Source organism: Lycium ferocissimum, unplaced genomic scaffold (assembly GCF_029784015.1).
Source record: "Lycium ferocissimum isolate CSIRO_LF1 unplaced genomic scaffold, AGI_CSIRO_Lferr_CH_V1 ctg4212, whole genome shotgun sequence".
Classification (NCBI taxonomy): domain Eukaryota; kingdom Viridiplantae; phylum Streptophyta; class Magnoliopsida; order Solanales; family Solanaceae; genus Lycium; species Lycium ferocissimum.
In genome coordinates this window covers 1-56,371 of record NW_026725605.1, presented here as the reverse complement: position 1 = coordinate 56,371, position 56,371 = coordinate 1, and the positions used below count along the sequence as shown (strand labels likewise).

Genomic DNA, 56,371 nt, shown 5'->3' with positions numbered 1-56,371 from the left:
CTTTATTTAGAAACTTTCAATCTTAATATTCTCATTTTGTTCTTAATAACATACTTTGTAAAAAAAGTTAACGACGTGATTTGCTGCGAGATGGAGCAGAATTTTGATTCAATATTTAGATTAGTTATGCGTATAAAGTACTCCTTTTATAAACACTAAATCGAAAAATATATATATATATATAAAATTAAGATGTATGCCTAATGTGACACCTACGTATTGCCTCCATTCTTATTTATCTTTTCTCAATTTTTTGACTTTTTCTCTTCATTTCTCTATTTTACTACAATAAAATAAAATATTAAAGGTTCCATCCTCCACCTATAATAAAGACTCACTTAGTATTTAATAACATCATTTGTCATCACTTCCCCTATAGTTATTGTGATTACTTTATATTAAATTTATTAGTAAAAGCATTAAACTTAATTTTAAAGATGCAAGCTACGTGCAAAAGCCTCTTTAGATTTTACAAGCATTAAACTTAATTTTGGAGATGCTAACAACGTGCAAAAGCTTTCCACAGATTTTACATTGTATCAAAAAGTCTATTTAGACTAATGAGCAGTTACAACCTTTAAATGATTGTCGCATTAAAGTTGCAAACGTACAGTTTTTTTTTCTTTCTAAAATGACGAAGTTATTTCATTCAAGAAATTTATCATTACTTTCAGTTTTTTTTCCCCAAAGGTCACAATTGTTTACTCCACCTCTATATTAGGACTTAGAGCATCTTTACCAGATGGACTTCCCCGCTAAGATTGCTATGAAGGTAATTTTCGTTCCAGATTTATAGTTTTCTTATGCGGTTTTTGTTCTTCTATTGTATATAATTTGATTCTGAGATTATTCTATAAGATATTGATATTTTCACAAAGTTGAGTACTTTTCTCTTTTAATATTTTGATATTATTTATGGTGTGCAAGTTTAATTCTAAGTATCCAGACTCGAGTTGGAGGTGGGTCACTTATCATCCTATGCTTTGAATATTTCTTTGGTTAATGATGGGGGTTTTGTCTTAAACCCTCTGCAAGGTATGATTTTTTATCACACAACCAGGATCATTTATATAAATTTATTAGTCTATTATTGATTTTTTTCTTTTCAAAATAAATAATGAAATGCTACTGTATGATCTAGATAACTATATATTACTTTGCACGTCCTCCTCAAGTGCTGTTTTTCTCGATAGCATTTTTGTTTCTTTCGTGAGATGTTAAAACATACATTTCACCGTGTGTTATATGTACAGTTTACTTACTCTATTCTTTTAAACTCTTTTTCTCATCGTTGGGTGTCTTAGTTTATTTTGGAATCTTATCTTGTATCATTGTTTGAAATGGGTGAATATCAAATTTATTTTTTGTATGCAAAATGCGCCATTTTACTCTCTGCCGGATAGATTTATTTGGATGATTTTGCTACCATATTAGAATACCTTGAAACAATTTTTTTCAATTAGAAAATATTTGAAAAATTAAATCTCTGATTTTATTTATTTATCCAGACAAGAAGTTACGAATGGAAGAAGATAACAAGGAAATAAATGGCGAGAAAGATACCAGAGAGGAGGAGAAGTAGGAACGACAAAAATTGATGTGAAATTTTTAGTAATTCGAACTAGAGAGTGAAAATGCACCTTGTATAAACTTTTTATATATGAAATTAGAATAATAATTGTCCATATATGGATGTAGCTCATGTAAAACCTAAGCTCCTATAGATTATATCTCCTAGGCCATTCTTTTCTTATGAATTTGTGTATTGATTTTTTAAGATAAATTTTCAAAAAGAATGAACATACCTCTTCGAATTTTCCGCAATTTGGTATAATTTGATGATTTTGAAGAAAAAATATATTATCTTATATCGAAAAAGTGGCCGGTTATGAATAGTTAAAAAGAATCAAAGAAATAGTTAAAAAGAATCAAAGGAGAAGAAATTAAAAAATGGAATACCTAAATCATTTTAGGAAAATAACTAGGCAGAGAAGTATGAGAGCTAGAAATAAAGAAAACATATAACAACAAAGGCACACAAAAATAGAGAGAAAAGGTAGGTAAAATAAAAGTTATTTCATTTAGAAGATTTGGGGCAGATGGATCTGATTTTGTTATTTTATTCCTCTTTCATTTTTGTTTTGCTTTTCTAACTTCAAATAGATTTTAAACAAGGAAAAAGTGAGAAAATAACAAAAATTTAGCACTAACGCAATAATTTTTAACGAAAATAAGTTTTATCTTTATCAATATTTTATTAATACAAAAATCAAAGTTAGAGAAATGCATTTCATTAATCTAGTTCATTTGTTTGAAAAATAAAAAGTGATTACAATTTTTGAAGTTTTAAACAATGGTGATATTTCAATATCATTATAGAAAAAAATTATAAATTTAATGAGGTACTTTATTATCGCGCAAAGCGCGGACCTATTCACTAGTAGTATCAATCAAACTAGAAGGGAGTAGGTAAGCGAAGATGTCATGATTGATTGCGTTAGCCATTAGGCATTCTAAAAGGGGAATCGTTGAGCTAAAATTTCTTAAAGATAAACCAAAGTAGTGTTCATAGCAATAATGACAGTTGTGACATCCAATGTGAAAACAAGAGTCATGTACGAGATGGAGATGTGTGACATTACCTGGATCAACCATTTGTTTAATTTGGCACTTATGGTTTCATTTAGCAATCGATATCAACAGAAGTTGGTGAAAAAATTAATAAGGGCAGAAAGAGTCTGTCAAAGTGGGAATTTGAAATGAGTTATTTGGATGTGAACAAATGATTGTTTTTCAACGTTGTTGTTTTCAGAGTCCGGAACCAAAATGCCCCCAAAAAAAATATTTTGAACTAAAATATCCCAATAAAAAAAAAAAAAATGTTACAAACTATCTTTATTCTTTGCGCTAAAGCGATTAACGGACGAACTCCGTTAGCTACTAAGACACAGTAAATTACTAACGCTTATAGTGTCCCTCCTTTTTTTTTTCCGGCCCTTTTGGTTAACCCTTCTTCCATTACACTTTTTAACGTACTTTGACCATAGATTAATCATGCTTCGGGACCCCAAAACTTCAATATTTTATATAGAACCCTACTTATTTTTGTGCGATTAATAAGGTAGGATCAATACATCAAGGATACACAAAAGTTCGGATGACCGTTTCAGTGGTTGAAAATTGCTCGAACACCATTTTCGTTTGAAGGATCGGTGACATTAGCTTGAAGTTTTTTTACGAATACTTAAACTTGTTCATTAATAATTAATCAAAAGTTAGTCAAAATGGCGATTCATACAAAAAAAAAAAAAAAAAACTTAATTAAATTGCATCATTCATAACCTTGAGTAGATGAAAATACTTAACATACTAATATTCTTCAAAACAAGAGCATATCATAAATTAAACTTAAAACTAAAATCACAACATTCTTAATCATCATCAGAGTACAAGTCCTCAATATCGTCATCAGAAAAATATTGGCGGTTTCTTAAGACACATCTTTTTTCGGTAACATTAGTTCTCTACCGGTTGATGATGCTTGTTCTTCGCCAACTTTAGCATGTAAAATCTACATCGTCTTGCATTTTTGTTGTTTTCTTTTCTAATCCTTTGCACGGCAAGCTCGCAAGTTTGGACTTACTTGAGGCATGGTTAAGGAGTACCTTGTTGGGATTAGAGCGTTGAGATTTTCCAAGTCACGAACAAGACATTATGATTCGGCAAGCCGATGTGACCATTCTCGGCGTAAACCACAATAATATTCCCGCGGATCTGAATATTTCACACTGCAGAAATCATCATTACGCTCTATAAGAAGGTGGGATTTAGCTCATCTAGTTTGAAATCACTGGTATCGCTCGAAAAAGCTATGATTTGAACTCTCATCATCACTGCTATTTGGTTCTTTTGGAAGGAGTAAAGACCAAGCTGAGTTTCTACTACTCGACATTGAATATGGTATAGTCTAATAACAAAAGAAAGGGCTACTTATATAGTTGCAAACCCCCAAGTACCCTCGGGGGGATGGAGGGGGGGAGGGGGAGGGTCTTTATGACCCTACCTACTTACCTTATTATAAGAAAAATATTAATCTTCATCGGACATTTCACAGTCCCAATCCCACTTGGATCTAAATCTTGTGCTACCATGTATACCATATTCTACCCTATGGTAACGTATTTGCATCCGATTGTTCTCTTCGCGAAAACGATTAAGAGCCAAATTAAACAACTTGTGGAGTTCCGCGAGGCATTGACATAGCACATTTTTTTGGGCATTTAAGCCCTCGACGCTAACTTGTGCTCCGGTCTTTGCCGGCCTCTCCTAACACGCCAATCTCACTCCTCTCTCATTTTATTATTGTATTCTCGATTAAATCTATCGTTAGGGTTATTTGAGTAATGAAAATCATCATCATCTAGTTCCCATGTCCTACCCATCGCTTTAAATATGTTTGCTCGAGTGAACGATATAACACGACTAATATCTCTAAATTGGTCAAAAAATGACATAGTTACTCAATTTTGTGTGGAATGTTGTGTGGTTGGTAACAACTATTCGTCAAATTACGTTATATAAAGTTTGATTCGAATCATGACGTTTTTCTGTTTGACAGTTGAGGTGACAATATGTTGCAGCGGTATAGTGCAGTAAAATACTGCGTTATACCAGTATAACGCATTAAATTAATGTGTTATACTGTCATAGCGCGGTATTTTACTGCGTTGTGACAGAATAACGCAGTAATTTACTGCGCTATTCTGCTGGGATAACGCAGTTATTTCATGCGTTATGCAACTCCGCACTTAATTTGATTTGACGTAACACTGCAAGACACTGTAATTGCATGCATGCGTTGGTTCTATATTCAAACTTCAAATCCTATTAATACCGAGTTCGTATAAGGCAAAAAAAAGCAAAAAATTCAAAGTTTTATCTAGTTTTTGCATTTTGTATTCCTCCTAAATCATTCAAAATATGGCAGATGTTCCAAGAATTAGAGTTTCTTTATTCTGGGACGGACAAATTATATTCGAGAAAAATAATTTGCATTATGATTCTTCCCCAAAATACCATGTTAAGTTTCCACTTGACTTAAAATTCTCAAAACTACTCCAAGCCTTGTATAATAGACTACAAGTTAGTAGAAGTGATTTTGATCTAAATATAATTGGAAAATATCCAACGTCATTTTAGCCGCAAGGTGTACTAGTTATGGACGAGTGGTACATTCAAGACGATGATTCTTTGATTATTTGAAGGCGCCTTATGATTATAGGCAATGCATAACTTTAAACGTCCTTGAAATGTATATAGAGAAGGTCCCCGTTAATTGACTTGAATTCATGGCTAGGGCTCTCGGAAGTCCGAAATAGACCTCGTCGGGAAGCCCCGATCTATAATTCGGTAAAGTCACTCAAACGAAACCTACTTATCAACACAATTACCCCGACACGAGTACTATGAAAGCATTTTGACTAGCGAATGCCTGCGGATAGTTTAAGTCAGCAATTTGATGGGCAGTGGTAAATATTCATTTTTTACAATATTATTATTATTATTATGATGATGATGATGATGATGATGATGATGATTATTATTATTATTATTATTATTATTATTAGTAGTAGTAGTAGTAGTAGTAGTAGTAGTAGTATAGTTACTTGAATGCTACTAATGATGTCAATTATATTATTTATTATACACACGATATGGATCATATCGGACGGTTATTATGGATGATTATTATTATGGTCCTATTATTATTATTATTATTATCGATAAACTATTTTTTTTAACATCAATAGTGTTATTTGATGTGTAGTAGTTAAAACACCCTAATTTCTTATGTAGGGAGAATGTGGTGGTTGCGCCATTATATGGATGGTCGGATTATCATTATATAGTGACATCATCGAGCGATAGTAAGGAAATACCTAATGCGGAGGAAAGTGACGATGTGCAAAGTGACGATGAGATTGAGGTTGAAACTAATCCTCAACAGCAAGTAGAACTGTTGCAAGACATGATAAACCAACAACTCAAAGCAACCATTTGAATAGCAAGAGTCTCCGATTCGGCCCGCAAAGCCAATTTCAATGGCAAGAGTCGACCCGATTCGGTGACATTCCGATGAGATCCCTATCTTGATCATCTTGAAGATCGCCCGGATTTTGTCTTTACTAGGGGTGATGATCATATTCGGCGAAGTTTGTGGAAAGAGCCGGTGGATCTTTTAAAACAAAAAGGCTCGTATTGAAAAAGGAATGATTTCCGAAAAAAATCATTGCAAAGGGCATTTAAGATTTATTGCATCCGGGGGGATGAGGGAGTTTAAAGTTGATGATTCCCTGCAAAACTTTGGCGATTGGTGGGATGCTCGTAGTAAGAAAATTCTACAAAAGCACACTTGTGATATGGGTGACCTCCCGGATGATCATTGCAATCTAGATCCTAATTTGATTGCGCGTGTATTAGTTGTCGACATTAGAGAAAACCCAAGGTATCCCCTTCGCCTAAGTTTATTTTATTTTTGGTGTTAATATAATGTTCTCATCATATGCTTGATATTTCAACTTTTTAGGTTCGTATAAAGATTGTATTAGGAATAACAAAAGCTGTTACTAGGAGGAAGGCGTATCTTGGTGGCGTGCACGAGATAGTCTTCGGCAATTGAGAGGGCTTTTTCAAGACGTTGCCAAGATACATGGCGGCTCTACAACACTTCAATCATGGATCGTTTGTTGAATGGAAGCTCGAATCGAAGCTTGTGCCGGTAATATTTTTGATTTTGTGTTTTGGCCACCATGCATTGATGGTTTTGCTCATTGTCGACTTTAATATCACATGGAACACGTGTGTACGGGAAGTATGACATAAAAAAGCTGCTAATATGGACAAATGGAGCTATATTCCCTCTAGCTTTTGCAATTGCGGCTAATGAGAGCATTAGTGTCACACCTACTTTCCGTTAGGGCGTGATGGGCACCCGACCCTTATTTAGGGCCGCAACTCACATAATATTCATAATCACGCAAAAATCATGACACAAATACATAACGAAAATTTATCGGAGAACAATATGCTTTTTGCTTTTCTCAATCAAATAAAATCTTGCAACATATGAAACTTATAATACAACGCATAATGATACATCGTTACATAGCCGTTTACATAACCGACATCTAATACCCATGACGTTGTACGCAAAGTCTCTTGAATCCATATCATAATACTTTGACTCGGCGATCGATCGCCATCATCTCCTACTAATATCTTGGCTCACACAGGTGTGCACCGCGGCATGAAAGAGAAGAAAGGGGTCGGTACGGAATATGTGATCTTTAAAACAAAAAAATCATAAGGCTTGCCTTTCGAAAAACATTTGTCATGCATATACATATATCGGTAGATAAAATCATGTCATAATCGTATCATCATGTTATCGTACAAATACATTGCAAAGAGGGGCTCGGTGAGTAAAATCATATCATTGTACATATATACGAAAACCCTCCAGTGAGGGACTCGGTGAGTAAATACGTATCATAATCATGTCATCATGCCAGTATATATATATATATACATACGTTGAGAGAGAGATTCGGTGAAGCGTGTCCCGGCCCCGCTAAAACTCGGTATGCCATCTGGCCGCCATTCCCATCATCACATCATCATATACATATATACATATATAAGCGTACCCGGCCGGGACTGGTGAAAGACATATTGAGCTTGCACGAGCGAGTAGTGAGAAACCATATGCATATAAAATCATAATCAAGACGTGGAGTATCATAATGAATCGTCATTCTCCGGACGGTTTTATATCAAAAAGCACATTACTCGGAAACATATCGTATATCATAAGCATAACGGTGTCATAAAGACATAGTCGTATGTCAAATCAACCGTGATGATCAACGTTACACAACATTGATCATTATGGAACTTTGATTCGAAGCATCCGAGCCTTACGTGTATTACGTTCGTAGTTTCGGAATCATTTAAGAATAAAACTCTTTTGAAAACGTATCTTTCATGCAATTTTCTACATTTAGTCATACAAAACGTAAAGATCATAATTCGATTACATTAAGGATATGAACATCGAGAAACAAATAAGAATCATAATATCGGATCGCGAGAATAGAATTCTACTCGAAACGTGTCATATTAAAGACATTATAAAGGTGAGCTTTACATACCTTAGCCGCTCCACTAAGCTACTCCGAACTTAGTATATAGCATCAACGAAGCGTCGAACATTAGCCATAAACATCTAAGAATCCAATTTCAAACTATTACTTTTTCCTACCGAAATTTCGGCGATATATTGCATTTCCTATAAATTGGACATCCCGAGTTTAACTCGGCGTCATTATCAACAATACCAACAAACATAATAACAATATCAATATTCAATTCAAATGCATTCTAACATTAATAATTCCTTTCTACAGAATATTCATGTATATTAATTCAACTTCATATATCCAAACTAATATCAACAATCGCATGTTCAAACAACAATCCAAAACCTTTCAACACGATTCAATTTCCATGGCACAATATTCCAAACAAGCGTCAATTGAATTACCCGAAATCGTACCAATCAAATCGAACACCATTCTTTCTTAAGTTCATAAACTATATCAACAATCCATGCATTTACAACTTTATTTTCATAAATTCAGAAACCATATCAATATCACATCATCGTCCGATTCAGCCCGCACAATTATAGCTTGACTTGGATCATTAAAACTTCGGCGACAACGAAATACTAAGTACATTAATTCATTTCTTGCAACAAACAACCCCTAGTTCACGGCCCGACTGACATATATAATCTCATAAGTTTCATTCATTTTCACACCTTACAACAACACGTAAACATGCTAAATTCAAACAACCTCACCCCTACCAACACACACACTACTATACACACGCACGCTACCCTTCAACTTCTATATTTCCATGAATTTCATTCATTTTCACCTACTACAACATGCACAACCATCCATAACATATAAAACAAGATTGAATCATACCTTCCTCACTTTCTTCAATTGAACTACCTCTATTTTGCAAGAAAAGTGTTTTGCATGCTCCAACAATTATTCCATGGTGTAGGGACCTTTCAATTGATATGAAAGCTAGAAGAAACAATTTTTTTCCATGATCACTCCATGGGTTGGTTTGGACTTGCTTCTCCTCTTCTTTTTTCTCCATCTTTTTTTTTTTTTTCTTGAAGTTTCTAGGAGGCAAAATGATGAAGATGATTTTTATCATCATCTTAGCCCCTTAAGTAATTAAAACATGTGGCCATGGCCCACTAGTCATATACCGGCCACCCTACTTTTTTTTTTTGTTTTGAATTTTTCAACTTTCCCAAAAATAGAAGACTTTCCAAAAATGGAATTGACCCAAATGCTTCCTTAATATTTCCGTCAGTAAGATTCATATCTTATGTCTTAAAACGAAGCCGGAAGGAAATAGCCTTGTCTTCAACTTGTCACAATTAACTTAAAATATTCCGACGTGCAAAATGCGAGATATAACAATTAGTATGTGGGGTATGTTTTTGGACTACTTAAGTTATTAAGGATCGCGTGGGAATATGTGTGATATCAACGGACATGCTAGCATATTCGATATTCAATTTGCGGGGGTGGCGGCCACCACTTTGCCTACCATCGTTATTGTTTAAGGCATTTGAAGGCAAAACTTCCAAAAGCGTATCGAATCTGAACTTTGCAATTGGATGTGGGCGGTGCACTGTGAAATCGGAGAAGAAGTTTAACTGCGATGGACATTATTAGGCGGGCGAATGAGGAAGCCTTCCCCGGTTGAATGCAATTGATAAAGACAAATGGACATTACACCGGGATGAAGGTAGGCGATGGGGTATCTTGACAACAAACGGCTACGAGTCATTTAATGGCTTGTTGAAATTTGCACGGCGACTACCCGTCACCGCAATGGTGAGAATGACATTTAAGCGGGTTGTGGAGCGGTTCGTCGGTAGATCAAAAGAGGCCAAAGCACATGCAACGAGGTCTAAGATGGATGCCAAAACCGTAAACTGTTCGAGTACCACAAATATAAGGCTCGAAACATGATCGGATGGAGTACAACTCTGCCGAGAGGCGCATATTTGAACTCACAACAAGTGTGCACCAAGGTAAAGGAGGTAACGTCCACACAATTTGTGAGATTCCAAGAACATGCACATACGGCAAAGTGGCAATCATATCGCATCCTATGTTCTCACCTTGATGTTTTATCGCAATGGGAAATAACGCCTCCCCGTATACATGGGCCGAGGAATATACGGTTGAAAATTATGCAAGAATGTATCTTTGGAAGGTTCTACCTACTTGGTAATGAGAGTTATTGGCCACCGGATCATTTTCAATGGTTACAAATAAAGCATTTATCCGTAAATTCAGAAAGAATGCATACTCGCGTATTCATAATGAAATGGATGTTCCACCGGGGAGATACACTCGAAAATGCTCATTTTGCAATTATGTTGATCATGATAAGCACAAGTGTCCCTTACGGCATGGTGGTCAAACTACATCTCGCGTTGAAGTACCTCTCATGGTGGAGGAAACTTTCGTGGTGGAAGTACCTCAGCGGTGGTGGCACGTCTCGCGGTGGTGGCGGAAGATCAACTCAAGGGCATTAATTGATGAATGTTTTTTAAGTTTTTTTCTTACTTTGATGATTGTATTTTAAAAGTTTGGGTTTCTTATTAATGAACTAGTTTAAGTATTTTCATCTTCTCAAGGTTATGAATGATGCAATTTAATTAAGTTTTTTTTTTTTTTTTTTTGTATGAATCTTGCCATTTTGACTAACTTTTGATTAATTATTAATGAACAAGTTTAAGTATTCGTAAAGAACTTCAAGCTAATGTCACCGAGCCTTCAAACGAAAATGGCGTTCGAGCACTTTTCAACCACTAAAACGGCCATCCGAACTTTTGTGTATCCTTGATGTATTGATCCTACCTTATTAATCGCACAAAAATAAGTAGGGTTCTATATAAAATATTGAAGTTTCGGGGTCCTAAAACATGATTACTCTATGATCAAAGTACATTAAAAAGTGTAATGGAAGAAGGGTTAACAATTATCGCTATATAGCAATTAATCGGAGCCGTCCTCACAATCTGCTTTAGCGCAGTAAATTACTGTGCTAAAGGTAGTTTGATAACATTTTTTTTTTGTTGGGGTATTTTGGTTCAAAATATGTTTTTTGGGGGCATTTTGGTTCCGGAAGCCCAGTAAAGAGACTAAACCGACCAAATTGAACAAATGGTTGAGCCAGATCACATCAAATATCTCCAACTCGTACATGACTCGTGTGAGGACTAAGATCACACAGCAATCCCTTTAAAGTCTTACGTACTTTAGATTAGGTGATCAGCGAGTACATAATTGATTCGTGCATGAAATTTCCAGTTAAAATGACGTAACAAAGATTAAGATGGGATAAAGAGTCGAGACGGAAAGTATTACAGGGCTAATTTCCAAGATTGCAAATCTACTTCTATGACCATTCCAAAACACGCCTGTAAAACATAAAGAACTACAACAAAGACTGCAGTCAATAAAAAGAACCTCATACAAAGTCATGTTACTGTCCAACAAAATGCCCAACAGAAATCTGAAAAAAAAAAACAAGAACTATAAAGTATTATTCCACAACAAACTGCACCTTTCAAGTAACTCACGAGTTTGTTAACTCTTCGCCACAACAAGCTAACACGAGAGTTACCCACTTATGTAGTGAGGATAGGAGGAAGGTAGTCCGATTTAGTACCAAGAACTGGGGCCTTGGTGTCGGGGAAAAACTCATGGCCTGGTAGCTCCGTGACATCCCCTTCACTGGTCACTCCAACGGGGTAGCGAAGCAGGTGACCTGGCAGATCTCTTTCCAGACTCTCACTTGAATAAAGATCCCAGTATTTATCAGCTATTTTATTCACCTTCGTCACACATTCCTCACTTTCTGGATGTAGAAAGGTCTCATCAAGCATACCAAGGTGCTCGTACCACAATGCCATTCTGAAACCATGAACTTGACCCCTAGCTGGTTCCGCTGTGGCCAAATGATGAGGCTGGTAGGCTCCCATGGCTATTTCAGAATCTCTAGCACCATCCATTGATCTCTGGTTTATGTTTGCGGATCCAACTATGATGTACTCGTCATCCACTGCTCAAAAATAAAGTTTCGTATGAGTACATTTATGAGCTAGTATAACATCTATGCAGTACTTTGCATGAAAATGCTTTTGGTATAAGCCATGAAAGTAATCTGTAACCGTTTTCACTTGGAATCCGCCGACACATTTTCAACACTGAGAAACCCTCCTTCCCATATATTCAATTCATAAACTCTCAAAAGTTTTGATTTCATAATATTAACAAAACTAAAAAAATTGAAGTATTACCAAATTCAATGCCTTCAGTCATTTAAAAACTTAAAACCCAGAATTTTATGTTTAAGAAAACTCTAGATTTCATCTTTATCAGAAGGCCAATAATAAGATGGAACTATAATAGTAAACCAGTACTTACCGATCATCATCTTGGAATGGACATAGATCATGAAGCGACGAGCCTCCTGAGCTCGCATGTAATTAGAATCAGGCTCTGGGGTCTCAGACGGTTCATATTCTCCGCTCTTCTTCATCTCCCGGTTACCAATGCAGAAAAATGTCAAATAATTCCTGGGATCCTCCTCAATACCTTTAGCATTCATGGCTTGAACAATGTGCTTATACATCATCTCCATTGTCCTTTTCTGCCAATCTAATATTGCTTGTACTGAAGCGCTCTCGGGGATTCCTTCTGGCCACATTGGGACAATAACATAAACGGTAAACCTTTCCCCAGCTTCAATCTTACTGCAGATCTTCAATGCAAGTTCCTTTGGGATGACATGCAAAGCACCTATGTCCTCTACTTTGACGTCATCACATTGCCAGTCATAACAGCTTCCAAGAAAATACTGATTTTCAATGTAAATAAAATTCTTTGCTCGACGAATAGCATGAATATAAGCATCTTGGATGCTTCTGTCGATTATGTTATCCTTCCCACTGACAAGACCAGCTTTTGCTGCATCTTCAGGTTTGTCGGGAAAGCCAAAAGCAGCCCCGCCATCAATCGATCTGAATAACTGAACATTCCATGTTTCAGGATCATCAGGGTACATCACCGGAGATGGTGGAATGATAATATCATCAAGCTCTCTAAAGTTCACAAGAATATCCTTTCCGCCCTGCTTTCTCCACCTCTGCTCAAAATTAAACAGAACGTCCCATGCGATTGGGCCTTCAAGCCGAGAGTGAATGTCATGCCAAGGCTCCCTTGGTCCACCTTTGGTAATTGAGCCATCAGGGTAATTAGGTTGGTGGAAATCATCATGGTGTGCAGTGTCCAATGTCCTAAAAAGTGAATGGAAAGGTGTATCATATCTCCCATCGCAAAGATCAATACCACCCACAAAGCTCACAATTCTCCTCTGTTCCGACTCTCCACTGGGCTGCGCACTGTCCACTGCTACGATTTTCTGGTGATGAGTAAACATGGTAGAGATTTGTAAATCTTGAACAATGCTTCCACCATTATCAGGATTACGAGGGCAGAGGACACAGTGTACATCAGTACCTTGAAAGTACTGTTCAGTTTCTTGATCATGAGTGGCCATCAGACCATCCTTCTTCAGCAAACCCACAGACGTTCTATCATCCCAAACAAGCATAAGAACTTTAACACCTTCACTTGCCTTCTTCTTGAGCAGCTCCCCGAGTGTGATGTCTCCTCCAGGTTTCTGCCTCCTCGAGTCCCTCACCAAGGTTATTTCAGTATGCACTGACCAGCCAGTAATGTAAATCAAGTGCTTTGCATTAGTAATAGCATCAAAGATATCTTCCCAACATCTGTGGGGCTCATAAAACTTTCCGCCAGCAAGAGGAATTTTAGGAATAAAATTGTCTGGAACATGCGCATCTTGATACAAGGAAACCCGACAACCTTGTCTCTGTGGAAAGAAAGTGTAAGGGACACCAGGATATCTAGAGCTTCTAATTCCACGTTCCCAGTTTTTATCTCGAGTGACATCAAAAAACTGTAGCTTAACGTGGATTTTAGAACCTTGTGATATAGGATTCATTTCTTTATCCAGTAACTCAACCCATTTATCAATCTCCTCCCCTTCCAAAAGTTCATCAACCGGAATATAAGCTCTTCCAATTAAGGTTGCACCAATGGGATTGTCATCTTTGACAGTGAATATAACATTTGAAGCCATATGTGCACAGTAAATGTGAAAAGACTCATACCACCTCGGATTGTTTGGTTCATTTTCAATCATTCTGGTTCTCCCAACCCTAGCCTTTTCCAAATCAACTGTAGCATAAATTTTAGGAGTCCCAGCTCCAATACCAATTGTCTCCTCAACATGTTGCTTTATCTGCAATATGAGATTTCAAAATCAAATCTGTCATAAAAGGGGCAATCATTTCCTCAGGAAGAATCCTATTCTAGTCCGGTATTAGAATTCCAATAAATCCTTGTATCTAAAAGGGCGTTCTTAAACATCTACCTCATTTAAGAGAAAGTTGTCTATGTTCTATTGTTCTATTAACAGATTCTCTAAAGTCACAGATTTATAACACCAAAAATCATTTAATGTCACTTCCGGAAAAGATTCAGAAGTCCAGATTTTTAGCTGAAAATATGAGGTGCCCAAATATGGGACTATAGTCTAACATTGAACTCGGGCTGTATGGGGCCCAGCCCTCTACTGCTCCCACTTAAATAACAGGTTTTATATGTACAACAGCTTCACTTATCCAACAGGAGAATGATTGAGATTAATTAGCACAAGAAAGCTATTACATGTATTACCAGGTAAAAGAAACTATAAAGTACATAGGGCATTGGTACATGTCTCTAGCAGCTTTAACCTTAGGTTTTTCACATGGTCAAACTGCAGGATTCTATCTGTAATTCTTTATCATGAAACTATGCTTTGCTCATACGCTTCAACCTATGTGCGCGCTGCTGTCGACTTTGAGGGATTTACAGAATTAGATTCATCCCAAAGTATACATTCCATATGTTGATACTTGAAAGAAGAGTCGAGAATCAACTAAATCCATTTTAAAAAGATGGCCGTAACCAATAAATACCTTATACTAGCCTATTTAACCTCAGGAAATCGCCAAAACCTTGTAACTAAATCATATTTTTTAACCAAGGACTCCTTTATCCAACTGACCGTGTTGCATAGTCCATCACGGCTTTATGATGTTCTGAGAAAAGGCTTAGGTGTAATCACAAGGAACCTACTTAAGCCTAGATCTAGTGTAAAAATCTCACTATAACTTAGCAGCTAAGAAAAGTAGCACTCTTCATAAGCTTCATGGTACAGCCATAACTTATATTCAGCTCAATTGAGAATCAACATGGAAACTATCCACCCTGCGCTGCAATAGGGGTCTACGAGTGTTATCCATTCAAACAACTCCCTTTGACCCCTTTTACTAGTCCCTTATACTAAAAATAACTTTTCCCTTTTAATCGTCCATTTTAGCAAATCAAAGAGAGATTTATAATTTTTTGTCCAATATTACCCTTAACTTCAAACCTGTTTTGAGAACACTTTCCTGAGCGGAGGGTCTATCGGAAACAACTTCTCTACCCCACAAAGGTAGGACATCTTACCCTTCCCCAGACCCCACTTGTGGGATTGTATTACCCTTAACTGTATAGAGAACTAGTCAGCTTCTCTAACTCTCAAGGTAGAGGTAAGATCTGCGTACACTCTACCCTCTCCATACCCCACTTGTGGGATTACACTAGGTATGTTGTTGTTGTGTTGTTGTATAGAGAACTAGTAGTCAAATTTAAAGCAAATTAATATGGGTAATTTGGTAAAATAAACAATTAAACAATGATTTTTTAAACGGAGTGTCAAGTCAATAGAGGGCCGGTAAAAGGGAACTGGGGGAGTACTATTTTAAAAACATGTGATCCAATCTTCTATATTCACACTCAATTCAGGCAAAGCATAAGGGAAAACAAAAATTGAAAATGAACACAATCCAAGTCGATCAAGAACATAGATCATATATATTTATACGTATATCTACCTTGCTGAAGAAGTTTCCACCACCCCCATGACTCTGCAAACTATCGACCTCGTAGATCGTGACATGGAGAGTTCCATGAAGTTGAATCTGAGCCATTTTCGCCTGCTTATCCAAACATTAAAAAAAAAGCACATTACACCCTCAACCATATAGTCCACATCAAAAACATTAAACCCACAAAAGGTATACTAAAACATAGAGTTGAATACTCCGATGGTCACTCAACAAATAGTTATTATTCTCGAAGGTGACTTTCTGAGATAATAAGTACTGGTTGAGTGACCACCTGACAAATCAACCCCTAAAACACAAAGCCATAACTCCAAAAGCAAACAAAGTTGAGCACAAACCAAACAAACTGTATTTGGATCCAAAGTTAGATGGGATGGGCAATATGAACTATCTTTACTCAAAACAGAAAAACAAAGTTGAACGCACGCAAGAAGTTGGAAAATCCGTGCACAAGAAAACATGAAAGCTTAGCAAAAACTTATGTAAGAAAAATCAAGAAAGTTAAGAGGAAGGAGATCTGAAATCTTACACCCACGAACGAGAATTAATTTGAAGTGTCTGTTATGATCCAATCTTGGTTGTAAGAGAATTAAATGAATGGGGAGATATATAGTGATCCAAGAAAGTTTTTTAATCTATATCTATAAGCAGTGCTCAAAAGTTGAGAGAGAACGAGGGGAGCAGTACCTTTTTAATTTAGTATATCCTAGATTTAAGTATGGGACCAGATCTTTATGCTCTATGCAAATATTCTATTCCAATTTAGATCTGTATACACAGTACACACCTAGGGGAGTTGAAGAAAACCAGAAAAATTTTAGTCAATGCAAGATCATGAAAACCTTATGCCTCTTTCTTCTAGAACAAAAATTCTGAAATTTTGCCTTAAACAGTTGCACTTTGGAGAAAAAGAAAATGTAAGATTGATCTCTGACTGTGTACGCACTCCGTGATATTTGATCAATTTTGACAGGTCGATTGTTTTTTCTCTAGTCGTCAGCGGTGTCTAATAGATATTTATATATATAAATATTTTTATTTGTAAAGTACAAAGCTATGTATGTGATGCTCCCTCTATTTCAATTTACGTGAAAATAGATCCACATAAATTAAGGTGCTGTTTGGTCATAAATATCAAAAATAAATTCTCTTTTTATGGAATTTTTTGAAGTTAGAGTTGTGTTTGCTCATAGTTTTTGAAATTGTAGTTCAAGTGTAAAAAAGTGAAAAAAATTTTGAAAAACAAGTTTTTCTTATTTTTGGTATTCCGGAATACAACTTCAAGTTGTATTCCGAATATTAATGGCCAAACGCCCAAAAGTAAAAAAAGTGAAAAAAAAATTCGGAAAAAAGTGAATAATTTTTGTGGTCAAACGGCTACTAAAACAAAGGGAGTAGTATTTTTCACAATCACTCACTTATAAAGTAAGGTAAATATCTATAATAAGTATTAATTGATAAAAAATAACATATTATTACATGTTAAACTATATTGATAATGTAAAATATTTTACATTGACGCGATTGAGGATATACAACTTAAATCTTTAAATGCATGGCCATAATACATTACTATTTATTTTGAATTATCAATAAACAATTACTAAATATAAAAATTTATCTGCAATTACCAATTAAGTGACCTAGTAATGAAAAACTTTTACTCCCTTAATATATAACACTTTAACTCTAACTCGGTGTATAATAAAATTTCAAGTGACGTTGGATAGGTGCATTTGTATTTTTAAGCACGACACTAAGGGGTCGTTTGGTTGGAAACAACTTTTCCCGAGATAACTAAATCCAGGATAAGTTATCCCGGGATTAGTTATTCCACCCTCAAGGTGGGATAAAAAAACACTCTAATACCTAGATAACTAATCCCGGGATTAGTTATCCCGAATTTTTTTCCAACCAAACGTGGGATAAGGCGGCACTAATTTTTATCCCAGGATTATTTTTCTCTATCCATCGTACCAAACGAGCCCTAATTGTAACGTTTTCTTTTCGGTTCCCTTTTCCAGTCTTTTTCTTTCATTGTAACGTTGATTAGTAAGTTCAAGATTTTTTTATTTTTTCCCCAATAAAGACTATTGATTCATGTCCAAAAAACAAGTCATCAAGGAGAAAAATTACGCCACGTGTAGTGTCTTAGCCTAAACTCAAAGGTTTACGCGTTTTTGCCGTCGACATGTCAACTGTGCTCAAAAGTCCTTTCTGCTAATTACCATAAAAAATGTCATTCCCATGTTCACCATTGAGGACTTTGTTATGACCAATGATAAAAGAAGAAATTAACTTGACTTTCGATACACGGATTTAACACGCAGGTCTTAAAGATGGGATTTGGTTAAATTTCTCGACGAAAATTAACCTCATGGACAGATTATTAGGAATGGCACAAAGTAGCATATAGCCCGCCCTAATTTGAGGGGTTAGGCGGTAGATATTTTACAAATGGACCAAAAAAAAAATTGCTAGGTAACCCATTTCAACAATTGTGTAATGGAGTAATAATTTTCTTTTTACTTTTCGTGTATCTTATAGAATTTTTAGACTATGTCTAACGATTCTTTTTGAACCAATTGAAAATTTTATAAAGCAATGTAATAAAATTGTCTGAAAACTTATAATTTTTTAAACATTGAGGGTTCAGATAAGGCCACATTTTAGATGAAAATGTCCTAAGTAAGACGCGAATTTTCAACTTCAATTGCATATGTTTGAAATTATTTTTGAAATAGCTAAACTTTCAAAATATAACTTCAGCTATAAAGTAATTGGCGGCCTCAGAAACATATATTTATGCACTTCGACCAACCTAAGATAATCAAGAAAAATAATTTCATGAACTATATTTACGCAACTATTAAAAATAAATTAAAATCTAGATTTTACCTCGAAAGGAATATTTGCATAGATCACAGCTCAAATGGACTCATTTTGGGCGCCGCACAAATTACCCCTGAGGCTGCCCATAGTTGATCCAAGTCTGTGATGTAACGAAATGATCAAGGGCCCATTTGGCTCCAACTTTTTTTTTTTTTTTTTGTTTATAAGCTGTTTCGAATTTATAAGCTGATTTTTTTAAGCAAAGCTAAAAAAGCCCCTTATTTTTTTGGTTTTATTTTAGGTACAAAATGACTTATAAACTAACCAGCCAAACACTCAAAAAAACTTAAAATAAACTGTTTTCAGCAACTTATAAACTAAGCCAAACGAGCTCCAAATGTCCGTTGGGGACAAAACGTAACCTCTGGGAACTTTCCCTTTTTATACCCCAACATCAGTTGTCACTTTATCACCATCCTTGTCACACCCCGTCCTTTTCCTTTTCTTTCTTATCTTGTCTTTTGAACATAAAAAATGAAGTAATAATTATTTATTCCTTTGAAAAGGAGATTATTTCGTGTGTGTTTTTTCCAAAAAATATTCAATTATCACAAAGTATGTTGATATTATAAGCTTGGATTCTCAAAGAGTTATTCTTCTTAATGCCTTTTTAAAATTTTAATACAAAATATTAGAACACAACATACTAATATATTTTTAAGAAATCATATCTTAAAAGCACTTTAATTTATGTTTATATGTGCATCTCACGTATAATTAGTTTTTTTTGCGGTTGGAAAGTTTGAAGCAAGTAACTATAAAAAGGACTGCTCGATGCATTAAATTCCCGCTATGCCCGGAGTTGGGAAATAGCAAGTAACTATATGAGTTCAAAATTTGCAATTGTTAAGTATGTAACACATACCCAATTCATCTTAGGTAAATTTTCGATAAATTGAACAATAACTTATTTATTAATCAACTTATTTTAATCTAACCATACTACATGAAAGCGTCAAATGTAATGCCAACTGCCAGTTATTATTAAATAATAAAGAAACGTAGTAGGGAAGACAAAATATTCCTTCATTAAGCACAAATTTAGCCTGAATGTCCGATCAGTCAAATCAAAGATAGCTAGCTAGTCTGAGTGCGGAACTTTGCTAACCTAAAAAATATCGTTAAGAACTAAACTAATCCTTTTAAAAAAAAAAAATCAAAGTAGGCTTCACGCACAGAATCAATGCGTGAAATCTTCTTTCCCCCCTGTCACGACCCAACCCCGTAGGCCATGACTAGTGCCCTAACTGGACACTCGCACACACCCATAACCTGAATCGGCATACAAATAACAGATACACATACAAAGATCAGGCGTCGCCCCAAACTGTCAGATGTACAGATATATATATATATATATATATCACAAAAGCCAGCAAGGCTATCATAAAGCACAACGTCTCAAAGCATGTACAACCGCAAGCCGACAAGGCTGCCACGGCGAACGGGATCGCCCAAGAACACAAATCATACAAACACATCTGAACAGAACTATACACAACCCACATATATGTTTACAGACCTCTAAGAGTCACAACAGAATCATATGACGGGACAAGGTCCCGCCGTACCCCTGAATAAGCATATGCATATACAACGGAAGAATATGTACCAAAATATAGGCTCCGGAACAAAGGGAGCACTCCAAACAGCAGAATAGGTGTCCTAGGCTGGTGGATCACCGAAATGGACGTATGTACAACGGGCACACAACACACACACACATTTCAAAGGGGTCGATTTAATATGTGCGAGTATGCAAAGCAAGGAATACAAAGAAACGAATCATAATCAAAACGAAGTATAGAAAATAAGTACAATATCCAAAATACCAAAATGTTTACTTTTAAAACACAAATCATGCATAGGGCTCAGGGAATATGGTCGCCCACCCGTCATTAGCGCCATAACACATCATACTCCAGAAGATTTCATATCTTCGAAACCCGACATATCCCATAACACATCATAATGCCATAGCACATCATAATACCAAACATACACACACACACACACACACACATCGAACCGTCCTACAATGAGGAGCTCGGTGAACCGGAACACATCATACTCCGGAATATAGCATAGTGCGCACGACGACATAACCGGCCCGGGACTCGGCGAAAGATACAACAGGATGCACGAGCAGAGTCGTGAGTAACCATATGCATAAAAATCATCATTACAGACTTAATAAATAAGTAAGTAATCAACACTCGGGGGTCGGGTGATAGTTATATTAAGTTCTGTCACAAAGTCGTTGGAGCTATACAAAGGAAAGTCGCAGGACCCACGGACGAGCGTCAACCCCATCCGAGCCCGCCTATGGAAGGTATAGTCATTATACGCTACAGAACCTCCTACGAGCATATCGAGGCGATCCGGTTCTGTCTACGAAAGTTACGGCCATTATTAGACGTAGAATCTTTTGACGACAAAATCTTTATGCAATATTTGGAATCCAATCTTACCAAAGACATAGGGACCATAATGTTACTACATTAAGAATGCCGACGTTAAGAGGTGAATAAATATCGTAGACATGCTCGGATCATAAGAGTGGAGTTTTCTCGAGGCTCGTGTCATAGCCTATTTACAACTAAGACATGCCAAAAGAAGAAAGGTTAGGCTTTACATACCTCGTAAATGCGCTCTCAAAGCTAATCCAAACCTACATCTCGGACTCCCAAGATCTACAACAACATCATCGATACCAAACATTAGCTATAGGCATTTAGGACTTCAATTCCAAACTAGCACTTAATTCTACGAAATTTGGGCGGATTTCCCTATAAATTCAACATCCCCGACAATTCAACTCGGCCAAATCATCAACTACAATACCAACAACCACACTAACAACATCAATAATCAATTCAAAATGCATTATAACGCTAATACCTCTTCTCCACATATTCCGACAACATTCCAATTATGTTCAATTCAATTACATATAATCAAACGAACACCAATGCTCACTAGTTCAATTATTAATCCGAAATCATTCAAACAATACTCAAGAACACTTTAAACAATTCCCACAATATTTCAAACAACCCAACCAATGTACCACTTCACCCGAAACCACCCCCAAACCCGAGAACAACAACACCAACACATTCCTCTCTCCCAAATTCATGAACTACACCAACAATCCATCCGTTAACAATGTCATTTCCATAAATATAAAAATTATATTAAAACCACGTTAACTTCCAAAACAACCCGTAACCATTACAACATCAACTTGAATCATTAAACTCTCATTTTCATCATAGAAATCATAGCAACAACAACCAAAATACCACATAAAATCAATTCATTCTTTGCTGCACAAAGGGAGCCATATTCGGCCACCACCCTACACACCAAGTTCATGATTTTTAAGAAAGGCCTCCTCCTACACGATAAAAAGCATATGTTAAATTTCATATATATATATATATATATATATATATATATGTGTATATATATATATATATATATATATATATATATATATATATATATATATATATATATATATATATGTGTATATATTAATTATTCACCATCAAAGTGATGAACCTACACATATTGAGAACGAGCATGGTGTGGAGAATGATCAACTCCACCAAGCGAAAGGATCGCTCAACATCCACGATTGGTACCAGGCGTAGTTTTGATAATAATCACCGCACCGAATTGAGAATTATTATAATAATCAGCTCCACTGAACTGAGAGTTTTGATAATAATGAGCTGCTCCACTAAATTGATATGATTGCCCAATATTACTCGTATCAGGTCTATAACCCCTACAAAGATTTAAAAATGGTTATTTACCAATACATACAATAAACGCGTGCTACTACACAAAATAATAATATAAGAATGCATATTTACCAAGTTTGATTAAATTGTTGGGTTAGATTTTCCATAGGCACCTGGCTACTCAAAATGCTCCCGTAAGAACTAATATCTCCATAAGTATTAACTTGACTGGGCTGTTTGTCACGACCCGAACTACGGGCCATGATGGGTATCCGGGGCTAACCACCGAACACCGCTCATGCTGTTACTTATCTGCTCTCATTCATACTATATGCTCATAATCATATAAAACTATCATCATTTGCAACATATTTACTTATATAAACGTAAGCCCTTCGGCTATCAAAATAATATATATATATATATATATATATATATATATATATATATATATATATATATACACGCACATACGTATACATGTAAACCACGGGACCATACCACCCACACATGCGTATCTACGAGCCTCTACTGGGATACTAGACATATGGATGGGACAGGACCCCGTCGTGCCCAATCATGAGTATATACATATATGTACCAAAAGAATAATCAATGGCACCTCCGGACAATGGAGTGCTCACAAGTCGACTACTAGCTCCTATAGATCGGCACCGTCTCCTTGCCTACACCCGTGGGCATGAACACGGCGTCCAAAGAAAACGGACGTCGGTACGAACATTGTGCGAGTATGTGAAGAGGAATGAAATAAGCATAATAAGAATATCATAAGTCATGAGATGGAGATACAACCTGTGTACTCTTGTAATTATAGATACATTTCATATACATTCATCATACATAAGCACATCATGTACATTATCATAGCGTATGCCTTATCATATCACATATACATCATCATGCCATACATGTATCGTCACATCAATCATACATCATCATGTCGTTAACCCGCGTCCGGTAACCGTCATGCCGCCCACCAGTGGTGTCATGCCGCCCACTAGTGGTGTCATGCCCGGCTTTAGGCTATGCCCGACCATCTAGAATGGAATCGTATGCGGCCCGCCTTAGCGGTGACATGCCCAGCCATCTAGGCGCGGTGGAATCACATCGTCATCATACATCATGCATTTGTCATCATACACCATATATCATCATAGATTCATCACTATCATTCGTTTAATAAACACGTCATAGCGTCCATCACAATTCATTATCATTATACTTATATCATCAATTCATACATTAGAACTTAGAAGTAAGTATAGTTGTATCGAGGTGACGTAAGGTCGTGGACCCCCGACTTCATTATGGAACATTCATAAGTAGGCTGCCTCACCTTGAAGGAACAGGCATAAGGTGAGTGTGTACAATGATCAACATCAATAGATTATACATAACGTCATTAGCTTTTAGGGAGCATCATATCATAGACTATAGCATCTCTAGGCTTAAGCTTATCATTATCATAATCGTAATCGTAGCATATCTCTTATCTCGTATGGCTATTCGTGAACAATGGCTCGTAGCCTTCTTGAAGATAGAACATTCGAAATAAAGGAGGAAATTCATGCCATAGGACTCATGCCTTAGAAGGAAAGGATTATCCTCACATACCTTTGTCGTTTAACTATTCTATCGCTTGCTCGTTCTTCTTTAATGCACTTGTTTATACCTTCAAGAGAATTCGTATCGACATTAGCTATATCATCGTGAAAACATACTTACTAAAGTTATAGAAATTTGGGCACCATTTCCTTTGTTTATACTACTTTCCTCCATATTCCATATCAACTCCCAACATTCATAACAACCATCACAATATCACTAACAACAATCGTCATCCATTCACATGATTCGCATTTCATAACTTTACTTCAATCCTCCATATTCATGACTAAAATCTATTATCGCGTACTTTCACATATAATACTCGTTTCATGCTCTAAACGTCATTTATAACACATTTATAATCTCAACGTAATCATTTTCATGATTCATTCCAACTACTATTCAATAATGACACTATCCTCATATTTGTGACCCATTTCCTATACTCTTCCACAATCCATGTGTTGCAACCTACAAATACTTCAAATAACATGAAAAGGTCATGAAACTTACCTTAGATGATGGAGGAATAGTCCTTAGATGATATTACACCTTTTCACCCAAAACCCTATTTCATCTCTCTTGGGTTTTCTTGATTTGTATAACTTTTAATGGGTTTCCTTCACTTGGTTCACTTGATTTCTTGTTGATGATCTTTGATTTCTATTGATTTCTCATGGATGAAGTGTTTGGAACACTCTAGAGGTTTCTTGAAGTGTGGGGGTGACGTATGAAATGAAATGGAAATGAAAAAGGGTCCCTTATATAAAATGAGTTCAGCCCCGACCAAGATATACGGACCAACATACGGTCCGTATGTTTTCTACGGGCCGTATGTATGGCCGTATATCTAGTCTAGTGAATTATGGTATTCTGGGCTGAATCTACGGTTGGACATACGGTCCATACTTTTTATACGGCCAGTATGTCTGGCCGTAGGTCTGCCCAGTTTTTCGAGAGTTGTTTCGTCGACTTGTTTGATCTCCGATCCTTATGGAACCTTCTTAACACTTGTTCAACACTTCATTACCATTCTAAGGGACGTTATAACTCTTCCTCAAGGTGTCATTAGGACATCATTAACTCGATGCTCGAAATTCTTATCCGATACCCAACATATGACTCGCTTCTCTTGACAACTTCCTTTCCTTAACTCGAATGTCTTTGGAAATCTTAATTAGGACCATCAATTACTATCTCTCGCTTATTCCAAACCTCGTATTCATCGTGCCCTTCATGAGTCTATTCACTGTACGCGGAGGAAAATTTTTCGAGGTGTAACACTGTTCTTGAGAGACCTTTCGGGGTATCTTTTCAACATACATCTCAAGAACATTAATGGGGATTAAATGTTTATATTATTCTGCCGCATTCAAATAATCCCTCAAAGAATCATCATCATTGATATAATGCATACCAAGCACTATACCATGGGAAATGATTGTGGATATCATCTATTATAGAGATTTCATACTAAATACGGACTAATGTTCATTTTTCATGTATGTAAGTGACTAGTGATTCATAAGACATTTCAAGTGGACATTTAACATGAACTTTTGGTCTTTTATTGTAACGAACTATACTATTGTCATCAATGATAATACCATCCCAATGTAGTGAAACCCTAACTGGTGGAATATCTTGAGCCATTTTTTGTATGAAGTTTGATTTATTTATTTTTTGAATGACTTAATAGACTTAAACTTATGAAATGGATGAGTTTTTACCTCGTCCAACATTCTTCTTAAATAGATTCATATTGACCCCAATTGCGCATTGAAATGTTGCGCAATAGTCACTATTTTCGTCATTTCATGCATTGTATTGTTAAATCGGTCATTTATGTGTCATAAAAAAGCTGAAATTGGCATGCATGATGTATTATCAAATCAAGCATGGGTGTCATGAAAAAGCTGAAATTGGCATGCATAATGTGTTGTCAAATCAGTCCTTTATGTGTGATAAAAAAAAAGCGTAATTTTCAACCATGATGTGTTGTCAAATCATGTTATATTGCGCATTGAAATGTTGCGCAATATGAATTAAATTCAAATAAAAAGGTAAAAAAAGTGTGATAAAAATGCTGAAAGACATGCATGGCGTGTAATCAAATCAAGCATGGGGTATAAATACACTTGTATTGCGCATCGAAATGTTGCGCAATGTGAATTAATGTCTAATAAAACGGTCAAATAATGCAGCATTGTATTTTCAAATCGGTTATTTATGTGTCATTAAAAATCTGAAATTGGCATGCATGATGTATTGTTAAATCAAGCATGGGTAGCATAAAAAAGCTGAAATAGGCATGCATGATGTGTTGTCAAATCGGTCCTTTATGTGTTATAAAAAAGTTATAATTTTCAACCATGATGTGTTGTCAAATCATGTTATATTGCGCATTGAAATGTTATGCAATATGAATTAAATTCAAATAAAACGGTCAAAAAATGCAGTACTATATATAACATGATTGACAAACAACTAGTATTCACTTTAAAATGAGTTATCATGACATTCTACACCCAATTTGATAATCTTGATTCTATTACATGTTTTACCCAGCAAACATATTTAAAGCAATGGGTAGGACATGAGAACTAGACGATGATGATTTTCATTACTCAAATAACCCTAACAAAAGATTCAGTCGAGAATATAATAAAACAATGAGATTAGAGTGAAATTGGCGTGTTAGGGAGGCTGAAGCACTGGAGCAAAAGTTAGCTTTAGTAGGGCTTAAATGCCCAAAAAAACGTGCTATGTCAATGCCTCGTGGAACTCCACAAGAGTTTAATTTTGCTCTGAATCGTTTTCGCGAAGAGAACAATCGGATGCAAATATGTTACCATAGGGTAGAATATGGTGTACAATCTAACATAAAATTTAGATCCAAGTGGGATTCGGACTGTAAAATGTCCGATGAAGATTAATATTTTTCTTATAATAAGGTAAGTAAGTAGGGTCATAAAGACCTCCCTCCTTCCCCCGAGGGTACTTGGGGGTTTGCAACTATATAAGTAACTCTTTCTTTTGTTATTAGACTACAATGTATTCAATGTCGAGTAGTAGAAACGCAGCTTGGTCTTTACTCCTTCCAAAAGAACCAAATCATAGCAGTTTTTCGAGTGATAACAGTGATTTCAAACTAGACGAATTGAATCCTCACTTTCTTATAGAGCTAATAATGATTTCGCAGTGTGAAATATTCAGATCCACGAGACTATTATTGCGGGTTACACCGAGAATGGTCACATTGGTTTGCCGAATCAGAACGTCTTGTTCGTGACTTGGAAAATCTCTACGCTCCAATCCCAACAAGGTACTCAATAACCATGCCTCGAGTAAGTCCAGAAACTTGCAAGTTTGCCGTACAAAGGATTAGAAAAGAAAACAACAGAATGTTGGCAAGACGTTGTAGATTGTCATGCTAAAGTTGGCCGAATAACAAGCATCATCAACTGGTAGAGAACTAACATCTCCTGAAAAAAGATGTGTGTTAAGAGACCTTGATATCGTTCTAAGGACGATATTGAGGACTTCTATTCTGATGACGATTAGGGTCTATTTAGGCTCACTGTCTTAGATTATGGGTCATTTAAGTTTCGGACTAAGGCTATTAATTTGTATTTTTATTTTATGATGAAGTCATCAATTTGAATTAGTTTGGCATGTTTTTAATTTGCTTTTATTGTTAAAGTCTATTATTAATTGACAATTTAACAAAGAAACACAAATAAATTAGTACATAAAGGGTGCGGATTATATTATAGGGGAAAAGGTACAACTATTAAAAAATATAATCCATAGAAATATTAAACTTAATAAACAAAATACATATAAATACTAAACAACAACAAGATAGCACAAATAATCTTTCACAATTTAAGTTTTTCTTTCAAAGCTATTATCTCGTGTTGAGCATCTCTAAGGTTAGCCTTGAGCAAAATTTGTTTTTTTTTTTGAACGGGTGAGCAAGACCTCCAAAAGTTCAATTTTTTCTTCAGCTTCCACAAGCTTAAATTACGAGTCCAACTTAGCGGTATCTTTAGAGATACGTGAAGTCGCGGTATTTCTATCTAAAAGTGGATTTTTAAACTTCGTCGCCACCATTTTATCCACGTGAATGCTATCTTCCCACTGAAAGTGTTTGCAACCGCCCATATCCTATAAACATTACAAGAAAATCAGTTTTTTTAAGTAAAATATGTGGATAACGTGAAAAAAAAACACTAAAAAATGTAAAAACACTTACTTCGGGCACTTTACAACGCCAAAAACGGCGATCCGGATTATCTTGGGTCTTTGATGTTTTTAGTTTACAGTAATAACCGCATTCACAAATATCGGATTGTATAGCAAACTTTGAAGTTTTAAAACTTTGAGACATATTTTTGGGAGTGCAAAAGTGTGTTGAAATGGTGAAAATAGAGGAAATGAAAGAGAAGAGTATGCTGGAAATGGGAGGTTTTTGGTGGATTTTGGTTACGCCCTTCACGCACAGATTCTGTGCGTGAAACCTACTTTGGTTCTTTTTTTTTTAAAAGGGTTAGTTTGGTTCCAAACATTATTTTTTAGGCTAAAAAAATTCTGGACTCAGCTAGTCTATATCATCTAAGCGCAAATAAACGAGTCAACAAATTGGTTAAGGCTTTTGCGCTAGGCCAATAACACCAAATTGGTATCAACTTTATGGTCTATTATAAATATTCATTTAACTATGTGGTCATTGTCGCGGAATATCGGTTAAAAGAATATAAAGTTTTGACAAATAAAATCTACATAAAATTTATAAGGCAATTTTTTATTCATATTATTACTGGCGGAGATTGCAGTCATACTTTCATAAACTCAATGGGGACAGAGACATTGTGTTGGGAGATTTGCAGTACTCTGAGAGGCATTGCGACTTTGATATTATAGGAGTATAAAGGTTGAGGAGGTTAAGGGTGTTGTCCGTAAGATGCGCAGGGGAAGACCGACCGGACCTGACGAGATTCCTGGGGAATTTTGGAAGAGTACAGGCAGGGTAGGCTTGAAGTGGCTGATTGGGTTGTTTAATGTCATTTTCAAGACAGTGAAGATACCCAAAGAATTGAGGTGGAGTACAATGATTCCTTTGTACAAGAATAAGGCCGACATTCAAAGATGCAACAACTATAAAGGTATCAAGTTGCTAAGCTACACTATGAAAGTGTGGGAAAGGGTGGTGGAGATGAGGGTGAGGAGAGGCGTGTCTATTTCAGAGAACCAATTCAGTTCATGCCGGGGCCCTGTAATACAGAAGCCATTCATAATTTAAGGAGATTGGTGGAGCAATATAGGGAGCGGAAGAGGGACTTGCACATGGTATTCATCAACTTAGAAAAGGCTTACAACAAAGTGCCAAGAAAGGTCTTATGGAGATGCTTGGAGGCTAAAAATGTACATGTGACGTACATTATAGCGATAAAGGACATGTATGATGGATCCAAGACCTAGGTAAGGACAGTAAGAGGAGACTTGGAGCACTTCCCAGTTCTGAAGCGGTTGCATCAGGGATCAGCTCTTAGCCCGTTTATATTTGCCTTGGAGATGGATGGATTGAAGTGACAAATTCAAGGTGACGGGCCATGGTGTATGTTTGTTCGTGGATGACATAGTCTTGATTGGTGAGATTCGCAGCGAATTTAACCCTAAGTTAGAGGGTCGAAGACAGACGTTGGAGTCTAAAGGATACAAGTTGAGTAGGACCAAGACAGAATACTTGGAGTGCAGCTTCAGTGGCGTACCACATGAGGCTTACGTGGAAGTGAGGCTTAGTACCCAGGCCATCCAAAAGAAAGGAAGTTTCAAGTATGTTGGGTCTATTATACAAGGAAATGGGGATATCGAAGATGATCTTACACATCGTATTGGTGCAGAAATAGAGGCTCGTTTTCGGAGTGCTGTGTGACAAGAAAGTCCCACTGAAACTTAAAGGCAAGTTCTACAAAGTGGTGGTTAGACTGACTTTGTTGTACAGGGAGGAGTGTTGTCCAGTCAAGAACTCTCACGTTCAGAAGATGAAAGTAATGGAAATGAGAATGTTGCGGTGGATGTGTGAGCACACTAGGAGAGATAGGATTAGGAATGAAGATATCCGGGACAAGGTGGGAATGACATCAGTGGAGGACAAGATGCGGGAAGCGAAACTGAGATGTGTTGGGCATGTGAAGAGGAGAGACACAAATGCGCCAGTGAGGAGATGTGAGAGGTTGGCTATGGACAGCTTCAGGAGAGGTAGAGGTAGGCCAAAGAAGTATTGAGGAGAGGTAATTAGACAGGACAGGGCCCAGTTTCAACTTATCAAGGACATGATTTTAGATAGGAGGTTGTGGAGGACTCATATTTGGATAGAAGGCTAGTAGGTAGTCTTGCTTATTCTTTCGTACTAATAGTTGTAGTTTTGCTCATTCGTTTATTGCCCTTTGATTTCTGCTATATTTACTGGGTCTTGTACTTCGATTATCTTATTTATCTATGGTAGCTACTGCCTTTCTTTCCGGACTATTTTATCATGACTTTCTCGCTTTTGTTATTTCTCATTTTCATATTGCTTTGATATGCCTGTCCTTATCTGACCTTTTTGTCTTGTTCTCTCTTGAGCCGAGAGTTTTTCAAAAACAACCCCCCTACCTTTCAAGGTGGGGGTAAAGATCTGCGTACACTCTACCCCTCCCCAGACCCCACATTGTGGGGTTCCACTGAATATGTTGTTGTTGTACTGACTAGAGACCACCCCTCAACTTATCTAATGTATTAGTAATGATATGGACTTCTATATCCATATCAAAATAATTAGTTCTAAACCAAACAAGCACAACACAGGAAATATTCTCAAACAAGGGGAAGGGAGACCGACTGCAATTCCTATAGTTAAAAGAAATAAAAACATGAAAAAGGTATTGATCTATTTATGAACTATGTGAAATTATTCAAATGTATCATTTGTTAATAGTTTGACCAAATCTACAATTGATCACACAAAAAATAGAATACATTATTTTGTATTGACTAATGAGCCAACCTTAATCCATAATGATAATATTTAACATCTAGTGATGTCACGTATCCAACACGAAGACTTTTTTATTAGGGAGAAGAGTTAAAATTACCTTGAAGTGTGTAAAATTGTCTAAATTTGGCCCTAAGCTTTTGAAAATGGTATAGATTTGACCATCATTATTTTCACCCAACATCGACCACTCGTCTAAATTGATCATCAGTTCATTGGCATAACAAATGATTAGCTCCGCTCTACAAGCACCACATGAAGAACACGGTTACTCCGCCACCACTAGTCCCCTACCCCCACGACACTTAAAGAAAGAGGACACAAAAATTTCACACAATAATGACCACATTCAGATGATCTTTCTCACACCTTTATCCTATCACCTTATATAGTCGGCATGAAACCACCTCTCAAACACTAATACACCTTGAGCTACAATACTGCTACAAATTATTAAGAGATGAATTCTATGTACCTAAATTTGTTTTACCATGAAAAAGTTAATATGCAGCTTTGTCATTACTATTGGTTAATAGAAAGATTAGCGATAAATTATGTCTATAGAGTTGCAATAGAGGCGAAATTTCAATTTTATGGTGCAATTGACATGTTTGAGTTTCATTTTGAGTCGATTTGAGACTTAGAAGTATTTAATTTGAATGTAAGGGAAGAGATCTGACCACCGACGGTTTCCAGTGTCAAAGAAGGCAGTGGTACAACTGCTGTAATAGTGACCATTATTCAAAGTGTCGGGCACAAGAGGACACATTAGCCTAAATTTGTTTTAGCATGAAAAAGTTAATATGCAGCTTTGTCATTACTATTGGTTACTAGTTTTAGCGTACGCGCTTTACGCGTGATCAAAGCGCGTCTCTCATTTGACAACAAACACTATATAGGATTAGCGACAATTGACGTTTTATTATTTAGTTTTTCCTTCATATTTTAATCATTTGATCAAGGATTCATTTGTTTTGTATTCTTTTATATTTTACTATGTGCAATCACGTGAATCAATAAATAATTTTTATAAGAAAAATACATTTTCATAATACAATTTATCTAAATGACGAAAGTATAATGTTATTACACGGTCATGATAGATAAATTCAATATTTTACTGAATATCCAAACTGTGAATATTTTTAAAATCTAATGTTGATTTAAAAAGTACAATAATGATAGATTTAGAGAATTTATTTAAATGGAATAGAGTTTATTGGAATACATTTTTTTTTGTGCATAAATATTATAGAAGAGTTTGATTAAAGAGTGAATTTTTTGTAGACATTTTAGTCGATCAACTATTTACTTCTAACATGTTCACCATATTTTGATGAGTTGAAGGCGATATGCAGATGTTATCTTCGTCTATATATTAGTAACACTATTGTTTATTATATGGCCTCTGAATATTTAGTATTATGCACTATTAATAAAGTCTCAACTCATAGAAATAATTAATTTGGACTTAAACTTGATCTTAGACAAGTGAGGGATGGCTCAGTGGTAAAGCACCTCCACCACTTGACTGCAAGGGTAGGTCACCGGGTTCGAGTCTTTGGAGGGGAAGTGTGGAACACTATAAATCCTCCTAAATGGGTGGAAAAAAAAAAAAAAAAAAAAAAAGTTTTGCTGCTACTGCTTTTCAGGATTAAGAAAAATTATTCAACAAAAAACTTGTCCTTCTCTCACTTTTTTCATAATAAATAAAACTTTACTAAAATGCGATAGTTTTAAGAGGAACTCTATTTGAAACACTTTCAGAAAACATATTTACCATTTTCTTAAGATGTTTGAGTGAATTCCTTTTTTATAAATTCTAACAAATTATGTCATAATGTTTCTTTTCAAACTTATGATTGTCCCTTTTAATATTTGCAGAAAACTAATTACACCCAAAGTACATTAAAGGTTTTCAAAATAAAAAATTTAAATTATTTTTGTACTAATACTTAATGAACCTTTGGTACCACCTTTTTAACAAAATAAAGATTTTTTATTAATTATGTTACATAATAAAAGTCAAAGCTCAAAAAAAGTGCAATTTTCTGCCCGAACAATGTTTATGGAGGTGTTATTTACCGAACAAAAATAATTACTTAAATTCAAATAATAAAAATATAGTAATTGATTCAGAATTTAAATATGATAAATGACTTAAATATTACGATTTTTATTTGAAGTTTGAAGTAAAATCTTAATAGATTTTAGATCCTAAATATTAGGATTTCCAACTTGGCATAAAATAAGGAAATATATGATATACAAATCTTAGTTGATCTCAAAATCCTAATAAATAAAACAATAATTAAATAACATTCCGCCTAATGTAGATACTATTCTTGAAGGTCAAAAAAGGCGATCAATATTTTGCTAAGGTGTTTCGTGCCTCAAACAAATTTTGTCTATATCCTGTGGTCTTTGTGAAAATTTTAATATCAATAAATTTCTTACACTAAATGACAAGCTTTATTGCATATTCAATTTATATTAATTGGGGACATGCCAAATTATATATTGCTACAGGTACTCTTTTTTAAAGCATTTACCTTCTGACAATTCATTACATATAAGGTAAAGTATTAATAAGGTAAATTTCTCATTGCAATTTCAGTAAGGATACTTGTAATGAAAAAATTCTTCCCTTGTTTCATTGTTCCTGAATTTTCCATTTTTTTTTTCATTTCATTTTCTTTTCCATGTATTTTGTTTCAAATTATACCATAACAATTTCAAGAATAGACCAATAAAAAGACTCCTGCATCTAAAAGAAATTGAAAGTGGGACTAATTATTTTTTTATGTAGTGGGAAGAAAAAAGGACTCTTAATCCTAAAAGATACAGAAGAAGAAGTACTAAATTTTAGGGATATAATTAAATGTCTATATCTAAATATTAGATGAATAATCAAATGACTATTTTATAGTGTTAAATATATTTTTAAAGGGTGAAAAAGGCGAAAGACCTTTCACTGCGTGCTTTTAGCATAACACAAAATGGTCATACCTATTGAAAAAATAGAATGATTTGGCTAACCAAATTGAAAGAGAAGAATGAATTAGTCCAAAAGATAAATTAAAATTTAAGTTACATAGGAACTTCTGTTACTACAAAATTCCAAATATATCTATTATCATATAACTTCAAATATTCCTGAATGGTAGAAAGTGTTCATAGACAAAAAAAGAAAATTGGGAAATTAATCGACTTTTCTATACTCTTTAATAGGTATATTAAATAATAACAATAATATTTAATAGGTATATTAAACAATAACATCCCCTGATCCATATCTGGCCTTCACTCTTTTTTTTAATTCTTTTTTTATCAAGACCCAAAACAAAAAGCTATAATATATAGTACCGCTCGCCTATGCATGCAATTGTAACTTATAAGAATGAAGTTGTCATCAAATCCTCTACTTTATGTTTTTGGACCTGAAAGCCTTCTGAAGAATTAACTGTTATGAATCTTTTAACTAATGCAATTCATGTGTTCCAATAGCTATAACTCAGTCATGCCACATCCTAAAAAATTTGATGGATAGTTGTCACAATTGAAAGTAAAAGGTACTAGGGATTAACTATTATGTTTTCTACTACAATTGAAAAAGAAAGAGCAAAAGAAATACATCCAAAGGCACAAAAATAACGTAACACTTTATCTATGTGAATGATATATATAGTAATCTTATCTACTTCTAAAAAGAAAATTCCTTGTCATAAATAGTTTAACTGCATGACATGTACCTGACTAAAATTAGAAGAGATGCGAAAAATGTTAAAATTCATATAAATTTGCATGGGTCATTTAACGTATCCATTAATCTTGAACTCTTATCCACATGTGACTACCAACAATTTTGCTAGTGTAGTGGAAGACTTGGTTTTGTTCATGCACAATCAGTTGTTTGAAGATTGTGCTGCAAAACAAATTAAGAAAACTAAAGAGAAGAAATCAAGTACTACATATACCAGCGGAGCGGTTTGAAGCCATAAACAGGAACCCTGACGATATCAAAATTATAAGTGTGTAAAAATAAACAAATCAGAAAAAGAAAATTGTCCATTAAAAATAAATACCAGGCTTTTGCCTCCGGTCTAACCATTCTTTGAAGAATATAATTTTCAATCACATCTTAAACTTAAAGGTATAAAATATTCCAATATATGGACCAAAGATCACTAAATCAATTATGTGTTTCAATATTTAAAAGATAGATGCAATACTCAATTTCGGAAAAGGGCAAAAAAACAAAAGAACTAATACTACGGGTCGAAAACTTTGCTGTGTTTTATTACCGCAATTTATGTCCGATAACCCCTAAACAATTTATGGTGAATAACGTGGAACAATGATTTCATACAAATTGGAAAAGAATATTGTTGTCAGAAAAGAATTAGTACAACAATATGAATTAGGAGAAAGAGTTATACCCATAGTCAATTTTGTGGAAATTATCGGCCGGCGTATGCACGTGTATTGTCAACTGTAAAAGAAAATCACACCTAATGCTTTTATAGATGCCTTTTGCTAACCGTAAAGTCCTAAATATTAAGAGTTTTAGTCAAACAAAGAAATAATTAATAAATAAATTTTAATTTTTTTAAATGACTATTTTGTCTAATACAGAGTCTTTTAATGAAGAGTAAAAAGTTCAATCAACATTTCTAAGGCCCTTCGCATTTTTAATATAATACTAGTCTCTATGTTCGTGCTTCGCACGAATATATGTCGCTTCATATGCTACAAAATGCATAAATAAAATCTGAACATTCAACTGCTTCTATATTCTAAATATAATTGATAATTTTATGTTGAAACCTCTAAAGTTGATAATAAGTTTATACCACGTAATAGAATTGTGTAATCATCATAAGCCTTAGCGGGATCTCATTGTTATCAAACTAATACGAATTCCAATGCCGTAATCCCGCATACATGTTTAACAATACTTCCACAAAAGCCAAAATTATTATTAGAATCCCCCAGCATTAGCACCCGAAAAACTACATAAAGTTGAAAAAAACTATAATAATTGAAAAAAATAATACCTTTCAAAAAATTTACCGAATTTTGTCATCTTCTTTTTGAAGTAGTACTAAAGCTAAGTTTACTATGGAGAATGGGAACAATGAGTTTTTATTTTTATTTTTTATAATAGAAGTGATTGACTCTCATATCCAATTAAATTAGGATACCGTTCAAATTGAAAAGAAAAGGAGATACTCAAATGTAAAACGTGAGTTAATTTCCTAGTTAAGTTGATAATCCTTAGATTCTGTAGTCGTAAAAGGATAATGCTTACATTCTGTTAGGTAGTGCAATTAGAAATAAGGTTAGATATTTACGTTCCGTAGGTAGTGGATTCAATACGAAATAGGATTAGAGCTTATTAAGGATATAAAAGTCGTTCAATATTTGAAGGGTATTTTGGTTAACTAAACATTTATATTCAAGCTTTTAAAATAATATAGATAGATAGATTAGAAGGATTAGCGACAAATTATGTCTATAGAGTTGCAATAGAGGCGAAAATTCAATTTTATGGTGCAATTGATATGTTTGAGCTTCATTTTGAGTCGATTTGAGACTTAGAAGTATTTAATTTGAATGTAAGGGAAGAGATCTGACTACCGATGGTTTCGAGTGTCGAAGAAGGTGGTGGTATAGCTGCTAGAACAGTGAACATTATTCAAAGTGTCGGGCACAAGAGGACACATTTAGATCATTTCATATATTCCATCCGTCTCAAATTATCTGTCGCGGTTGTCAAAAATAGTTGTTTTTTCTTTCATTTTACTCTTAGCAGAATTTTATCATTCATGAAGATAACACACAAATAGAATAAATATTTAATGAAGAGAGATTATAACTTTGACACACAGAGGCGGATCCAGGATTTGAAGACGACGGGGGCACCACCAAAGGCAGATGCACGTTAGTCAAAGAAATGTCACGCAACACCACCTTATAATTTTACTAAAACACCCATAGAACCAATGTACTAGCCTATGAATATAAATTAAATGGTACATTTCAATGAAACGCGTTCTGTGGACTAGTGGTTTGGTCACCCTTTTACATGCAATAGATTGCTTGTTTGAAACTTGCCAACAACGCTTTCTTTTTATGCATTTTTTACAATTATCAACTTAAAACGAAAATGCAAAAAAATGTATGCTGCAGCCTAGGTTCAAACTCGAGTTGCGTGGCGAAGAACAAGGGCCTAGGGCACGCTGATCAAATGGACCACTCCAGCAAATATGTTTGAGGGGTCTTTTTAAATATATGATAGATATTTAAGGTATATACATATATATATACAGAGTTTTTTTTCAAAATTACTGGGGGCACGTGCCACCTCTTCTAATACGCTAGGTCCGCCCCTATCGACATATTAGTAAGGGTAAAATAATCAAATATATTTTCTAATTAATATTTCTCGAGGAAAGTGTAAAATAAAAAAAACAACACGTATGAGACGGAGTATAATTATTTTTCGGCAAACTCGACCTTTTTCTAAAAGAAAAAAAAGAAAAAACAGCAAAACTTGTAATTTTGCAAACCTGTTAGCGACAAAAACGACGCCTTTGAGATCCGTTTTCGTTGGACCGTCAGACCAACAAGCGATAGCATCGGAAAAGGGGTAAGAAAATGCTTCTAGCTCTGTTATTCGCCAACTCCCAAGGCAACATCCTCGTTGAACGGTAAAACCCCACACCTCATCTCCCATCTTTTTATCATACACTTTCCATCTGAGCCGCTTAAATTCGGTCACAATTTTGGTCTTTTGAGGAAAATGTTTTTCTCGATAACCTTACAATCCAGCATATTAGTGCCCGTGTATAAATTACAACTACGTATATATAATTTAATTTTCCTAAGACGTCTATGTATCACTCTCTCCGGATAAAAAAAAGTGTCCACTTAAGAAATAATTAACCTTATCTTTTCAGATTTGCCCCTTTTAAGTGTTATGTGATCAAATCTCAATGCCTATTTAATTAGAGGTAGTTTAGTTAATTTACGTATTTTTTTCTTGAAGTGATTAGTTTTTAAGGGGTGTGCAAGTAGCTAAGTGGATTTTTTTTTTTATCCGGAGGGAGTATTACGTACATACTGTCTTTAAATTTGGGATCGGTCCAGTCTCTAGTTTAGTCTTACCTATCTTCAGAATTGTAATGTCTTTATTTGAAATTTAATTATTAGCTACATTATGCTGAATTTAACTGGTATAGATAATAGATCATACTATAACAGAATGAGGAACGAAATGAAAAGGAAAAATGTATTCAATTTTCCTACATTATTTTAGGTTTCCTCCAAGCTATAGAACTTGAAGGTTATCGATTGATTTGATCATGATTCATGAGTAAATGTCCTAGAACTCCTAATTTTATTCTTTTATCTGTTTCATGTGTTGTAATAAAACTTTAGTTGTCTATTTCTTGTGGCTAAGACCAAGTAAATTTGTAAGACATCACATTTTGATACTTTCACAACATAATAATTCATACCGTGGTACTGCATTTTGCTACTAAGGAAAGATGCTAATATTTGTTGTAAGAGAAGTTCTAATTTCCTGTTTAACTAAAAGATGCTTCCAGTCCAATCCCTTTCATACTGATGCTCAAGTATCACCTTATATTCATGGTTTGCATGCAGATTTAATGGCGTACCTGCAGAGGAGCGGCTGCATTGGCGTTCTTTCTTAGTTAAGCTGGGTTCTGAGAATCTTAAAGGGGTCAAGAATGAAGAACTCCTTGTTGCTTGTCACAAGTATATAGATTTCTCTCTCTTATTCTCTGTTTACTTGATTTCCCATCCGTCCCCATTTTTAAACATATATATATATATATATATATATATATATATATATATATCTGGAAACAATTGGGTGGTGGAAGAGGCATAGGGGGAGAAAGAGCTTTTTGTTTGAGAAGCAGGATGTGACTCACGAGTTCCCTCGAAGATTCTATTTTCTAGACTCAAATTCATATCAGTTACTTGCTTCTGCATATGTTATCAGGCTGAACTTTATTGGAAGTTTCTTTTGTCATAAGATACTTTGCTAATCATGACATACTAGTACTGTTTTCTAAAGGCTCACATATTCTTTTGTGCAGGTCTGTATACATTGTATATACAGTGCTTGGAGATGTAAGCATTTATCTTGTCGGGAAGGATGAATATGATGAACTTTCTTGTAAGTGATACCTGGTTCAGTGGTCCTACTTCCTAGGCCTCATCAGAAATTTTTACATAAAAAGTATAACTAAAAGTTGTGTTATCTCCGTCACGTGTGGATAGCTGCTTAACTTCAATATGTTATTTGTGCTCCATCCATGTAGTTCAGCGTGTGTTGACACAAATTTTGGGTGGTTAAAAGTTGAAATAAGACGAGACGAGTTTATGACCTGTAGTAAGAGTTGTTAATGCCTTGGAAATACAATTAGCTCAATGTTCCAGACCATGATAGCTTAGTGATGTGGGATGTTTATACATACTGCTCATTTGATTGTCGTTCTTTTTTGCTGTATATTAACTATTAAGAAATTCTGGAGGTCTCTGTACCACTATATGACCCTTTCAAATATTAGTGTTACTCTTTGAGATACGTTAGAAGATCATTTGTACCTTAAAATAAGAAGTGCCACGTCGGTCGAGGTTTCTTAAAGTAATTAAATTATGTGATGTATATTATGTAAGAGAAGCTTACCGCTACATGCCATATCTTAGGTCAGACTGCAAAATATGTTACTCTCTCCATTTCATGAATGAAGAAATCTACTTTATGAAGGTATCTGAAGAACGTCTCTATCTGAGCTTTAAATCTCTACTCGACATTTCTTAGAAGTGTATATTTCGTTCATGACATAAAACTTTGTGAAGCCTATGGCTAGTATTACATTAGGTTAGATAGAAAATCATACACTAATTCCACTTGGCCGACTAAATAAATCAACTGGTCAGTCAACATTTGTTGTGCTAATAGTCCTCATTGTGTCTTTGTTGAGCAGCATGGCCTCCTGTCCTGATTGGGAGTTACGCTCCACATCTGTAGGTCTTTGTGATGCTTTTGTTGCCACCATTCTTCTTCATCTGATCTTTTGGGCTTCGTTTGCAGTGTCTGAAGCAATCTTTGTTATAACATCAGCTCTCAAGGATGTGTGTGGGAAACCTCCAACAGAGAGACTTTTCCTGGACAAGTATGGAAAGATTTGCTTGTGCCTCGATGAGATTGTGTGGACGGTAAGGGGAATTTTTATTTATGTTTGAACAATAAAAAATTTCTGTTAGGTGGAGCTCTCATTTCCTCGAGTTACTGTGGCATGAAGCTTGTAGTGTAGGAGGACCATAGAGTGCTAAGAAAACCTTTTTATTTATCAAATACTACCATTATTATGGAAAATCAGAGATTTTTTTGAGTTGGTAGATGACATGCACAATTAAGATTGGTAAACATATTTGTATCACCGTTTGCCTAGTGCTAAATTTACTTGAAATAATTTTTACTTAAATAGATTTTTAGATTGATGATCCTTTTTAATCCCAGATGACAAAGCAGTGGCTAGATATTGTTTTGAGTGTAAAACTCTCTAGGCACTTCTACAGTTCTACTTGATCATCTATGTAAGTTTTGCAATCTTCCATTTGGTGCAGTCTTTCTGATGATATGCTTCTTTGTTTATTATGAAGGGTTTGCTGGAGAACATCGACAAAGATCGAATCAAGAGACTTGTTAGGCTGAAACCACCAACCGATTTCTGAGAGATATTTGTAGTCTCTATGTTTAGGCAAAGCTGTTGAGGCTGTAGCAGCGCGATGTATGCCAAGTCTACGGAGTTGTCAGCATCTTTCGGATTTTACTGCATTGTTGTTGGTTAACAAATATATTGTATAGTTGTAACTTGTAATACTCATTTTAGTACTACTCTCTTTTTCTACTTGCCTAGATGAGAAAGGTGATCTGCTACACCATCTAGTTAAGGTGGGCCGTTTATACAATCTACAAGTGAAGATGTTAAATTTTTTTTCCTTCTGAATTATCCCTTCAGATTGTTCTAAGTGAAATTGTTGTTGTCCCTTAAAATTTGGTTCTTTTGGGGATAATAGTGCCCTTTCAATTGATGAATTGAATTCGGTTTGTGTTGGACCTCTGATTTTGGTACAAGGCATAGCAAAAAACTGTAATGCGAGCAAATAACAGCTCCATTTTTTAATCTTTCGGGTCAATATTGTCAAATGTGAAAATTGTCGTGGCTTGTTCTGTTTCTCTCTTTGGAAACTTATTTTGTTGGGTGAGGAGTAGGGTAAGGGTGACAATTCTTTTCTTTGATTGAATCCCCAACTATAGGGACCAAAGCCTAGGCTTAATAAACATTGTTGCATAAATTGTCTTTCTTCAAAGTTGCGCAGCCATATTATCTGCGTCAATGTTTTGCATTCTATTGAAGTTATAAACTAAGTGGATCACAGCAGGGGTCATAGAGCTACTTTCTTTTCTCACACAGTTATATTACATTGACCACAATGTAGCAACTGCAGAATTTTATTCAACACAAGGTTGGAATCTCTTATCTTTTTAGGAATGTAAATGATTGGGAAATAGAACGAGTATGCCTTTAGCTTCAGCTGCTAAGCAACATAGAGTTGGACCCCAACAAAACAGATTCTATCAGTTGGAGTCTCTTTACTGTCAGAAGCTGTTACAGGAAGCTGGTATCAAGTATCAATAGGGATTTTTGCCCTTGGCAAAAAATTTGGCTGACCAAGTCTCTAGCTTCTCTTGGATTGTGGCCAGATGGGCTTGTCTCACTCATTCCAACCTCCAAAAGAGGAAAATTCAGCTTTGCAGTAGGTGCCCCATATGTGAAGAGCAGTATGAAGATGTAGGCCACCTCTTTTTGCACTGCAGAGCTACTACCCAGCTGTGGAGCATGTTTCTGTCAATTGTACGCATGTCCTGGTCCATGCCAAAATCCACGAGGGAGCTACTGCAGTGTTGGAACAAAGAAGGAATGTACAAGAAATCACAAAAGATTTGGAATACCATCCCTCAAGCTATATGGTGGATGGTTTGGCTTGAAAGAAATGACAGAATTTTTGAAGGCCATAGGAAAAATTTACATAGTCTTAAACAAAGATGTCTTATTTTGCTAGCTTTTTGGTGCAACCTGGTTATTGCACAGGATGTGGATGCAATTTCAGATATAATTCGGGATCTGCACGATCTGTAGTTAGGTTTTAGCGCACTGGCTTAGTGCAAGCTTTTTGTATACAGCGGTTATAGAGCATGTAAGACTCAACAGGAAAATTTGAACTGGTGCCACAACGACTCAAAAATATACAATGTAAAATTCAGTTTAGACAAAAAAAGAAAGAAAAGGCAAATGTCTCTTGTAAGTAAAAGAAAGGAGGGATGTGGGAAGAACTTTGGACAAAGAAAGCCTGTAAAAAACATAAGGATGAATATATAGGTGGAAAAACAGCTGCATGGTTGTAAATTTGCCTCTAAACTACTAGAAAACTAGAACTGATAAAATCCAAGAAAATTAACGACGAATTTTGTATTCAACTCTGTTCCTGAATATTGTTCCCATCATTTTGCCCAGCAAGCATCAACTCATCAAAGTTCACTGTCTTACCCAGAACGATTTCCATCTGAAAATAAGCATCCACATTGTTAACAGCATACTTCAACAAGAGGTAGAAACAAGTTGCAATACCGATAGCCAAGAACATCGTTATTGTATGAATTGCAGAACATGGAAGATTATACATTAGATGGAATAGCATTAACTAATGTTCGAAGATGGATTATATATAACGACTGAATGCCATGCTAGTCTTTGTTCTACTGACGGAAAGATAACAAACATGCTAAATTTTGATATGGGATGAGTCACACTTTATTCCAAAAGCCAAACATAACTGAACTTCAACAATGCACAACCAAAATAAAAGATCCCCACACGCGCGCAAACATATACCTTGGCTTTTGAACAGGTCTTCCCCTCATGTCTTCCTTTACGCCAACTGTAGTTGCGATTTCTGCATTTATGTTTCAAAGAACAGATATCAATATGAATGTCGATATCATAAACTTAGAACAACATAGAGCAACACTGAAGTAAATTTGCATCTAATGTGAAGACTCACGTTTTTCAATGGCCAGTCCATTATTCTTTAGAATTTCAGCAATTGATACAACTGTTGATATTGCTGCAAATCCACATCAGAACCAGAGTGTCAGCACCGTGTTAAGTGCTTTATGCACTGGGCCATCATGAGTAGTTTTTACAACAATTAGGCTTTAGGTTAAAAAAACTATAAGCATAGAGCAAAATTAGGACAAAAGACACGGAGAGAAATTACACTGAGCTCAGGGATTATAATAAGCAGAATTTCTTTAATCATCGAGCAAGCAACAAGGATACACTTTAACGTTGAAAACCAATGCTAACAATAATTTAAGCGATGTAATAATTCTGAAAGTCAAAATCGGGAGCTATGAAGCAGCTCTGCGAGAAGATTCTTTGCTATAAAACCTTAAAGAAGACCGGCAGTATCTTGAAATAGCTTTGCTTGGGAAAGAGGAAGCACAATCAAACACTGCCGCCTTCCCAATTTAAGAGGGTTGATTTGTCCGATTGGTCACTCAATTAATAGTTACTTAATATCTAGAAAGTCACCACTCTTCTTGATTCCAAACTTTTTTTAACAAAGAAAGTGACTTTGTGAGATAATAAGTGATCATTTGAGAAATCAACTCCAATTTAAGACAAGCTTTCTACTTTGATACGTCCCAAAATATTCGACACAGTTAACTAATAATTATAATAGTTTTCAACGAATTGAAATTTCAAATTTTGATATGCTCTGTCAAACTAAATATTTTGAAAAATCTTCTTGTACCACCACCAATATAGAGAATCCCAATCAAACAAATCATATAATAAGGAGACTAACTAAGTTCAAACTATAGGAACATGTAAAATCAGGATATGAGTAATAAAAGAAAGAGAAGAGTTGAGATGAAATACCCATTCCCAAAGCTGAAAGCTCCACTTCATTATACTGCTGCATATACCTCTACAACCATGTATTCAAACATCCAAAATCCAATAATAGAGAAAGAACAAAATTAACCCATTAAAACCATATACAGACTAATGGGATTACCTTGAGATTAACGTAGAAGAAAAAGAGGTTTCTTTGTATTAGAAACTTGAATGCGATTACTCTTCTTCTGAGAATCAACCAGGTTTAAATTGCTTACTGCTTCTGTTACTTCTTCCATATTCTTCAACCCTTTTACCAACAATACCTTTGCAACTATATATGAATGAGTAATCGTGAAACGAAACGGCGGGGTAATTAGCTGTAACTTTTTTGTTTTTAACAGCTAGGGCTTTGTTTCTACTAACGTGGGGAATAAAATTTGAGAAGTAAATTATCAAAATGGTCCTTTAGTGGATTTTAATTACTTTTGTCCATCATGTACACTATGTAACAGGAATAGTTCTTAATGTTTAAGAAAATTTAACGTTCTGGTCCTAAAGATGTAAATAGCTTTTTAAGGCCACAACTCCTAAATTTAAATTTGGGAGAATGGTAAAATTTATCCTCTAATTATATGGAATGGTCTAAAATCTAAATTTATCCTTCATTAATATTTGAGGTCAACTCTATCCTTATGTTACATAAGTAAACTAGATTTGCTATTATTGATTAAAGAAAAAACCTTAATCTCTAATGACAGTGTTTAGTCTCTTATAATTCTCGATGGCATTTAAAAAAAAGGTCAAATTTTTCTTTTGACAAACTAAAACGCTTCAACGTTTAAAAACAACGTTACTATCTTGACAGTTCGCCACCAACTTTTTCAACAACTTATATCTTTAAAGCGAAAACAATAATAGTAAGGCAAAGCGCTTAAGTTCTGAATCTTAACTTATGACTTTTGGGTCGATAAATCTTATCGTAAATCATCCAATAGACTCTTAGGATCTCCAATGACCGTATTTTCAATGCAAATTGACCATCCACAAGGTTCAAATTAATCTAATGAAACTCAATAATGATCAATTTCACCACTAAATTGATTTCTCATCTTTGTCAAAACTTCATCAACACAACTTCATTACTCCTTCTTATGAAATCACCAATGGTGATGCCAAAATTCCCACATTAACCTCCTAATGCTAAAAACCATATAATTCGGCTCTACAAAATCATTTGCGGTTAAACAATCAAGAGTGAGATTATTTCGTAGCTACTCGATGGAAATAAGATGATGATTGGGAAAAGTGGTAAAAAACAAATGGATGAGAAAGAAATGTGAGTGCATGTTTTCTTATGAACTTTTTGAATATTCTTCTCATGTACTTAAAATTAAAGTTAATTTTTTGGAAGAATAAATATCATAGATATTTAGAAGAGCTTTAGAAAGTTATAATGTAATATCTTTGATATATATTATTAGGAAATGTCTAGAAATTCTAAGACACTTAGATATTTATAAATTTGAGACAGAATTATAGTATCCTTTGTATCTCAAAATAATATCAAGATATTCTAGAGTGTGGTAGGAGATAAAGATGACTAGATTTTTTAATGGATGTATCTAGAAGATTTAGAACCATCCCTACACAAGATATAAATAAGGTGCCCTTAGTCATTTGTAACTAACCCTGCAATTGAAGCTAATACTACCAATACAAGCCAATTCAAGTAAACTTTTCCTTTCCATACCTTCCTCTTCTTTAGAATCTTCCGATTTCGGTTAATCTAACTTGGTGTAGCATAAGGTCTCCTCGATTTACTTTTCTTGCTATATTTCTACATACGGTATGAGTTATAGCCGTAGTTGGCTTCGGATTTTTATTCGAAGATCGGGTTATAGAGATTCAATTGGTTTTTAAACGGATTTAGCGGCGTGTTAATGGGCCGATGGAGTTGTTGAATTGAAGTCCAATTACATAAGGTATGGAAGATATGTACGAGTCATTACCGCTTGTGGGAGAGGATTTTTGTGGGATGTTGTTAATGGTAGTTACGCAAGTCCTCCTATTGGGATTTTAATAGGAAAATAGGCACGTACAATACAAAAGTGAAACAAATTAATGCGGGCGAGTTCATCCTCAAGAGGGTCCATCTCTCACAACTTGTTTGATCATATTATAAGGTGCAAATCGGCTGTGACATTTGGAGGACCCTTGATCATTTGTTGATAAGAAGGACGAAGCGCGGCTACGGATCTTGGAAAATGAATCGGCTAACACCATTCAAGGTAATCTTTCTATTGCCGAATATTTTTTGAAGATTAAGAACTTATGTTCAGAGATCTCATTATTAAATCCCTGACGAGGTTATCTCTAAAGCACGAATGAGAAGAATTATCATTCGTGATTTAAGAAAAGAATATATTCATTTTTACATATCAATTCGGATGGGCTCAACAACCATCCTTGGAGGAGTTTGAAATTTGTTGTCGTCACGGAGCTACTGCCAAATGGACGGCAGCGCGTTCATCAAGGGCAGAGGAAATGCTCTTGGTTGCTAACAAAAGGAATTTTAAAGAAATACGGCGAAGTTGCTCAGAGATGACACATTCTCGGTTCCAAAATGGTCAAGCTTGACGCCGAGACGAGAAGGAAGAGTATTCTAATAACGATGAAGAAGACTATTAAGAAATGTTATCGATGTGGTGAAGTAGGACACGTAAAAGATTTTGCTTAGCCAAGGAAAAGTGCGATGGCTCAAACCCAGAGAGCCCCGAAGAAGAAGATTAGTGAAGGTCTTTGTAGCCGAGACCCGTAGTAGATGGTTTCTTAATTTCGAAGAGGTTGGATCGTGGATTCGGGATGGGCACCTCTCCCAAGATGAATCTAAATTTTTTCAATTTCCCAAAACAAAGGTTGTGATGTCTTGTAAAGCAGAAATACTGTCCATCACGGGGAGAAGGGAAGACACGTGTAAATGCAAAAAACAAAAAATTCAAATGGTGACCTGGTGACGGTAGCACCAGGAAATCAATAAAAACCCAACCCGGTAATAAAGATGGGATAACAGGGATGTCGAAGTAGAACACAGGTAGTGTTGTACGAAACTATATATGGCAATAGTGACCATTCCGAAGAAAGCATTAAGGGAATTGTAGTGGAAGTTGAAGTCTCTGGTCAATCATCTCCAATATCAATGTCAATCACTAGCTCAGATCAAATCTGAAGCAAAGCGGATGGAGAAGCGACGGTCAAATAAACGATGAGGTTAGCCGAAGGCTCAATTTCATACGGAGATACAAGCGGTATGATTTTTGGAGGCTCTGAAGCTGCCAAACAATTTATTGAGGAGTTGCAAAGGGAATCTAGCGGTGGATCCTGTGTTGGTATTGAGGCTTCGAAGGAAATTCATGGTCAGATCGTCACTGACTCAGGTGTTAAGGGTAAGAGAAAGGGAGTCCGGAAACTCAAGAATGTAAAATTCGGCACGAAGATGATTCACGTGGTTTAAAGGCCAAAAGAATAGTGGCAAGTCCGCACGCTACGGAGATAAAAATTTTATCAAGACGTATTCATGTTTCTTTGGAGCCCAATTATCGGCAGAAAACCATCATCATTCGAAGAAGAAGAAGTGTCGGGGAAAACATTCTTTGAAATCACCAAGGCACGTCAAAAGCTTCGTACGAGTTCTTCACGACAAGTTACAGATAGCTTCAAAAATTCTTTAAGGGAGAGTGTGAAAAATTAAAGTTATTTTTTGGAAGAATAAATATCATAGATATTTAGAAGAGTTTTTAGAAAGTTATAATGTAATATCTTTGATATATATTGTATTAGGAAATGTCTAGAAATTCTAGACACTTAGATATTTATAGTTGAGGATATTATCTAGCATCCTTTGTATCTAGAATAATATCAAGATATTAGATAAAATGGCAGATAAAGATGTAGATTTTTTAATGGATGTATTCATAGAAGTATTTCTAGAACCATCCCTACACAAGATAAATAGATGGCGTAGTCATTTGTAACTAACCCCAATCGTAAGCTAATACTACCAATACTATTCAAGTAAACTTTTCCTTTCCATAGCTATCTCTTCATTGAACCTTGATTTCGCTTAACGATCTTAGGCGTGATGTCTCCTCGATTTACTTTTTCTTCTGCTATATTTCTCTACAACGTCCTCATGGTGTGAAGTGCTTGGTGGACTAACAATATCTATGAATGGTGTTTTTGAAGTGGATAGAGTCAATTGTTGTAATGATGATCAATTTATAGGGATGAAGAATAGTGACAAATAAAGATAATAGTTAAATTTCCAAAGATAAATTTGCACCATTCGCATAATTCAAATTTCAGTGCAAAATTTAAGGGTGCTATAGGTTTTTGGCCACAACTGCAACATCCTTTCAAGGACAGATTATTCATAAATCATAACCATCTCATCTCATCAAGTATTACAAATATTTACATGCGCGCTTAATATAATATGCAAGGACCTATTTAATTACACGCTTTGCCTAGGATAACAAATATATATAATACTAACATACATTTGAATTTAGCAGCAGCTAGCTCTCATATGATGGGCATGGTCTAAGCTAAGCCTCTTAATTTATGCCGTGAGCAAACTGGATAAATGTTCTGTGGGCTGTTGCCTAATGCTTTCACCAGAGGAAAAGCAAGAAGGGGGATTGTTTAGTCCTGAGGTTGAACCATATGCTTTCCAGCAAAACGATGTCGTGCGAAATAACCTCAAAAATGAATCAATTTGAACATCTTTCAAATATAGCCTTCTACATGGGGAGCTATCACTGCAGGCAAATGTTATTGCATTTTTTGTTGCTGAAGTTCCTCTAATACCCACAAAGGATACGCTTTGAATACTAATAGCTAAAGTCTGCATATCAAATATTCCCATAAATATTAGATGCACAGAAACGTAATTGCAACATATATATGTACTATAGCATACCTGGTTTGGGCAGGGCGTTGGAGAATCACAATAATATTGATCTATTATTATTGGATTTGACACATTTTTCATCCACACGTTCTCAAATATAATCTTTCTCACAAACCCTCTACCTCCCTGAAATATAATTAAAGCGTTATATGTGAGGAATTCCAACCGAGGTTGCATTAGCAAATTAAAGTTCTCAAAGATGAAAACTAGTGTGGAATTAACTATGGCGGAATTAACATTACTATCTTTATTTCAAAAATGGTGACACTATTTTCTTATTAGTCAAAAAAGATTGTTACCTTTCTAAATTTGCAAAATAATTTAACTAGTTAGTAGGATTACCTACCTGCCAAGTCTTTATCCTGACACCATTTGCTGTGTTGGAAAGATATGCTCCATCAACAAGGACATTTTGCACCTGAGACCATGAATTTGACTTTCCCAGGCTTCCAATGCTAAAGTTATGGTGCATACATCAGCCAACAAATTAAGAACTTTTTCAACACATGTATGATCTCAAAGAAGGTAAATTAAACGTTGTACCTTATACCATGGCCTGGGCCACAAGCGATGTTTTTTACAAGGATCCTCGAAGAATTGCCAACTATAGATATGCAGTCATCTCCTGGATTCGAAAAGGAAAATATAAGAATAAAAGGTTTTCTATTATGATAACAGATCAACTGAGACTATAGACAAGAAAAACTGAGACAATATTGCTCGGACCATATAAGATCAATATGCATGAAAAGGAGGCTAATCAATTTGATAAAGTAAATAGTAAATTGTCCGCGCTTCGCGCAACTATAAAAAACATTCTTAATATATATATGACTTAATAGATAATATTTCATTGAAATTAGAGGTTATATTTGAATTGGCTGAAATTTTCATTATTGATTTTTTTAAAAAAGAAAAAGTTCATGAAAATTTTCTTCTTTAGAACATGTGTGTGTTTTATTCTATTAAAAGAAAATATGAAATGGAAACTAAAGAAACTAAAAACGTAAAGAAAAGAAAACAACCAATTCAGTGTTGGTTATATTCACTTACGTGCAGAGGCGAATCTAGAATTTGAAGGTATGCGCGCCACAATTTTCTTCAACGTACATCTTGTTTTGGAACGCGTATTTTAGATTGTCCATCTCTTTTTATTTAGGTCAAACTAATAGGATTTTTTTTATTTGCAAATATGAAATTACATCTCAAAATCAAGAAACGAACATAATTAGTATTTTAAACAAGGAATCACACCCATTAACACCCATTAATTAACAACAGAAGTAAAATCAACATTTTCATCAAGGGACTTGTATCTGTTATGTATATTAAAAAATCAATTTGCATAAGTAAAATAACATCTTTAATAAGGGAATTACACCAATCAAAATAAGAAAAATAATAGAAAAACTCTTCAATAAGTAAATACACCCCATAAGTAAATGTAGAATTAGATAAACTACAAGTTCTCAAAAATAAATTATAAATTTCATGTTTTTGCTAAGCAGTGCTTACGAAATTTCCATCACAATTTAAGAAGTAAATTGATTTAAATTAAATTTAACAATTATAGAATAGCATAAATTTTTATAATACACTCCTACCGTCCATTTTTATTTGTCCATTATACTAAAAATATATGTCCACTTTTACTTGTAAGTTATATAGTTTGAAAAAACAAGACATAATTTACCATTTTATACATATTTTACCCTTATTATTAAGTACTCCAATTCATTTCCCATTTTATTTATTGCTTATTAAGAGTGACCCAAGTCAAATATAGACAAGTAAACATGGATGGAGGGAGTAATAAACAAAAGAAATTATAAAAAAAAAAAAAATTGAATTTTGATCTCAATCCAAAATTCCCATTGAGACCCAAATTTTTTGATTTAAATACTTACTGATTTGAGATTAAGAGATATGCTTAATTTAAAGGATTTTGAAGTTTCTATTTGTATGTTCTCGCTAGAGATCACGTATAAAATAATAGAAAGAGAAAGGCGATATAAATAATAAAAAGATAAATAAAATCGGGGAGAGCCGAAAATGAATTCTTACAAAATAAGAAAAAGCACAAAGAAAAAAATGGCATTCAAAAAATGTTCAAGATAGATTCAAACTTCAATCATTAAACCAGTGCAGACCTTTGTCTAATTTACGACCTAAAGCGACAGATCAAATATTTAACCTAATTTACAAATTACAACCTAAGTATATAAAAAATTTATTAATTTAAGGGCGCCATGCCACCCCCACCCCAAATGGTGGATCCACCCCTGCTTACGTGTCTTCAATTTCACTATTTTCTTTGGCCAAGTAAACATATTCACGTACAGCTAACTTTACAATTGTTTGATTGAACTTCAAAAAAACCTTTAAAAAAAATTACGTATTTTTAAGGTAGGGGTAAGTTCCGCGTACACACTACTCTCTCCAGACCCCTCCACTTGTGAGATTATATTGGGTTGTTATTGTTGTTTTATTCAAGCCTAATACTTTTAATGTTCATAAAGATAACAAATGCAGACCTGTAATGTTAATTTGAGAAGATAATAATTGTAAGGTCAATGTGCTAATAGTCTCATTACTATTAAGAATTACAAGTAGCATGTGGTCCAATAATTCAGCAAGTACCTCATCAAAAATTATTTAGAGGTAAATGCTTTACTAAATCTGGACTAAAGCATGAATTTTTAATATGTCAAGGAGAAAGTAAAAAAGTTTAAACTGAGAAAGCTAAAAGATCAAATATTAGCACGTGGTTATCTTGACATGATGATCTTAGTTCAAGGTCCAAAAAAATAGGTTAAACACCGTGAATAAAGTTGCTATTAAAGACCTGGCCATGATTATTTTGAAGCTTAAATGAAATTATTTGACCTTAACTTTCCAGAAGGCAAAAGGATTAATTACTCTTTTATGTTACCAAAATTCTTTGTTCCTTATTTCATTTATGATAGAATTTATGGAGCTATAACGAAAATCCCAAGTTGGATTTGGTAATGGAGAGATTGTCTTAAAATGAGTGGAAAAAAATAAAAAATACATTAGAAAAAAAGATGAAATAGTTGTTGATCTAAGAAAGGTGTCATAACCTGCTCCAAAGGCCAAAATTAAGAAGAAGAAAAAATAGATGTTGATCTACAGAGGTTCCAGTTCACTTACTTCAAAGATATGAATAACTAATGATACACAATTCTGACTATTATGCGATCGTAAAAGTTATTTCATCCTACAAGTATAAAAATTGTACATTTACCGAAAAGTTGAAGGAGAACTACTCTAAATTTTAATTGTTTATAAGTTAACTTAAAGAATTTAGTTCAACAAAGAAAATGACATACTAAAATGTAAGCATGCATAAAAAGTAAAATTTGTATAAGCCGTAGATGACTAAAACAGAAGAACATGTAGAGAAAAGGAACAATAAAAAAACAATAAAAACGAAGGAAAAGAATAAAGGATGCACATTCCTGCATCCTGCTTATCTTCATGCTGCAACTTGCTTTTCATTATAACTTTAGCATCTCTCTTAGCACAAGCTTCTTAACATTTCTAATTAAATTTTTTGGAAGCTCTTGACACGTGCTTGGCAAACTCTTGCTTTGTTATTTTCTGATTTCTTGCTTCAACCCATGAGTCTTTTGTACTAAAAAGACAAGAGTTATAGAATGTGAACCGTTTGAAAACTGAAAGGTTTTGGAAACTAACGTTTTCCATATTTAACTTTCTGAGTAATTGCCTCCCCAATTAATTGAGTAATTAAATTTATGAGGCTTTTGTTAATCTACTTAGTTATTAGATCATGTAGAGAAATGTGAAAAATTACCAAAAAAAAAAGGAGAAAAAAGATAAATAATCGCTGGGCGCATGGTAGCGCCACATCACCTTATCTACGCTAAATATTATATATATATATATATATATATATATATATATATATATATATAGAGAGAGAGAGAGAGAGAGAGAGAGAGAGAGAGAGAGAGAGAGATTTTTAAGAGTAACAACTTGTTTTGACTAATTAATTTAAATAATAATTTGTCAATATTAGAGCATTAATTTGTAACTTGTCAAGGTTTTAAGAGTGTTTCATTGCTAATAGGAAAAAAATAATGCTTTTTAATTTCATCTTCTAAAAGCATCTATTAATTTCTAAAAGCTTGATCAAACACCTTCAACCTCTTAAATGAAAGACTTTTTTAAATAAAGGAAATAGAATGTCAGTCAAATAGGCTATTAATGTGCCATCTGTGTCTCAAACACAAACTTGTTCCTAAGACTCAATAAACAAAACAAACCTGTGCGAATACTGCAATCCCTGATACCAACAAGTGTGGATGAGCTTATGTGGATTCCATCAGTGTTAGGGCTCTTAGCTGGTGCTTGCACTATGATACGTGATACTTCAACACGTATGCAGTTTGAAATTGATATATGCATTTGTTGACTATTAAGCATCCTTAAGTCCCTCACTTTCAGATTGCTGCATCTGTCGAAACTCGTAGCCTGTACTGTCATTAAATTAACGAATCATGACCGTAATAATTAAGTTAAAGTCTGCTATATATGTAATTAAACAAAATGAATTTATCTTATATATATTGACAGTTGTAGAATCTTTTTTACTATTGGTGAATATAACTTGTTATAAGTATGTTATCTCTCTTATTTTCCGACTACTAGTTTTACTTATTATAGTCATTATGATTATTTTTTAGGCGACCTAATAATATAAAATTTCTTTTAATACCGTCAATCTATAGAAATTAAAATTTTAAAAAAGATGAGATTGGGGAAAATAGCACCTACTGTTGGAGCATGTCGACAAGGCTGCAAAAAGAGAAGATTGTAACAAGTCAGACTTTCTTGGTTGTGAAAGAATTCCATAAAGCACAAAGGGGAAAAAAAATTACAAATAGCCATTTTTTAACTCTATAATTAAAAATAACCATCTGTCTGTCCTGGAGTTTTAAAATTCGTAAGAAACACTCCAAAATAATAATTTAAAATTTCACTTGTGGAATTTGAAACTCTAGGATAGTATAATTATTTTTCAAAAATAGAGCTCAAAAGTGAACAATGAACATATTTCTATGTACTACTATGACAATTAATGATAATTACATTGGTTGTATTAATCTTGCATGACCTAGCCCACCATTTATGGCCCATCCTGTTTATTGTTCCTCCTCCTTGTACAGTCAGGTCGCACTTATGGAAATAAAGCCATTTATGTGGATCCAATCCATCCCACACTTCTGGATCTTTCGGCGCTACAATTGAACCTGCAATCTTATATATATGTATGTATTGGTAAAAAAAAAAAAAAACAACTGATCATCTTTATTTTAAAAAAAAACATAGTACTATTGTTGGACAAGTTAAAATTGTTAAGAGTTTAGCACTTACTACAAGAGAAACCTTTGACCGGCAAGGCCCAACAAAATCAATTGGTCGAACTAAGAATGTATATCCGTGTGGGAGGATGATTTTTGGTCGTAATGGTGAAGAACAGGCGATTTTCCAAATATGTAAGTTGAAAATCGAAAAATACATAAGAATTCCTCAACTCACAAGTGAAGCACACTACATTAATTGTGTGTATACGAGGATGGTAAGCATAATGTACATCGATGCTGTAACTTAACCTTTTATATCCGGGTCATGTACCAAATATTTTAAGTTATTTATTAATGATAAGAATATTAAATAGAGTTATCTCATAATTATCTTTTTTTTAAATGACTTTATAGTATATAAAATTATAGTATCTACTTTAGAACGATGGCATAGAAACATGGAAAACATTGGTGGTTTGACCCTAAAAAGGACTTACCTTAGTGTTATCGGTGATGCCATCTCCTTTGGCTCCAAATTCATTCACGTAAATAAGGGTTATTGATTTGCCTGTTGTGTTCTTCAATATAGGAAACTGAATCAGGGGATCAAAACTGTTCACATTTGCGAAAAGCAGGAAGGAAATAGTAGTATATACTAATAGTGATGCCAAAATAGAAACAGAATAAGAAGAAAAAGTGAAGCAAAAGAAGGACAAATAAGATCTGAGCTCCCCCATGTAATTCTGTTAATTAATCTGACAGAAATGACGAGTGACTTTATAATTACTTACTCGACAATATTCAACATCATTTCATGTCAGTAATTTTGGAAGAAAGCAGATAATTTAAGTCCTGCTAGTTGTTTTCTCCCGTGTATGGTGAAAGGGAAGGTTCCAAGAAAGTAATTAAAAGGGACTTGGAAATTTCCTAAATTGGCAATATTATGCATTAGACTTAAACAAATCATGAAATCAATCAATCCTATCACTGTTAGCTATTTTTACATGCGTCCACATAGACAAACTATAGAGGTATATATCTCAGTCAAATGCCGCTATTTAAAATATAATCACAACTTATAATTCGAGCTGTGGAGATACACTTTTTCTGAAGACTTCAAAAAACAATATCCTGAAGTTAAAAGTTTGAATTGTGGAGTTCGAACTTCATAACTTATAACTCTTATATCTCAAGTTTGAAACTTCATATTCAAAGTTAGAAGTTTGATTTTGAGGCGGCTAAATATTAATTACTTTATAAAAATGGATTTGTATTAAATAGTGGTTCCAAAAGTAGCTATTTTGTGCACTTCGCCTCATTTGCACTTTGTCCTATTTTGTGTTGGTCTTCAATTTTCGGAGGCAAATAACTCTTTTCCGCATAAGTTTATATTTTCGCATTATAATCTCATAAATTATACCCGCACCTTAACGATTACTGCTAGGCATAAGATGGATTTTAAGGGCAAATTAAAGACCAACCCATTTGAATAAACTGTGCAAATTTTCTCTTATTTTTTGGGAAAAAGGACTAGCAG

General features: G+C 34.7%; 4 protein-coding genes across 8 annotated transcripts; 1 reads left to right on the top strand and 3 right to left on the bottom strand.

Moving 5' to 3' along the window:
• Positions 1-11,617: 11,617 nt before the first annotated feature.
• On the bottom strand, positions 11,618-17,196 carry LOC132044347 (phospholipase D alpha 1). 5 transcript variants are annotated; one of them, XM_059434836.1, is made up of 4 exons: positions 16,880-17,196; positions 16,181-16,282; positions 12,597-14,496; positions 11,618-12,231 (listed from the first exon to the last, which is right to left on the bottom strand). In XM_059434836.1, the coding sequence occupies exons 2-4, from the start codon at positions 16,274-16,276 to the stop codon at positions 11,798-11,800; spliced, it is 2,430 nt and encodes an 809-aa protein (XP_059290819.1). In that variant the 5' UTR covers positions 16,277-16,282; positions 16,880-17,196; the 3' UTR covers positions 11,618-11,797. The 5 variants fall into 5 exon arrangements, with proteins under 5 accessions (XP_059290819.1, XP_059290822.1, XP_059290825.1 ...); XM_059434839.1 differs by having other exon boundaries at positions 16,980-17,196; XM_059434842.1 differs by having other exon boundaries at positions 17,035-17,182.
• Positions 17,197-38,034: 20,838 nt separating this feature from the next.
• LOC132044345 (uncharacterized) lies at positions 38,035-41,668 on the top strand. The gene is made up of 5 exons (XM_059434834.1): positions 38,035-38,217; positions 39,176-39,289; positions 39,637-39,716; positions 40,638-40,762; positions 41,210-41,668. Exons 1-5 carry the CDS (start codon positions 38,165-38,167, stop codon positions 41,279-41,281), a joined length of 444 nt encoding a protein of 147 aa, XP_059290817.1. The 5' UTR covers positions 38,035-38,164; the 3' UTR covers positions 41,282-41,668.
• A 1,153-nt stretch (positions 41,669-42,821) lies between these two features.
• On the bottom strand, positions 42,822-44,940 carry LOC132044346 (uncharacterized protein At2g34160-like). Its single transcript, XM_059434835.1, has 3 exons — positions 44,557-44,940; positions 43,669-43,735; positions 42,822-43,564 (listed from the first exon to the last, which is right to left on the bottom strand). The coding sequence occupies exons 1-3, from the start codon at positions 44,597-44,599 to the stop codon at positions 43,423-43,425; spliced, it is 252 nt and encodes an 83-aa protein (XP_059290818.1). The 5' UTR covers positions 44,600-44,940; the 3' UTR covers positions 42,822-43,422.
• Positions 44,941-48,816: 3,876 nt separating this feature from the next.
• Positions 48,817-55,571, bottom strand: LOC132044348 (probable polygalacturonase At1g80170). The gene is made up of 10 exons (XM_059434843.1): positions 55,332-55,571; positions 55,231-55,240; positions 54,905-55,026; positions 54,620-54,787; positions 54,305-54,325; positions 53,794-54,001; positions 50,030-50,111; positions 49,833-49,941; positions 49,496-49,612; positions 48,817-49,420 (listed from the first exon to the last, which is right to left on the bottom strand). The coding sequence occupies exons 1-10, from the start codon at positions 55,569-55,571 to the stop codon at positions 49,136-49,138; spliced, it is 1,362 nt and encodes a 453-aa protein (XP_059290826.1). The 3' UTR covers positions 48,817-49,135.
• Between the last annotated feature and the right edge of the window lie 800 nt (positions 55,572-56,371).

Excerpts from the sequence above, each read along its gene's own strand:
- LOC132044347 (XM_059434836.1), bottom strand. The coding sequence starts at position 16,276 with ATGGCTCAGATTCAACTTCATGGAACTCTCCATGTCACGATCTACGAG. Across the intron at positions 14,497-16,180 it reads GTGGAAACTTCTTCAGCAAG|ATAAAGCAACATGTTGAGGA; the intron begins GTAGATATACGT and ends CTCATATTGCAG. Across the intron at positions 12,232-12,596 it reads CCATTCCAAGATGATGATCG|TGGATGACGAGTACATCATA; the intron begins GTAAGTACTGGT and ends ATTTTTGAGCAG.
- LOC132044345 (XM_059434834.1), top strand. The coding sequence starts at position 38,165 with ATGCTTCTAGCTCTGTTATTCGCCAACTCCCAAGGCAACATCCTCGTT. Across the intron at positions 39,290-39,636 it reads CTCCTTGTTGCTTGTCACAA|GTCTGTATACATTGTATATA; the intron begins GTATATAGATTT and ends TCTTTTGTGCAG. Across the intron at positions 39,717-40,637 it reads TGAATATGATGAACTTTCTT|TGTCTGAAGCAATCTTTGTT; the intron begins GTAAGTGATACC and ends CTTCGTTTGCAG.
- LOC132044346 (XM_059434835.1), bottom strand. The coding sequence starts at position 44,599 with ATGCAGCAGTATAATGAAGTGGAGCTTTCAGCTTTGGGAATGG. Across the intron at positions 43,736-44,556 it reads GCTTTCAGCTTTGGGAATGG|CAATATCAACAGTTGTATCA; the intron begins GTATTTCATCTC and ends GTGGATTTGCAG. Across the intron at positions 43,565-43,668 it reads CTGGCCATTGAAAAACGTGA|AAATCGCAACTACAGTTGGC; the intron begins GTCTTCACATTA and ends ACATAAATGCAG.
- LOC132044348 (XM_059434843.1), bottom strand. The coding sequence starts at position 55,571 with ATGGGGGAGCTCAGATCTTATTTGTCCTTCTTTTGCTTCACTTTTTCT. Across the intron at positions 54,788-54,904 it reads GGTCAAAGGTTTCTCTTGTA|ATTGCAGGTTCAATTGTAGC; the intron begins GTAAGTGCTAAA and ends CATATATATAAG. Across the intron at positions 49,613-49,832 it reads TCAGGATAAAGACTTGGCAG|GGAGGTAGAGGGTTTGTGAG; the intron begins GTAGGTAATCCT and ends ATTATATTTCAG.